At 38.0% G+C, this 72,089-nt stretch overlaps 3 protein-coding genes and 1 long non-coding RNA gene across 4 annotated transcripts in view; 2 read left to right on the top strand and 2 right to left on the bottom strand.

The window, feature by feature from the left end:
- Positions 1–10,486, top strand: part of LOC133785626 (uncharacterized) — an 11,834-nt gene extending 1,348 nt beyond the window's left edge. The window contains exons 2-6 of the mRNA XM_062224846.1: positions 8,874–9,081; positions 9,143–9,213; positions 9,292–9,573; positions 9,793–10,037; positions 10,219–10,486. Of these exons, the coding sequence (XP_062080830.1) occupies positions 8,874–9,081; positions 9,143–9,213; positions 9,292–9,573; positions 9,793–10,037; positions 10,219–10,486 (1,074 nt within the window). The remainder of the gene's footprint in view (positions 1–8,873; positions 9,082–9,142; positions 9,214–9,291; positions 9,574–9,792; positions 10,038–10,218) is intronic.
- A 14,074-nt stretch (positions 10,487–24,560) lies between these two features.
- LOC133782667 (zinc finger CCCH domain-containing protein 34-like) lies at positions 24,561–27,851 on the top strand. The gene is made up of 3 exons (XM_062222010.1): positions 24,561–24,842; positions 25,420–25,530; positions 26,101–27,851. Exons 1-3 carry the CDS (start codon positions 24,771–24,773, stop codon positions 27,538–27,540), a joined length of 1,623 nt encoding a protein of 540 aa, XP_062077994.1. The 5' UTR covers positions 24,561–24,770; the 3' UTR covers positions 27,541–27,851.
- Positions 27,852–28,842: 991 nt separating this feature from the next.
- Positions 28,843–33,375, bottom strand: LOC133782668 (uncharacterized). The gene is made up of 3 exons (XR_009870648.1): positions 33,143–33,375; positions 32,607–32,763; positions 28,843–30,331 (listed from the first exon to the last, which is right to left on the bottom strand). It is a non-coding gene; the product is annotated as an uncharacterized LOC133782668 (long non-coding RNA).
- Positions 33,376–33,904: 529 nt separating this feature from the next.
- On the bottom strand, positions 33,905–37,921 carry LOC133782666 (NADH-cytochrome b5 reductase-like protein). Its single transcript, XM_062222009.1, has 13 exons — positions 37,710–37,921; positions 37,209–37,251; positions 36,957–37,032; positions 36,696–36,755; positions 36,518–36,568; positions 36,256–36,310; positions 36,061–36,131; positions 35,925–35,976; positions 35,587–35,664; positions 35,065–35,154; positions 34,840–34,953; positions 34,395–34,463; positions 33,905–34,271 (listed from the first exon to the last, which is right to left on the bottom strand). Exons 1-13 carry the CDS (start codon positions 37,857–37,859, stop codon positions 34,215–34,217), a joined length of 966 nt encoding a protein of 321 aa, XP_062077993.1. The 5' UTR covers positions 37,860–37,921; the 3' UTR covers positions 33,905–34,214.
- Between the last annotated feature and the right edge of the window lie 34,168 nt (positions 37,922–72,089).

Raw genomic sequence — 72,089 nt, 5'->3', positions numbered from 1 at the left:
GATGGTTTCATACTCAGTAGTAATGATACCTATAAACATATGCATATTGTGTAGCAAGTTTTGATCGCGGTCTACGTAATCTCTCGTGTACTCGTTATAATGGTTGTTAACATAAGTGTCTAAGTTGGACCAACGAGGTATAGATGGGCTAATCGAGCCTATAACGAGTCTTAGATCAAATTATCGATCAGTCCCTCAAGGACCAGATTTGATTATGATCTGATGATTGAAATTGGTCTTCAGACCAGTCTCTTTTTTTATCGTATAGGTCGATAGGTTCCTCAAGAACCAGGATTGAATGTGATCAAATAATGGCCACTGGTCCTCGGACTAGTCTCTTTTGTTGATCGTATAGGTCGAGAGGTTCCTCAAGAACCAGGATCAAACATGATCAATAAATTTAGTGACAAGGTCCTAGGGCTTGTCTCTTGTTTGGATCGTATGGGTCGATAGGCTCCTCAAGAACCAAGATCAAACATGATCCATAATTTGGCGACAAGGTCCTAGGACCTGTCTCTCATTTAGATCGTATGGGTTGATAGGCTCCTCAAGAACCAAGATCGAACACGATCCATAATTTGGTGACAAGGTCCTAGGACCTATATCTCATTTGGATCGTATGGATCAATAGGCACCTCAAGAACCAAGATTGAACATGATCCATATTTTGGCGACAAGGTCCTAGGACCTGTCTTTCATTTGGATCGTATGGGTCGATAGGCTCCTTAAGAACCAAGATCGAACAAGATCCATATTTTGGCGACAAGGTCCTCGGACCAGTCTCTTGTTTGGATCTTATGGGTCGAATGGCTCCTTAAGAACCAAGATCAAACATGATCAAATAGTTTGGCGACAAGGTCCTCAGACCAGTCTCTTGTTTGGATCTTATGGGTCGATAGGCTCCTCAAGAACCAAGATTGAACATGATCCATAATTTGGCGATAAGGTCCTAGGACTTGTCTCTCTTGTTGATTGTGTGGGTCGATAGGTTCCTCAAGAACCATGATCGAACATGATAAAATAGTTTGGCGACAAGGTCCTCGGACTAGTATCTTGTTTGGATCTTATGGCTCGATAGGTCCCTCAAGGACCAAACTCGAACACGATCTGATAACTTGATGACAAGGTCCTAAGACCTGTCTCTCTTTTGGATTGTATGGGTTGATAGGTCCCTCAAGGACCAGAATCGAACATGATCTGATGGAGTTGATAGGTCTAAAGGACAAGTCCCTCGTTGAAAGAAATTGAAAGAATTAAGTGAAACTTAAGAAATTAAACTCATTCATTCATTGAAGCACAATGGCTTCTACACAGATAATTCGAAAATAATACATTTTCCTCCTGCTCGGCTATGCTTCTTTCTGCCAAGGATTCGATGGGAACGACATTTAAGGTGTCGCATCTTTGGCACTGGCAAGCTTGGCTAAGGCATCGGCATTGGCATTTGGCTCTCTTGGGACTTGTGTAATCGAGTATCTCTTGAACTATGTCAACAAGTCCTTCACCTTGTTTAGGTACTACACCATCCTAAGTCCCTTGGCTTGATACTCCCCCAGTACCTGGTACACCACTAACTGGGAATCACTTAATATCTCTAGGGACTGTGCATGTACATCCCGAGACAAGCGTAATCCTGCTAATAATGCCTCGTACTCAACCTCATTGTTTGAAGCGTTGAATCCAAATCTAAGAGCGCAATGGATTCGATGATTCTCCAGAGTGATCAATATGATTCCTAGGCCTGAGTTGTGCTCATCAGATGCTCCATCAACATATAGCTTCCATACAGGAGTATCTCCTTCCTTCTCGGTATCTCCATTTTCCGATTGGTAGGAATGGCCTTCAAGGTTGGTGCCTTCAACTATGAAGTCTACCAATGCTTGTCCTTTTATCCCCGTACTCGAATGATAAGTGATATCAAACTATCCTAGCTCCACTGCCCACTTGAGTAATTGTCTTGAGGCCTCCAGTTTCTAGAGAACCTGTCTCAGCAGTTGATCGGTCAAGACTCGGATCGAGTGAGCTTGGAAATATGGACGCAGCTTTCGATAGGTGATTACTAAACAGTAGGCTAGCTTTTCAAGAGGGGGATACCTAGACTCCACACCTACTAGCCTTTTACTGATATGGTATACAGGGTGTTGTACCATGTTCTCTTCCTTTACCAAAGCAGCACTAATTGAATGCTCGGTGATTGCTAAATAGATGAATAGTACTTCACCATATATTGGCTTCGCTAGGATGGGAGGTTGGGCGAGGTGCTCCTTCAGGGCTTGGAAAGTTTCCTCACATTCCTCGGTCCATTGGATCTTCTTGCTACCCCTCAATAGGTTAAAGAAAGGGACACCCTTGTCTGTAGACTTTGATATGAACCTACTGAGGGCAGCTACTCTCCCGGTTAAGCTTTGCACTTATTTGATTGTGGTAGGTGACTTCATGTTGATCAATGCTTTGATCTTCTTTGGGTTAGCCTCGATTCCACGTGAATTGACTATGTATCCAAGAAACTTACCAGAACCAACTCCAAATGAGCACTTAAGAGGGTTTAACTTCATGTTATACTTTCTAAGTATTGCAAAGCATTCCTCCAAGTCTTGAACATGCCCTCCAGATTCTTTGGACTTGAGCAACATGTCATCGACGTATACCTCCATATTTTTGCCGATCAAGCCTTGGAACATGCCAATCACTAAATCTTGGTAGGTGGCTCCTGCATTCTTCAAGTTGAATGGCATCACCTTATAACAGTACAATCCCTTGTTTGTCCAGAAGCTGGTATGTTACTCGTTGGGAAGGTGCATACTTATTTGATTATACCCAGAATACACATCCATGAATGAGAGTATTTCATGTCCTGCCGTTGCATCGACCAGTTGGTCTATTCTGGGTAGTGGGAAGCAGTCTTTGGGGCTGGCCTTGTTCAGATTTGTGAAGTCCATGCATGCTCTCCACTTTCCATTTGGTTTTGGGACTAGCACGGGGTTTGATACCCAATCAGGGTAGTAGGCCTCCCTTATAAAACCATTTTCCTTGAGCCACTCGACCGCCTCCTTCAGGGCTTGAGATCGGTCTTTGTCAAGCAGTCTCATTTTTTGTTGCACTGGTGGGTAGTTCTCGTCTATATTGAGGACATGACTTATCACAGATGGAGAAATTCCAACCATGTCCTTATGTAACCAGGCAAAGACATCTTGGTTTTTCTTCAAAAATTCCACCACCCGTGCTTTAATTTCCACCGTTATCTCCTTCCCGACTTTGATTACTCTAGTCGGGTCCTCATCTAGTAGGACTTCATCAGGATCTTTGACTGGTCCCACCCCCATGACGTCATCCCCAAAGCGAGGATCGATGTCGTTTCCCTTGCTTTGGGAAACTTGTTATAACAACAAATCTTCGTTAAAATGAGCCTCTGGCTCCAGTAGAGCCTTTTTTTTCCTCCATGATAGCATCATCTAGCTTCATGTATTTGTCGACTCGATCCAGAAAATCTTGCAAGGTGTTGATAGGGTTCATGTGTATACTATTCCACAAGGGACTACGATAAATTATTCTTGCCGGGATGGTAACGAACTTCCATTCATCTCCTACCGTGGCTGCTCAGTTTTCCTCTCTCATGAATCTTTGAATGTAGTCTTTCAGGGATTCATCTTTCCCTTGCTTGATGTCAGCTAACTGATTGGCATAAACTAGTTGAATTCGCCCGGCACTAAAGACCTTGAAGAATTCCTTCCTGAACTGCTCCCATAAAGTGATGGATCCAGGTTTGAATTTCCAATACCATTCTTGAGCCGAGCCAGAGAGAGTGGTAGGGAATACTCTACACCTATAATCATGCTCCACACCAAGTAGCTCTATCTGATCCTCGAACTTCCCAATATGTCATACTGGGTCCTCCTTCCCAGTGTATGTTGGGAGTTTCGAGGTCTTGTATTTCAGTGGTGGTTGACCAGCTTGGATACTAACACTTAAGGGACTCCCACTTCTATGAGCTAGCTCAATCTTGGAAGGTTTCTTTGTTAAACCCTGGATAGCCATAACGAGTGCATCTATTTGAGCCTGCACTATTGGTGGGATCGCTGCTCCAGGTGGGGTAGATGTCCCTGGTACCCCAACCTGAGCACTGGTCCTCCTATTGATGACCTCCCTCAAATCCTAAGGTTGTGCATCTTTCCCCAGCCTATCGAACACAGTACTGGTGTTATTCATCGGTTCATTTCCCTTGCGAGACTGAGGGTGTATGGATGGTAGGTCTGCCTTGCCACTGTTGGTGCGACCCTGCCCCCGAGCCTCTCCTCATGACTTTGAGACTTTGAGCGACCATTTCCATTCATGTCACGCCTCTCAGATGTTTAACCCTCATCTCCTACGTTGTTTCATCGGTCCCCCTGGGAGGGGGCCTTCGGGTTGGTAATACTCCTACTCCGAGATGAAGTGTTACTCTTCTTAGTCATGGAGGAGGCAGTCTTGGACTGTGTCTCTTCATCCTGTCTCTGAGAAAGTGGTTCTGAGAGTGTCCTTAGGGTCCTACTCCTCCCTTGGGACTCTCTATTACTATTGTCTCGCATTCCTGCTGCTTTGGCCTCAGCCTCCCTCATTGCCTGAGCAGCAGCTTCAGTGTTAGCTTAGGCTAACTGAGTAGCTGCCTCTAAGGCCACAGCAGACTCTTGGTGTCTCCAGTCAGCTTCCTACTCCCTCTGGATCATTCTTTGGACCTTTTCATCTATTTCCTGTCGTTGTCGTTCCATAGTCGTCCGCTGAAGGGCAATTTCTGCAGCAAAGGCCTCCTGCCTCGCCAGAAATTGTGCCATCTCCTCCTGGTGGGTGTCTTATGGGTTTTCTGCATCGGTTGATCTCCAACCTCCACCTGAGGTTCATTCACGGGATCGATGGGATCCTAAGTGTCAGAATCCCTGGGAGTCATCTTCTTGGTTTGACTGGATTTTGGAGGCATCGTATAAATGATGAAAGTGTGTTTCTTGATTTCGTACTCTCAATGAAAAGCACCAAAATGTTGACCTGTGAAATTGGTCAATGGTCATATGTATAGTATACGACACCTTTTTAACGAAATAAATAGAATAAACGACAAAGTACGATTATATTAAATAAACACACAGGAATTTTATAGTTGTTTAGCCCTATTCTGATGAATAGTAATGACCTAATCCACTTAGCTTTTAGTATTGAATCACTCGACAATTACACTGTTGAACGAAGGTATTCACTCGTTCTCACTTGCCCATACTTTCTCCCTAAATGCTCTTTAGATCTCCAAAATTCCAGAAAAAGCCATCTGGAAAAAAGAGTCCAAGAGTCCATTTTATGAAGCCCTGGGTCCTTTATTTATAGTACCCAGGGGCTGTTACATGACCAGTAATACTAGGATCGTGGTTTGGTACACGATTATCAGGTAGTGGAGATACGTGTCCACCTCCACATGATCATGAGATCGTGGGTCTTCTTGTTGTTTCTCTAGATCGTGGTGGATAATGCACGATAGAAACCTCTGGGAAGATGTTAAGTCTCTATTGGTATGTGAGACTCCTTACGACCCAAGCTTGGGTGCTAGGCCTGTGACCTTCGGGGTGCTAGACCTGTTGATCCTCTGGGTGCTAGGCCTATGACCTTCTGGGTGCTAAGCCTATTGATCTCAGTTTGAACGAGAGTGAGTATTTCTCAGTGAAGTGTACTTGGGGGTTTGAGCCGACCACCCTATGAAGAATAGGGTGGGTCGACCACCTAGGTGGTTCTTGAGCATGTCAGGCCGACCTCCCTAGGGGTTGGGGTCAGGCCGACCACCCCTAGGGATCCTTGGGCATACTGAGGCCAACCACCCCTGGGGTAGGGTCAGGCTGACCACTTTCTTGGACACACTAGGGCTGACCACCCCTGGGGTAGAGGTCAGGCTGACCACCTCTAGGGCTCTTGGGCCTACTTAAGCCGACCACCCCTAAGGGGTTTCGGCTTGGTCGACTTCCCCATAGGTCCTGGACCTATCTTTTTTGCTCGTCGGTCTTTTCTCAATACTTTGTCGTTTTTTCCCTGATTTGTGATGTCACGTGTCGCATTCTCATTCGCCACATCATCCTCATATATTTTAGGGATAACAGGTCCCATTGTGACTTTCCCGCTAACTTGCTCCCTAGGATCGTCTCATGCCGAGTAACCCAAATAAACTCACATAATAATGTGGTCTCTCACATATATCACATATATGCACACATATATACAATTATGCTTATAACGGGCCAAATTACAAAAATTGCCATTTTAATAAGAAACAGGCACACATGCATATTTAATACACCCAAACATGCATATCTAGTCATATTATCATATAGCTCACATAATCACATCATTACACACAAATATATCTCATATAAGCATATAATTCCATAAATTGTCATCTTGACCCCCTAATCATGGCCCTAAGCCTTATTAGGTAATTTTGGGACGTTACACTATTCCTATGGGGAAAATGTGCATCCTTAGTCAAGACGTACACAAGTGTCCATATAAGAAGCATGTTTATGGGTGAAAAAGACTCACTACTACACAATCTTTCAAAGAAATTTAAAAATTTTTTTTTTTTTAATCATTAGAAAAGATTGCATGAATCGTGGTTATGTATTTTAGTTTTACAATAAAATAAAAGTATCATGCAACACTACAACAATTGAGGGATCAAAAATACGCAAACACATCTCAAAGTCAAACTATAATAATCTGACCATTTTTCAATCTTTTTTTTTTTTTTTGCCAGGTAAGGAAATTCCATTAATCGGTAAATCGAACATAGTCATTTACATAAAGATATTGCTCATAGAGCATGATCAACAATAATAGGCTTACCAAGTCGTTTACAATAAAAAGGAATAGCTATCACAACTGAAGGTCCAATAAGCCATCAATTATCAAGGATCAAAAGAGTGTGGGGTAAACCAAGTTTCCAAACCAAATGAGCATATGACAAATTTATCCCACTAATGGCAATCTGCCAAAAGTCTTCCAATAAAAATTGGGAAAAAACAGGGTCAATAAAGATAGAGATCAATGAATCCCCTGAATTTGAAGGCAAATCCTTGCAAACATTACAAACACAATCTGAGTAACTTAATGGAACACCAACCACCCAATAGGACTCAAAGTTATCCTCCGTCACCATACAAACTAAACCTCTCACTAAACTAGTAGGGCAGTATAAAAACTCCACATTTATTCTGGAAATGAAACAAAAGATAATAAAACAAAAGAAAACTGAAATATTATAACTGTTAATTCCGTTTTTGGCATATTTAATTTGACAAAAATATTTTGTATTTTCTTATTATATTCGGCTGTATAAAAATATATATTGTTGATACATGTTTTATTTGTTTTAAATAATAAAGGTAAAGTTGATGACAAACTTTTCTATATTAGGAAAGTTTGCCAAAAATAGTATCTCCTTATTATTATAAAATCAAATATTGTTGAGCTGTCTTTTCTAGCTGATTACCTCATTATATCTGACCATATAATTGAATTTTATTGCATGATCAGACTATAAAGGGAAGCCTTGATTCCTACATCAAAGGATGGATTGTTACCATATATAGCTCATGATTCTGTAGCTACTGAATCAGGAAATCTTGTCAAATTGAAGAATTATGTTAGGAAAGTTTCCTTGTGGGCTTAGGTCAGTTTAGATCGTGTATTAGTTTCCCAATATGAGTATAATGACCATAAATACTCATATTGGCTGCTAGGTTTTAGTTGCCTCTTGTTGTATTTCATTCTTATTTGTTAAAGAGATTCTTTGTTTTGTAGAGGTGAGTGAGTTCGACTCTACCTCTGTTTTTCAGTGTCCTTGTAATTGTTTTGAGTCTTCAAATAGTTCTATAAAGGAGGAGAACAAAGTGCAAACCTTCGGGAGAAGGTGGTTCAAGTCTTGCTTCGGGAGGAAGCAAGCACACTTCAAGCAGATCGAAGGGCGTTTGTATTCTTGAAGGGTCAGCAAGGTTCATTTGTCAAGGTGGAATACATCAAGCTTGCGGCATATAATAAGAGGGAGTCTATTTATGCATAAGTCAAAAAATTTGTATTTTTGAGATCTTACTAATGAATCTTATATCTGGGCGTGGCCCCATGGACTAGTAGCAATCTGCAAGGATTGCTGATACCATGTATAAAAACCTTGTGTGTTTTTATTTTCTGCACTTTAGTTCTTTTCTGGTTTTCTGATATGTAGTTACAAAACCCTGGTTTGTAGCTACAATATATCTATTTCAGTACCAACTTAATTATTCCGCATTTAATTAATTGATTAATTAAATAATAATTTGGTAATTATAAAATACAGAATTTCAATTGGTATCAGAGAAAGTCACTAAACTCTTAGTGAGATCTTGAGGTTATATTATTTCGTTTAATTTGTTTTGTGTGAGATGTCGTTCTTTGCAGAAGGAAACTCCATCACTCGGCCACCTCTATTAAAGGATACTAATTATCCATACTGGAAGGTCAGGATGAGGGCATTCATCAAGTCACAAGATGAGAGGGCTTGGAGATCTATACTCTCAGGTTAGACTCCACCAATTGAAAAAGATGATAAAGGTAATTCAAAGGTAAAATCTGAACTTGAGTGGTCCATTGAAGATGAAAAATTATCTGGTTATAATAATAAAGCTTTGCATGCAATTTTTAATGGTGTTGGTGAAGGCTTTATAAAATTGATATCATCTTGTGAATCTGCAAAGGAGGTGTGGAAAATCCTTCAAACTCAGTTTGAAGGTACCGCTGATGTAAAGAGATCACATTTTACCATGTTGCAAACTAGATTTGATTAATTAAGAATTTTGGAAACTGAAAATTTATCTGAGTTTTATGAAAAGTTGTCTGATATTGCTAATGAGTTTTTTGCCTTGGGAGAAAAACTAGTTGAATCTGTGTTGGTTCGAAAAATAGTTCGTGTGCTTCCAGACAGGTTTGACACAAAACTGCTAGCAATGGAGGAGGCTAAGGATTTTGGCAAAATGAAGGTTGAGGAGCATATGGGTTTGTTAAGAACATTGGAGCTAAATCAACAAATAAAGCAAAAGGGTAAGTCGAATCCTTCAAGTGAAAAAAGCAAAGGTATTGCATTTAAAGTTTCTGAAAAAAGATGTTTCTGATGATGAGAAAGATGATGAAATGGCCTTGTTAACAATAAATTTTCAAAAGCTCATGAAAAAGGTTAGAAATAAAAAGAATTTTTTAAAAACTCCAAAAGGTAACACCTCTTCTAAACCTTTTGTTTCTAACAATAAAAAGGGTATTCAATGTCGGGAATGTGAAGGTTATGTTCAATCTGAATGTGCCAACACATTGAAAAAGAATAAAAAAGGTTTTAAGGTTACTTGGAGTGATGATGATTCTGAAAGTAGTGAAGCGGATAATGAGAAAGTTGCTTTAACCAATGTTTTGTCAAGTGCTTTTCAGGAAAGAGGAAAAATTTTGTGTTTAAACAATACATTGACTGATGTCGATAAAAAGGAAATTGACTCGGATTCAGACGAGTCAAAACTCATGGAATCATTGGCTGAATCTTATAAGGTAATGTATGGTAAGTGGTTACAAGTTTATACTGAAAATCGTTCCTTGGTTAAAATGAATAAAGAATTGTCTCACAACATCAAAGATCTTGAAGAAAAGAATAAATGTTGTGAATTTGAGTTGTGTTCAAAAAATTCTGAAATTGTATTTTTGACAAAAGAACTTGAAAAATTGAAAAGAAATGTTAAAATGCTAAATCCAGGTTCTAACATTTTTTAGGAGGTTCAAAATTCAAGTCAACTGAGTCATGCTGGATTGGGTTTTGTTGAAACTCAATCGAAAATGAATACTAAATTTGTCAAATCTGAAAATATGTCTTCTGGATATTCTGATTCAACTTTGCAGGGTTTTGTTTTTACAGCTGAACGTTTTGTTTCTACAGAAATGAAGCAGTCAGGTAAACCTGAAAATTCTCATTGGAAAAAGAAACGTTATTCCCTCTTGTCATTTTTGTGGGGTAAAAGGTCACATTCGACCTAGATGTCTTACTTTGCAGAACATGTTTAGTTATAAACTTTTTGGAAATTTTAAAGTGTTTCAAAATAAACATGTTTTTCAAAAACAAAAATGGGTTGCCAAAAATAAATGTCTTGCCAGTATCTCTTGTTTTAAAACTGTTGCTTCTCAAATGTGGTATTTTGACAGTGGTTGTTCCAAGCACATGACAGGTGATAAAGACTTTCTTGTCAATATTAGACTAATGCAATGTGGAGAAGTTACTTTTGGTAATGGTCTAGCTGGAAATGTCATAGGGATGGGAACTCTTAATTTTGAAGGTCTACCCAGGCTTAAGAATGTAATGTTGGTTGAAGGACTAAGAGCTAATCTTCTTAGCGTTAGTCAAATTTGTGATCAAGGTTACACTGTTAATTTTGATAGTAATCGTTGCTATGTTGTTAATGACCAAGATTAAATTATTTTGCAAGGGTTTAGATCTAATGATAATTGTTACACTCTCACTACCTATGCTACTTGTCACTCTATCATAGATAACTCTACTGATTTATGGCATGAAAAGCTTAGACACATTCATTTCAAAAATTTGAAAAAACTGTCAAATGCAGGAATTGTTTGAGGATTACCCAAACTAGGTAAAGAATCTGTGGGAAAATGCGAACCTTGTCAACTTGGTAAGCAACTAAAAATTTCTCACAAAAGTATTCCTGATGTGAATATTGTTGGTTTTTATAGATCAAATCAGAGATTATACACAACGGAACAATAATCAAAATTGTTAATTTAACCCCACAAGATTTCTAGATCTACTTCTTCACATACATATATATATATATATTGAATCAAAGATATGAATAGAAAATTACCTCAAGTCCTTCCTTGGTGCTATCTTTTTGTACGTCAAAAATCCTTGAGATTCCACACCAGGATCTTCCAAAATGTTCTCAACACTCAAAGAACGAATGTGGGATCGCTATACAAAATAATAGGCAAAATCTATTTATCAGATGTTCTCAATACACGAGATCTGATAAAGTTTGGACCTAAGTTTTGAATAACAGTGACCTATGCTTGTATCAATGTTCTATTTCTCTCAGGGAGATTTCATGATATATTTTCTATCATTGAAAAAGTATCGTTCTGAAAAATTGATCTCTTATATTTAATATATCCAATATATTAAAAATAAAATATTAGTTATTTTAAACAATTTGAAAATAACTAATCAGTTATCAGATTTTGTTTAAATAATAATATTTTAATCATATTACAATATCTCATTATTTCTTTAATATTTAAATAACTAAAATTGTGGAACAAAGAAACTTCTAGAAGCTTCTTGTGTGCGTAGCACAATGACTGTGCGCTGTGCTACACGTGTACCACATGCTAAGGAAGGCATGTGATTTTTCCAAATTTTTCTTATTATTTAAATACCAAAAATCCCAAAAATAAATTAATTCAAAATTAATTATATTTTTGTTAAATCAAATAATTAATTAATTACACATAATTATAGAATAATTATGTTTAGTGCATAGAAAAATATTTTACTTATCAAATAAGTCATTTTGCCTATTTTTGTATTTATCTTTGTCAGTGTTTGTTTGAGTCATTTCGGGGACCATGGACCTATAACATTAAGCTCCAATAAATTGAAACTAAATAATTAAACTCTTTAATTATAATAGTTAATTTATTAATTATGATATTTCTTCACTATAAATTCATAATTGCACTCTTTATGTTATAGATATACTTTTACAGAAATCTTATTCTAAGTTGTCCATTGACATAACCATCTTACTATAGTTCAACCCTCTAATTAATTAGTTCATAAATTAGAATAAAATAATTACCATTTTACCTTTCTAATTTACTTCTTATTCCTTAAGTACCATTAATTCACTAGTGAATAATTAATCTATAATCTAATTATAGATTTGAGCTCAAAATCATTCAGTTCCAGAATTAATCCTTAAGGGAACTAATATACGATCCGTTAGGAAAGATTAGATTTCGTATTATTGATACATGTTCCCAGCCATCCATGATATTAAATCTCCAAAATAAAAGTCATTAGCCTCATTTTATGAAGAGACCTTAACGAATGAATCAAAAGATTTAATAAACATGAACAGGAGTTCATGAACACTCAGGATTTAGGTTGATCTATAAATGATCATCAGTTATGATATGAATTACAAGTCTTTATTATTAAATGGTTTTTGGATAGAGACTTTTATCGGTCCATGTCATATATAATCATATTATATAAAGCACATTTACCGAGATGTCTTACCATATCAATAATCTGAATGTAGATTATTTGTATCAACATGATACTCAGCAAACCGTACTTACAACCCCAATTAAAGAATTCCATAACTTCAATTTGTTGTTGTTGACTATTTTTATTCATTCATGTGATCTTAATTCTCTCGTACTAATATAAGATCACATGCTCAATAATGAATATGGAATTTTTTAGATATTTACAAAATTATTCAAACAATAATTTAATAATCTAAATATAACAATAATAAACAATTGTATTTATTTATTCATCGAAATAATAAATGTCTTTTACATGCTTTTAGGACATATTCCTAACAAATACTTTCAAAGTTCTTGTAACGTCCTGGATAGCCAAGACCGCTACACTGTGTACTTATAAAGGTGCAAACTTGCTAATCAAGTCATTAATTTAAAAACGTGTCACTAAACATGTATGAACTAGGGTTAAAAAGGTTTTGGTCTCAAAAGTTTCACTTTATATAATTAAGCAGTAATATACATGGGATCCCAAAAGAAACAGAGTTTAAAAGTTGGATTACAGACTCCCCAAAATACAGACAACTGTCAGCCATACTAAGGCAAAATGAACAATTTCTGGGTCTCGCGTCCCTGCCTAAACCTCAACCGTGGCGGCTGAGCAGCTGGCCATGTACATTCTGCTCGCAGAGCCCTCCAAATCATGGCTGATCAAGTTTGCCCTTGCCTTTACCTGGACCACGTAGCACTCGTGAGCCAAGGCCCAGCAAGAAAACATGATGTGCAACACAAACAATAATAACATATAATAAATTCACTAAGCATGAACTCTCATCAAATAATCCACATTAACCACTCAGCATATATTCAGAATCAAGGATGTAATCAATCACTTATAACATTCATATCACATAATAATCAGGGCTGACAACTTAGGCCGCACCCTCTGTTTATCCCACTGACTCCGGCCCGCTTAAACCGAGCTCAGTGCATATTAAGCTGTCCTCGGCTACCAGTGGCCAAGCCGCGCCCTATGCGCTAGTGTAACCCTTGGCACTCTTAGGCCGTTGGTTCAGTGATTAGTTTGCATGGCATAATACCATCCTTTCAAGCATACACAATAGGGAACCCTTAGTCCCATTACAGATACACAACCAAGTTGCAGTTTTCTTACCTTTGATCTTTGTGGTTACTGATTACGAGCAACGCTTCTCAAGCATGATCCGTTCCCGAGCCCTAGCCTTAACACCTAGTCACAACCAAAATATAGGGTTCCATTAATATTCAGATAAGGATTTCTGGATACAAAACTAACTTCCGGGAAACCAAACTCCACCAAGCACAGTGGTGAAATCAATCCCGAGCACTCTAGACCACATTCCCGTGCCTAAAATCCCCAAATGTTCAAGTGTGCACCTAAGGGTTGCGGCCCTTGAAGCTTAGCCGCGGCCCTGCCCTAAAATAGAACCAAAGCCACCCCTAAAAGAAGACACGCGCCACGGCCCTTGCTTTGGGTGCCGTGGCGCTCACCCCTGGTCGAGCCCTCCTGGCTCATCTTCATCCTAGGGCCGCAGTGCTCTAGAACAGAGTCGCGGCCCTTCCCTTCGTGCCAAGAAATTCCACCATTTTCAACACCTAAACCTTTCCCAAAATCATCCCAAAGTTCCCTAATTCAAAACCAATTAATCCCAACACCTTTAGAATGACTTAAATAACATAATTCAACAGAAAAACCCAGCCTAACACACATTAAAATCTCTTTTCAATTCCTGAAACTCAAGAACTTCAAAACACCCAACCAGCCATGCAAAACTCGAATTTAAGCTTCTAAATCATGAATTATTGCTTACCTCTTCAGCTGAACTCCTTCTCTAAGCAGAATCCAAGTAGGTTCCCAGCTAATTCCCAAGCTTCCAGCTTAAATTCAACCTTAAACATCAAAATTGCAACTATCTCAACACCCAGCTAGAACTTAGAATTTCTAACCACAAAGAAGGGAATTCAATGCTTACCTTAGTACTGATTAAGTTTCCTGGTTGATTCTTGAGCTAAGCCTCTAAATCACTCCTTCAATCCACTGAATTCCAGCTGAATTCCCCTAAGATTTTCAGTGGTTTCTTATGTTTTCCTTGAGAGAGAAGAGAGAGAAAAGGCTGAGAATAAGAGTCGGTCTTATTTTGTGTTCTACAGTTTTCCCTTAATTCAGTTTACCCTTATCCCGTTAAATCAATCCTGAGGCTCGGGGTGCCGGAACCGTCCCCGAGGGCAAAACGGTAAAATTCCCCAATATTCCCGCATAGACTTCCTAACCTCAAATATATCTCCATATATTTATTTTCATAACCCGATAGTCTAAATAACTACCCGATACCTAAAATACCCCTGACTTATCCAAAGTCAACTGCTAAGCCCCGTTGTGACTTTTCCCGCTATCTAGCCCTAGGATCGCCTCGAGTCGTGCTCTGCAAACCTACCCACATAATAATGTGGTACTCAAAAATACCATATATATAGCACATTAACATCAATATAGTCATACAAGCATTATTAATCATATAATTGTGCACTTAAATCAATAAAATCATTCAAATCACATTTAACCCAATTATGCCCTCCCAGCACACTAATCAAGGCCCTTAAGCCTCATTAGCGAATTTGGGGTTGTTACAGTTCTTGAACTTCTTCGTATGGATCTAATGGGTCCAATTCAGGTTGAAAGTTTGAATGGTAAGAGATACATTTTTGTGTGTTGATGATTTCTCTTGGTTTTCATGGGTAGATTTTTTGAGAGAAAATTCTGATACATTTGATGCTTTTAAATCTCTTTGTTTGAAATTGTGTGTGGAAAAAGATTGTAATATTGGAAAGATTGTTCGGATTAGGAGTGATCATGGAAAAGAATTTGAAAATATTATTTATGATTAGTTTTGTAAATCTAAAGGTATTACTCCTGAATTTTCTGCTCCTAATACTCCTCAACAAAATGGAGTCGTTGAAAGAAAGAACCGAACTCTGACAGAGATGGCAAGGGTAATGTTAAACAGCAAGAAACTTACCAAGCGTCTATGGGCTGAAGCAATTAACACTGCTTGCTACACCATCAACAGGGTGTTTTTGCGACCAGGTACTCATAAGACTCCTTATGAGATCTGGAAAGGTAAGAAACCAAATGTGAGTCATTTTCATGTTTTTGGCAGTGCTTGTTATATTTTGAGGGATCATGATCATACTGGTAAATTTGATGCAAAAAGTGATGTTGGTGTGTTTATAGGATATTCTATTAATAGTAGGGCTTATCGTGTTTATAATATGAGAACCCAAATTGTGATGGAATCTGCTAATGTTGTTGTGGATGATCTAAAATATTTCTCTGAGTTTTCCACAGAAGAACAGATTAAAGGTTTGCTGGAAAAGTCTCCTAAACTGGCAGACGATTTGGCTGCAATCACAGAATCTTCGTCTGAGGCTACACTTCAAGATTTTGTAGCTACAACCGATGATTTTCCAGAATCTTCAACGGAGAAAGAAACTGAGCAACCACCAAACATAACCACTGATCCAATTCAAAGAGAACCATCCTCCAGAATCAAGAAGAATCATCCTGTCGATCTCATACTTGGGAACATGGATGAGAGCATGGTTACTAGAAGAAGGTATGCTAATTTGATTCAATTTATGTGTTTTGTCTCTTCTTTAGAGCCTAAAAATGTGAAGGAAGCCTTGATGGATGAAGCATGGATTCGGGCAATGCAAGAAGAGCTGGATCAATTCATTCGCAATAAAGTATGGACACTTGTTCCTAGACCGACTTGTCCTAATGTCATAGGAACAAAGTGGATTTTCAAAAACAAAAGTGATGAGTTTGGTACCATCATTCGAAACAAGGCAAGATTGGTTACCCAAGGTTATACTCAAGTTGAGGGTATTGATTTTGATGAAACTTTGGCTCCGGTAGCAAGACTTGAGTCCATCAGGTTACTTCTTTCCATTGCGTGTATTATTGGTTTTAAATTGTACCAAATGGATGTTAAATCTGCTTTTTTAAATGGTTTTTTGAAAGAATAAGCTTTTGTTGAGCAACCCAAAGGATTTGAGGATCCTCATTTTCCTGGTCATGTATATAGGTTAGACAAGGCGTTATATGGTTTGAAACAAGCCCCTCGTGCTTGGTATGAATGTCTAACTGAGTTTTTAATCTCTCATGGTTATAGAAGAGGAAATGTAGATAAAACACGGTTTATCAAAAACATTAAATCTGATGTTATTGTTGCTCAAATATATGTTGATGATATTGTGTTTGGATCTACTTCTAACTCTGAAGTGCAGGTATTTGTCCAACAAATGCAATAAGAATTTGAAATGAGCATGGTAGGTGAACTCACCTATTTTTTGGGTCTTCGGGTGAAACAATATGATGATGGCACATTTATTTCACAAAGCAAGTATGCAAAAAACTTGGTGAAGAAGTTTGGGCTTGAAAACGCCAAACATACTAATACTCTTATGAGCACAACTTTGAAATTATCCAAAGATGAACAAGGAGTGAAGGTAGATCCTACTTTGTACCGAAGCATGATTGGTAGTTTACTTTATCTTACTGCTAGTCATCCTGATATCAGTTATAGTGTTGGTGTTTGTGCTCGTTATCAGGGAAATCCCATGGAATCTCATATTTCTGCTGTGAAAAGAATCATTCGCTATGTCAATAGCACTGTTGATTTTGGGATTTGGTTTTCAAAAGACATTAACTCTAATTTGGTGTGCTTTAGTGATGCTAATTGGGCAGGAAATGCAGATGATAGAAAAAGTACTAGCAGTGGATGTTTCTATCTTGGAAACAATCTTGTTTCATGGCACAGTAAGAAGTAAAACTGTGTCTCTCTGTCAATTGCAAAGGTTGAATACATTGCTGCGAGTAGCTGTTGTACCCAATTGTTATGGATGAAACAAATGATGGAAGAATATGGGTTTGATTTGAAAACTTTAACCATTTTATGTGATAACACTAGTGCTATAAATATTTCAAAAAATACTGTTCAACACTCTCTCACTAAGCACATAGACATTCGTCATCACTTTATTAGAGAGCTTGTAGAAAATAAAACTCTTGTATTAGAATATGTTGAAACAAGCAAACAAATAGCTAATATTTTTACTAAAGCTCATCGATCTACTTTATTTCTCTAAGGAAATCCTTAGGGGTTTGTACCATTTAATTTTGTGTTCTTTATGTGTAACGCCCTGGTTACCCCAGAACACTTACGGTGAACGGTGAACCGGAAATTTGACTCGCTACCCGAGTCCTTTGGTTAAAAACGTGCATCTAAGTGTTATCAACAGGCTAATGTGGAAAACTAATAAAAAGGAAAGGATGTATTCTATTTAATAAATAAAACTATTCATGGGCCCATAAAATCTTTTACAAGCTATTTACAACTCAAAATGGTCCTTACTATTTCAAATTTACAAACTCGCCAACCTAAGCGGCAAAAATAGGGTAAACCCCCTAGTTCCTCTGAGAACTCCTTGGTCGTGGTAGTCAAGCGGTCGCATATGTACACATCACCACCTAAGCTCTCCACTCAAGGCTGGGTGAGCTTTTCTTTCCCTTTACCTGCACCACATAGAACCCATGAGCCAAGGCCCAACAAGAAAACACAGTAATGCATATAGATATTAACAACTGATTATTATTATAATCACACAGAGCTTATAGCTCTTAAACAGATGAGTGATTCAACACTTGAGGTTCTGGTAAACCATACTGAGTGACCGACAAGTGAGTCACTAATTTAAGCAGATGAGTGACTATTGGGTAAGTCACTAGCCTTAACAGATGAGTGACTGCTGGGTAAGTCACTAGCCTAAACAGATGAGAGACTGATGGATAAGTCTCTAACTTAACAGATGAGTGACTAATGGGTAAGTCACACAAGCGCTTTTGGTTTTCATCGAACTTGAGGTCGGTCCGACATTAACGCTCTTCTAAGTCATTTAATGAAGATGTCTATTAGATCTAATCTTTATTGGCTTGCGTTAAACACGCTAAGTCCGTCCTGACTTATAAGTCAGCACTGTGTGACCAGTGCCCAGTACCACTGCCGAACTTGACTAATAAGTCCCAGCTTCATAGTTGATACTGACACCTTTGCCAAATCTAACTAATTAGTCAGTACCATGTACAAGTGAGAAAGATTTGCTAAGCATTCAATAATCAATCTATGTCCACATTTAAACACTCAACATGCCTCATGAATAACCATGCATGTCACATATGGGGTGCAGATTTCTTATCTCTGGTTCGAGGGAGAAATAATATAAGAACGACCCTTGAGAACAATCAACCTTTAGATTCCTTAGAGGTTACCTAATCATAACCAATTATAATCCATTAATAAAGTAAACTAATAAAAGGTTCACAATCTAAAACCACACTCCCGAGCTCAATCCCTCCCGGGACTCTCAAACTACTCAAAAGGGGTAAAGGAACCAACCCTCGAGCCTTAAAAACCATCCTGAGCCCTAAAAATAACATAGCACCTAGGCCCTGAAACTGACCTAGCGCCTAGGCGCTGCCTCAGAAAAAGAGAGGGCCATTCTCTGCCCTGCATAGCGCTGGGGCGCCAGCTTTAGACCAGCAACTCCTCTGATTTTCCCTCCTTGCGATTCCCCTTGAAACCAACCTTCCAAACCAATCCCAAACCTTAACAAAACATCCAATTCAACCCCTAAACCTCATCTACATCATACCCTCATCAAAACCCAATCAATCTTACACAAAAACTCCCATTGATTCCAACTATCCACATCAAAATCTATAGGCTGAAAACTAAAAGAAAAACAGAGTAATACTTGGAATTCATGGACAATTTCTTACCTCAAGCTAGTTTTGAATCCTCCTTAATAGATGAACTAAGTCTATAACCTCCAAGCTTTTATTTCCTAGCTTGATACTTCAATTTGGGACCAAAAACTTCAAAGGAAGATAGAGGGAAGGGTGATGTACGTGAAGAGGAAACCTTGCTCTGTTTTTGTTCTGTATGTTTCTACAGCCAACCAAAATCATATATATCTCAAGTCAAATGACCCTAGGTCATTTAAAGCTTCTAAAGTCTCCCTAAGGGTAAAATCGTCATCTTTCACCTATTTCGTTAATCATAATTAACGCTCTCCAATTCCTGCTATTCTTGATATTCTCAAATACCAATAATTCATATCTCGTTACCATTTTATTCCCGGCAACGCTCTAATCATTAAAACATCCCTAGTCTCACCCCGAGCCTCGAACTTACTCCCGTTATGACTAAACCGCTACTTAATATTTAAAGATCGTCTCATGCCGAATAGCTCGAGCAAATCCACATTATAATGTGGCCTCAACAATATATCACCGACATGCATACAAATATACAATTATGCCCTCAACGGGCCAAATTACCAAAATACCCCTGTCATGAAATGTGGACCCACATGCATGCATTTAACATCATATTATAATATAATTCACATAAACATGCATATTATCATTTAATGGCATAATTAAACAATTATGGCCCTCCCGGCCTACTAATCCAGCCATTAAACCGCATTAGGGATTTCAGGGCATTACATTATGGTTCTTGATATTTTGCTTTGACTTGATGTACATAATGTTGTTGTTTTTGTTTTTGTTTTTGTTTTTGTTCTAGAAGAAAGTTTCAAACTCAAGAGAATTATTGATTGCTATTTTTATTACTAAGTTTTTGGTGCAATGTTTTTATACACGTTTAGTTCAGGAAAAGATTTTCACTCCTCCTAGAAATATTTTGGTCATTCAATCAGAGTTATGTGTGTGCTACGATTTTCAAAAAATAAAAAATGTGTGTTCAAGCTCCATTGGAAGAATAGAGCTACATATCTCAATGTGTGAAAGTCGTCACTAAGTAAGTTGATACTATGTAATTAGGAGTTATGTAGAGGATACACTACCATTGAAAAGGGCTACCATTGAGGTAGTGTGACAGCGTCTCCTTTGGTTACAAATACTCAAAAAAAGTCTATTTAACAAATTGGGCAATGTTCTCTGCTTACACTTTCACACATAAATGCTTGACACTTTTTTTTTTTTTGAGAAAAAAAAACAATTGCATTAAAATAATAAAAATGGTTTTAAAAAGTTGTTACATACTAATTGAATTTCATAAAATATTTTGGTGACTGAGTAAATTCCTTCCTGCGTAACTTGTTTGGTCTTATTGCAATAAAAAATTAGCTTGATAAAATAATATATGTGCATTCTTTCAAGTTTGATTTTTTCATCAGGAACAAAGGCAAAGCAGACATGGTGTTTCATATTGTTGGCAAAAATATCAAGGTTTGATTTCTTTTTAAAAAAAAAACAAAATAATAATAATAAATAATTTGTGACCGATTTTCATGTTGAGCTTAACTAAAAATATTTGTTTCTTTGTCTTGTTTTAATTATATTATTAGACAAAAATTTTGCTCTAAAAGTGTTGATTGTTTGTCTTGTGTTTCTTAGTGTTTTGTCTTTATTTTTTTATGTTTCGTTTTTTCTTAATTAAAAAAAATGTATAAATTGAAAAAATCATTACAAATTGGGGGGGGGGGGGGCATTATTTTTCAACTGGTCATTTATTTTTAATTATTTTTTCATTTTATTTGACTTGGGGTGTCCTATTTTCATGGGATTTGTCTCTTTTTGGAAACTATTGATTTAATTGCAAAATTATAATGTTTGTTTCCCTTTTATTCTTTTTTGGGTAAGTCATAGGTAAGGAAAGGTTATTTTTTATTTTCTGATATTTTGGGAGTTATTGCATTAATTGAAAATCTGGTTTAGGTAACTTCCCACTTTCCCTTTCTATTCATTCTCTTTATATTTACCCTAACCCACGATCTAACCTCTCGCTCACACTCTCTTCAGTTTTTTTTCTCTTAATTCTCTCTACGTGTGTGAGTTTCCCTCTAGGGTTTTCAAAGTTTCAAGCTTTTCAATGGAAAAAACCAAGAATGCCTGAGGTGGTTCGAAGAGGCATGTTCTTGGTTCCCCGTTTGTCCCAGCTTCTCCTCCTCTTGCTCCAGCAACCGATGCTCCAGTGCAGGCATCTGCTCCTGCAAAAAATTCTGGGAAATCAAAAACCCAGGCGAGAAAGAAGACATTCACTCCGAATTCCCCATCTGTGATAGCTTCTCTAATCACCTCGACCACCCCTGGTCTCAGTGGTCGTGATGAAATCCTTTCATCTGAAAAACCTTTGTCCAAGTCTTCTTCTTCTCAAAAGGGTGGTTCCTCAAGAACAATCTCTGAAAGGGCCATTGTTCCTGTGCCAATGGTGAGTTCTCGAACACGTTCTCGGACCTCCACTCAGAATCAAACTGAGGTGCTTCGTCCCCATGGTGTTCCCAAAGTCAAGGAAGTTGGTTCTTCTTCTCGGGTGAAAATTTTCAAAAATCACCCCCCTTTCTGCATCTTCTTCAGAAGAAGAAACTGAGAATTTGGAACAAGAATCAGAGGGCAGAATTTCAAGAAAAAGAACAATCTTTGGGAGATTCTGATTCTGAAAGTGCTGCATCAGAAGAGGAACATGCTGTTACAGAACCTGTTGCTGTTGTTTCGAAACCTGCTGCTCAAGACAAAAGCAAAGGAAAACGTCCCTTGGCTCCTCCAAAGTCTGCTCCTCCTCTGAAAAGGAAAAGACCATTTGGTATCTCTCTTGAAAACTTCAAACCTCATTCACATTATTATTGCTATAATGATCATGAGAGAGATATGAAATTTTATGAGGCAAGAAACTTTATTATTGAAAAGAACTATAATGTGATTGCTCATAAGCCGTTTGGAGTTGTTAGTTTGTTAAAGAAAGACAATGGATGGACACTTTGATTGGTTTTACTGGCTATGTAGATCGAGTTGTGAAGGAATTTTATGCCAACATCATCGATGAGTGCCTAGATGAAAACTCCTTCATGTTTGGCAAAGTGTATGTGCGTGGTTACTGGTATTCCTTTACAGTGAATGATGTGGCTAAAGCTCTTCAATTACCAATCAGGGTGAAGCCTTCTGATGTCATGTTTGATCGTCATGAAGTATTTTCTGAACTCACTGGAGACAAGGATGTCGAGCTCACCGATGCTATGCACATCTCTCAACTCACTTATCAACATGCAGTGCTTATGAGGTTTGCCTTGTCGAATTGGTTTCCTTGCTCCAATTTGGTAAATGTTTCTAATGACCTTGCCTTTCTATTATACAAAATCACTAATTGTGCTCAAGTTGATTTGGCTGATCTTATATGGGAACAAATTATGTCTTTTAGAGTGGGCAAAAAGTCCAAACTTAACCTTGTGTTTTCCAATTTGATTTATAAGATCTTATCTTCTCAAAGGGAATTGATTCTTGACAATGAATCAATTGAGCCTCCCACTGTTGGTCAGACATTCAAAATCTCAGAAAAACCCTCTCAAGGAAAGTCTTCCAAGAAATCGGGTCGTTCTGCTTCTCCTGGAGTACCAGATGCTTCACCTGCTGCCACAACTTCAACTTATGCACCTGCACAACTGGCAGAAGTCAAGGACAGCTTCTAAGGAAGATGGACAACATCATGCATACTTTCAAAGTGGCTAGGATGGCTGGTTCAATGAATGTTTATGTTGAACTTTAATGTCATTTTTTATTGTCTTTTGTGGTTTTTGGCTCTTTTGATAGACAAAAAGGGGGAGTAGTATTTATTTTTATTTTTTTGTTACAACTCTGGACCCTATTTTCAGGAGGAGTTGTTTGTTTGTGGTTTCGTTGAATTTTTTCCGTTTAAAAAGTTAGCATGTTTTTTTTTATATGTGTTAGTAAGCTTTCATGCAGGGGGAGTATTTTAATACTCTCATTTTTTGTTCTAACACTTTGTTTTGCAGATTCATCCTTGTTTGTTTTCTTCAAAATATTTTGTCAATCAAAGTGCTAAAGGTGGGATTGTTAATTCCATTTTTGGCATATTTAATTTGACAAAAATATTTTGTATTTTCTTATTATATTCGGCTATATATAAATATATGTTTTATTTGTGTTTAAATAATAAAGGTAGAATTGATGATAAACTTTTCTATATTAGAAAAGTTTGCCGAAAATAGTGTGTCTTTATTATTATAAAATCAAACCTTGATAAGCTGTCTTTTTCCAGCCGATTACCTTATTATATCTGACCATATAATTGAGTTTTATTGCATGATCATGTTATAAAAGGGAAGCATTGATTCCTACATCAAATGATGGATTGTTACCATATATAGTTCACGATTCTGTAGCTACAGAATCAGAAAATCTTGTCAAATTGAAGAATTCTTTTAGGAAAGTTTCCTTGTGGGCTTAGGTTGGTTTAGACCATGTATTAGTTGCCCAATATGAGTATAATGACTATAAATACTCATATTGGCTGCTAGGTTTTAGTTAACTCTTTTTGTATTTCATTCTTATTTGTAAAAGAGAGTCTTTGTTTTGTAGAAGTGAGTGAGTTCAACTCTACTTCTGTTTTTCAGTGTCCTTGTAATTGTTTTGAGTCTTCAAATAGTTCTACAAAAGAGGAGAACAAGGTGCAAACTTTCGGGGAAGGTGGCTCAAGTCTTGCTTCGGGAGGAAGCAACCACACTTCAAGCAGATTGAAGGGAGTTCAAATTCTTGAAGGGTCAGCAAGGTTCATTTGTCAAGGTGGAATACATCAAACTTGCGGCATATAATAAGAGGGAGTCTATTTATGCATAAGTCAAAAACTTTGTATTTTTTAAATCTTACTAATGAATCTTATCTCTGGGCGTAGCCCCGTAGACTAGTAACAATTTGTAAGGATTGTTGATACCACGCATAAAAACCTTGTGTGTTTTTATTTTCCGCACTTTAGTTCTTTTCTGGTTTTCTGATATGTAGTTACAGAACTTTGGTCTGTAGCTACAGAATATCTGTTTCAGTACTAACTTAATTATTTCATATTTGATTAATTGATTAATTAAAAAATAAGTTGGTAATTATAAACTACGGAATTTGAATAACACAATTTGAGAGATCCCCCAACAAAAATTTAAATTTTCTTTCTATTGAATTTTAAATTTTTGTATGAATACTAGTTTTGATTTAATTAAAATTTATAAAGACGATTAAATATTTGCCCGTTAAATATGCATTGGTTTTATGACACGTGTCATTAGGACAAACATACCCCTCTATATAACAATTCCAAACCCCAAAAACAGAAAGCAAAATCAAGAAAAGAACCATCACAAAACCCAAACCCTTTTATGAGTTTTCTCTCACCTCACAACACTTTTTCTTCTTCTTCTTCTTCTAAATCCAGGCTTCGATACTCTCATTATCATGTTCATCACTATCACCCCTTCTTCTTCTTCTTCTTTTTAATTATCCCCTTCTCTCTTTTATTGTTACTATTATTAGTTTTCTTTCTTGGTTCTTGGTTCCAGCAATGGACGAAGAATTGTTAAAGCGCTTCACCGATTGCGTCTATTTCTTGGCTTCGCCTCTTACCTGCAAGAAGGTTTGTTCAAATCTCGACTTGACCCTTGTTTCGTTATCTTACGAATTTCTTTTTTTGTGTGTGTGTGTGTATTTGATTACTCCATTTGTGTTCACTTCGTTGAATCGTGGATTATTTAGGCTTTCGTCTCCCGCATTTGGGTTCTTGTGTTTGTAAATTAAAATTTGATTTGGGTTTTTGGTTTTTGTTAAGTTATGATTGAGTTTTAGGGTTCTCTTTTATTGGCATTGTAAATTCAATATCGGGGGTCTTCTTGTTTCTTTCTTTCTTCTTTAACATTTGTTCCTATTGTTTTTCACTTTTGAAAAGATTGTATCTTTTGTTTATTGTCCTCTATATCGGTGATCAAAAGTGGAGTTTCATTGTTAGTTTATATATATATATATATAATTTATATCATTTGGTGTCTTCTTGATTCTTTGAGAGGAATAATGTTTCGATATTGTTACAATTATTGTCTTTTGGTTCTGAAAAGATTGAATGTTTTGTGTAACATGTCCAGTTTACAGTCTTGTTGGTGTGTGTGTGTATATATATATATTTGAAAACAATGTTGATATTGTTTGTATTTTCTCAGGGCATAGATTGTGAGTACAGGCACAGTGAGATTGCAAGACTCAACCCAAGGGATTGCTGGTACTGGTTGGCTGGAAGCTGTCTCAATCCAATCTGTGCTTTTAGGCATCCTGTAAGCTTTCCATTTCTTTTATTTGTATCTGCAATTTTTTTTTTTTTTTGTTACTCCAAGATTCTATAATTCAATTGTAGAACTTTTTTTTTTCTGATTTTTTATGAGTTATCTAACTGTATTTTCATTTTTATTTTTGATGGGATTTGACATTTTTGTGGGACTAATTATAATGTTAGTAAGTGCATTAAACAAAAGTGAAAAGTTTGTTGACAAAAAATAGCAGTTTCTGCTCTGACTACTAAAATTAAGTTTTCTTAATTTCAATCGCTATGATGATAATTAAATAGCCTTAGTAAACGTACTTAAATTTTTTTCCCGTTCTTGGTCATAGTCACATGCTTTATGTCAAGGGCAGGAATTACAGGCTGGGGAGTTTGGGTAGTGTACTCCAGGATTTTTGTTCACATCCATTATCCGTGCCACGGTCAAATGGTCTTTTATCGATTTAGTTAGACACAAGGAATTAGAAACCCTCATACTGGATTGTATATTATATTGGGGTACTGTAACTTTACTTTCTTGGTCATTTGATTATTTCACTTATATTGATTTTTGTTGCTTTCACAGCCATTAGATGGACTCACTGCAGCAACATCAGAATCTGCCCCTTGCATTGAACCTGTGAGCAAGACTAATGTTCCTTGTTATTTTTATTTCAATGGGTACTGCAATAAAGTTGACAAATGTCCATTTCTGCATAGCCTTGAGGCTGATGTTCCACCTGTTGAGAATTCAGTAAAACTAACAATAGTGAATTCTGAGGTGCTTCCATTGGAAAAGAACACATTTGCTGGAAGTGATTCAGGGTTGGCACCTACTAATGCTCATTTAAATATACATGCTGCTGTAAAGGCAACAATGAATACTAAAGTCCAGCCATATGAAGATTTTCAACCATCTGCATTAAAAGATGTCGAAAACGAAAGGGATTCCACACAGATATCTGTTTCTGATTGTGAAGAGACAGCCACAATCGGGTCAAACTTCTTGTTTCCAGCAAGTCACTCTGTACAAAGTGAATCTTATGAAACTGAAGAGCACAGTTCAGGAGATCGTGTGGAAGGCCAGCTTGACTCAGAGGATAGGTGGGAATCATCTCCAGGCTTTGATGTTCTTGTAGATGGAGAATCAGAGAATTTGGATTGTGAGGATGATCAAGAGTTCATAGTGGAACTTGATAGGGAAAGAAAGGAGTTGAACAGCCATTTCTTAGGGTATGAATTTGAAAGCCCAGTGGACTATAATTCCAAATACCATGACACAGAAGCTCGCTATGAAGGTGAGATGTACTATCCTTATAATGATCAAGTCATTGAGCACATTTTTGATGATGCGACTCATATGAGGAATGCTCCTGTGTATGGAAAAGCCGAAATGTTCGATTCCATTTTAGGCCGGAAGAGGAAACTAGTGCATGTGGAACTAGGCTATGATAGCTGCAAAGATGAAGACCTCCGGGAGAAACTTAGTAGGCGTAGGTTTGTTGGCAGCCATTCGGTGACTGGCTTATCAAGAATGAGGGAATCAAGTCGGCTGATTAGTAGACGCCATGATGGGTCTTGGTGGAAAGGTATGGAACATAGGCAACCACATGGAAGATTGGCATCAGATGTGCATAGGAGAAGTATTGAATCAGTTGGTAATGATAGAAATTACTTGAATGGTGGAAGGCCTCGTGGTTTGCGTAGATACTCACAGCAGTATCACCCCAGGAAGCATTTCAAGGAGAAAAGGCCTACTCAGGGGAGATCTGAAGTCTCAAGGAAATTGGCACCGAGGGAGAGGAGATCTTCTCAGAGGGCTTCTACATTTACTGGTCCTAAATCTCTTGCGCAGATCAAGGAAGAGAAGAAAAGAGTAGAAGGAAAGTGTGATTTCAATGGAAAAATGGGTCATTCAAGAAAGATGGTATTAACAGACTTCCAAGGTCCCCAACCCCTGAGTGAAATCCTGAAGAAGAAAAAGAAGCTGACTGGTGAAAGTGAAGTCCATTCCAGTAGCCTCTGAAGGAGATAGTCATAGGAATTTGCAGCTCTTGTTGAATCTTTGGGCAAAATTTTCATGCTCATTAAAAAAATTGAAGAGAGAGAAAGGCTTCTTACCATTACTACAAAATTTTACCTTTTCTTTCTCGATGAAAAAATTGAGAAACTTGTTATAAGCTTTTCTAGAACAATTCTTTGTAGGCGCTTAATGATTTCCTTTAGAAAATACTTGGATAGTGTCACTGATGAGGATCTTGCTCAGTTTTTTTGTACAGAACCAATTATTAATACTGACAATGAATGTATTTCTATTGGAGAAAATTTTCTGGTCTAGTTATTATGGCTCTATTGCTTATTATTCTGTGTTGTATTTTATTATTAGCATTTAAAAGTTCTTAATCAACTCAGAAGTGGAACCCTCGTTTTTCCTTTTGAGTTTCCATGGTTTCTTCTTATTAGCATTCAAAAGTTTAGTCCACTCAGAGGTGGATCTCTGGCTTTGCCCTTTGAGTTTCATCAAGATTTTAATTTCATTTCATACAGATTCGCATATGTTTGACACGGCATGAGTCAACTCAGAGGTTCTTATTCTTGGTTCCTTGAATTTCGTTGGCTTTTCATTTTGAGTTCCATCAAGGTTCTAAATTCTTCTTCTTCGTGGATCCTTGGCTTTTCCTTTTGAGTTTTCTTGGTTTATTATTTTATTACAAGGTAAGTGTGGGAATTTCACGCTGATAGAACCATAGATTAACTTCTAACTTCTAACTTCTAAGATTTGTTTTGCTCCAGAACTTTAATAAATATATGTATTTATATTTATAGCAATCTTACCTTTGTGTTTGTTTTGTCGTTGTTTATGTTGTTTTATTCTCTCTTTTTTGGGTTAAAATTGCACAAGTTGAGATGATTACTTTATGATGGTGAGGATCGAATCTAATTAGTTGATTTTTTTTTAATTTTTTAAAGAGATCTAATTAGTTGATCTTGATAGATGAATTAGTATCTTATGGATTTGATTGCTTAGAACAAAAAGAATTGACCCTTTTTAAAAGCAAATTGGATAATACATGCCCTCGGGATAACCTTTGGCAAAATTGGTTTGCTTTTCGACAAAAAAAAAACATGAAAGTTGAAATATTACATGGCTTGTCCTGCTTCCTATAATTAATATATACAAGTATTCGATAAGGTTGATTATTTTTGTCATGTTTTGGAGAAAATTTTCAAAATGAATTCAAATTTTACTTTTTAACTTTAATATAGTTATTTTGGAAAGAAAAATCATATTTTAAATGATATCAATAAAACTTTAAAAAATTCTACGTGAAAAACTTAATATATTGAGAATAGTTTGATTTATTTTGAAACTATTTAGAGTCATAGTAGAGGGGCTACTGGCATTAGCTTCACTTTCACCAGTCAGCTTCTTTTTCTTCTTCAGGATTTCACTAAGGGGTTGGGGACCTTGGAAGTCTGTTGATACCATTTTTCTTGAGTGACCCATTTTTCATTGAAATCACACTTTCCTTCTACTTTTTTCTTCTCTTCCTTGATCTGGGCAAGAGTTTTAGGACCAGTAAATGTATAAGATCTCCGCTCCCTTGGTGCCAATTTCCTTGAGACTTCAGATCTCCTCTGAGTACGCCTTTTCTCCTTGAAATGCTTCCTGGGGTGATACTGCTGTGAGTATCTAAGCAAACCACAAGGCCTTCCACCATTCATGTAATTTCTATCATTACCAACTGATTCACTACTTCTCCTATGTACATCTGATGCCAATCTTCCATGTGGTTGCCTATGTTCCATACCTTTCCACCATGACCAATCATGGCGTCTACTAATCAGCCGGCTTGATTCCCTCATTCTTGATAAGCCAGTCACCGAATGGCTGCCAACAAACTTACGCCTACTTAGTTTCTCCCGGAGGTCTACACCTTTGCAGCTATCATAGCCTCCTAGTTCCACATGCATTAGTTTCCTCTTCCGCCTTAAAATGAAATCCAACATTTTGGCTTTTCCATACACAGGAGCATTTCCTCATTAGTCGCATCATCAAAAATGTGCTCAATGACTTGATCATTATAAGGATAGTACATCTCACCTTCATAGTGAACTTCTGTGTGGTGGTATTTTGAATTATAGTCCACTGGGTTTTCAAATTCACCCTAAGAAGTGGCTGTTCAACTCCTTTCGTTCCCTATCAAGTTCCACTAAGAACTCTTGATCATCCTCACAATCCAAATACTCTGATTCTCCATCCACAAGGACAGCAAGGCCTGGAGATGATCCCCACCTATCCTCTGAGCCAAGCTGGCCTTCCACACGATCTCCTGAACTGTGCTCTTCAGTTTCATACATAAGATTCACTTTGAACAGAATGACTTGCTGGAAACAAGGAGTTTGACCTGATTGTGGCTCTCTTCACAATCAGAAATAGATATCTGTGTGGAATCTCTTTTGTTTTCGACATCTTTTAATGCAGATGGTTGAAAATCTTCATATGGCTGGACTTTAGTATTCATTGTTGCCTTTACAGCAGCAGGTATATTTAAATGTGCATTAGTAGGTGCCAACCCTGAATCACTTCCTGCAAATGTGTTCTTTTCCAATGGAAGCACCTCAGAATTCACTATTGTTAGTTTTACTGAATTCTCAATTGGTGGAACATCAGCCTCGAGGCTATGCAGAAATGGACATTTGTCAACTTTATTGCAGTACCCATTGAAATAAAAATAACTAATAAATGATAGTCTTGATCACAGGTTCAGTACATGGGGCAGATTCTGATGTTGCTGCTGGAAGCCCATCCAATGCTATGAAAGTAGAAAAAAATATCAACGTGAGTGAAAAAAATCAAATGACCATGAAAGTTAAAAGTCTAACATTGATAATAGATGGGAACAAAAATCCATGGAGTAGATGACCAGAACTCCCACCCTTGACACAAAGCACAGACTACAGAAAAGATAAGTTGATTTAGTCTACTGTAATTATCATCATTGTGACTAAAATTAATGAAAGTGATTGTGCACCAGCCAGAAACTGCCAATTTTGCTAACAAGCTTCTCTTTTTTTTTTCAAATAGTAGAGTTTAATTTACTGGACATGTCATGAGTAGTCCGGTAATTATTTTTAAAATTAATTTTGAGAAAACATATGATTGTGTGGACTAAAATATTATAGATCTGGTTTTACGTCAGAAGGGGTTTGTACAAAACTAAAGAGGTTGGATTAAAGGATGTTTGAGCTCTCCTCGTTCAAGAATTATAAATGGCAGACCTAGAGGAAGATTTGGGACTATGTAGGGTTTATGACAGGGGCCCATTGACACCATTTGTATCAACTTTAATGGCAGATATCTTAGGGACAATGGTACACCAAGCAAAGGTAGATAGTTTCGAGGGTATTCAGATAGGCTGAGATAAGTGAAAATAAATGTGGATTTTTTTATATAACAAAAAAAGAAAAAGAAAAAGAATTAGACAGTCAAGCTGGTTGTGATTTGGGAGAATGGCTTTTAACATAATTGAGTTTACCTTTGGGGGAAAATACCTTGTGCATTTTGGTCACCAGTGATAGAAAAAGTTACAAAAAGATTGGACGGTTGCTTAGTCTAGCATGCCTATTTATTACATGACCCCTTTAAGTTGCCAATAAAGTCATTGTGTTGTTAGAAAGAGTTGGAAGGAATTTTGTGGGATGGTTTTAATGACGGAAGGAAACCCATTCAGTTGCTTGTGGGATGCAGTCACAAAAAGCAAAAGAAAAAGTGTTTTAGGAGTGGGTAACTTGAAATTCAAGAATAAAGCTTTGTTGTTGGGTGAATAGCTTTGAAGATTTCCCTTTGAACAAGAAAAATTAATTAAATTTGAAAGGGATTCAATCGTGGTTTCTAGAGGTTATTTTAGAAGACGATGGAAATGGGATATTGGGATAGGCCCATAGGAAATTCAATTCATTCCTAGCAAGATAATTGGAGTGGTCCAATGTTCTATGCATCTTTCTAAGAATATACGTACTGTATATGGACGGAATCTAAATGCTAGAGAAACTAGGGATTTAGTTTCTTTGCTGACTATTCTGGAAAAAAAATTCTCTTGTTGCCTCTTTTTCTGATAACTAGAGACTTAGTTTCTTTGTTGAGTCTGTTGACCAATCTGGAAAAAAATTATATTGCTTCTATTTCTGATAAAAGGTTTTGGAGTTATGAAACTTTTGGTGCCTTTCCTTTCTTTTCTTTTTTTTTTTTTTTGGACAGACTTAGGTAATCTCCTTGGGCCTTTTAACTTCACTTGAAATCACATGTTACTGTCAGAAATAAGGTGTTAATTGGCTGATTTAAGGTGTCAGAAAGATTTATACATGTAAATTGATTCAAAGGAAAAAGCATCAGGCTATCACTTTATCCCTCATGGTGTGTGATATGCAAGGAAAACAGAAAACAATGGATCATTTATCTCTACATTGCAAAGTGGCCAGAAAGCAGAAACTTCTGGTGAAATGTAATGGGCTCCATGAAGTTGACTGGTACTTCTGAAAAGATGTAAGACTCTAATGATTAAGAAGACTATTGGTTCTGGCAAGTCTTAGAGACTAAGATGGCTGCTTTTTTGTTAAATTGGTCATCAAAGAGATTTGTCAAATTTTTTTAAGGAAAAGAGTTGGGTGTTTTCTTTGTAATGGTTAAATTTGTAATTTCTCTTTCAGAATTAGTGGCAAAGGAATTTAAAGATTTCTCACTTTCCTTAATTACTCATGATGGCTGAACAAATAATTTATTCTATCTAGTGTTTAGTTTCTTCTATTTCTTTTTTGTTTATAGTTTATGTTTGTTGTTTATAAATGGATACATTATCCTCTTATTTCTGTAATTTCTTTTCAATCATCTATAATGGTTTTGTTTATTATACGTATAAAAATGACAATAAAAACCCAGAAAACTATCAAACCGCATTAGAAGCAAATATGAAAATAAAAATATGGTTAGATATGTCATAAACAAACTGTTCTACTATTTGAGTATGCATACTTGACTAAACAACCAACATTTATGTAGATGCAAATGAAAGGAATGCAATATATGCTTACAGCCACAGTATGCCTGAAAGAACAGTTGGATTGAAACAGCTTCTAGCCAACCGGTACAGCAACAATCCACTGTATTGAGTAACTCGTTTAAAAAGGCGTGCCTTGAGTTGAGGTTCAGCCTAGCAATCTCACAGCGCCCATACTTGCAATCCATGCCCTGGAAATGAAAAAATCAATATCAACTTTCTTTAAAACAAAGTTCCACTTTCGATCATCAAGACGATAAACTCGACATGTTACACAAAAAAAATTCAATATTTTTCCAAAGTAAAACACAATGACTGCAACAGTAACAATTTTTCCAAAAAAAAGACCCTAAATGCCAGTAAAAAGAAACTCGAGCATATTTTATCGAAAAAAACATAAAAACCCACATCATTATCCACTTTACCAAACCTTAGAGCCCAAATGAGGGAGACGAACCCAAAAACATTGATGATTCGACGAAGCAGACATAATTGGTGTAATCAAAAACCAAAAATATCATAAGATTCGTAAGATAACATCATAAGGGTGAAGTCCGAATTTGAACATACCTTCTCGCAAGTAAGAGGCGAATCCAAAAAAAACACGCAATCGGTGTAAAGTTTCAGAAATTCTTCGTCAATTGCCCATGAATGAAAAGGTGTACGATTTTGGTGATCACGAGTGACCAAACATCAAATTTAGAACAAGGGGAGATCGACACAGTCACTGAACAGTAATCAACTCCAATTTTGAGCGTTTTTGCTTATGAAGGATCATCAATCAATCAATGGCAAACGACATGTCGTTTTAATTATCACCATTTTCTTTTGCCCACAAAAGACAAAACTACATAAATAAACACAAAAACATGCCATATTGGCAATGTATACAAATAGATCTATCTAATTGCCGTTTGTTTTAAAATGGTAAAAAAAAGTGTGAAATTGCTGTAGAAACTTATATCATATACATGTAAATTTAGTATTTATTCATCGTCTAATTTTCTAGAGGGGAAATACAAAGTGAAATCTGAAAGTTTTCATTTCCAAGGGTTATTTAATCATTTATTTGAGTCAAATGCAAATTAAGTATTTTTTATTTAAAAAAAATTACTTAATTGGGTTTCTTACGAATTTCAAATTATTGTTAGAAATAAATTGCTTTATTACAAATTGAACTCCGGAGTTCTATTTTCAAGCATGATTTTTGAGTCAACATTGCAAGAAAGAATAACAATATTATGACAAGGAAAGAAATGACTTTTTTTAGACTTCAGACTTCTAAGATATCTTACTCATGCAATGCAGAACAGAGCTATTACAATTTAGAGCTGCTGTTTCACAAGATTCGAACCTTTGCTTGTGATTTTGTTATTGGAAAACCAATAAATTTCACCATACAATTAAATGTTTATGAAAGCTTGTATTATAATGGTTGATATTCAGGACCCTTGAAATTTCTTCCAAGTGAAAACTCAAACAAGAATGGACACCCATCCAGAAGTGGTTTTCTGTAAGAAAAAAAAAACCATCTCATCTTGATAACTTGATGGACTCGTCTTCCCTGAGAAATACATTTTATTGCACATAATCTAGAAGTAAAACTAGTAACTGCTTTAGATGCCGAATCAACTCTTGTCACTCAAAATTTGTAAACCATTTCTTCTGTATAACCAAGTTCTTTGAGTATGCCAGAGACCTACAAGAAAGGAAAAGGGCAATGAACTCATGAAAGTGTAATAGTAATAACTTTTGTGTGTAAAATAAAAATAAAATAACAACCACCACTCAACCGCAAGAGGCAGAATTATGGTTACTATACCTCTCCTTGTGACCAGTCTTTGGCCTTGCCACCAGAAACATGTTTCATCATCCCAGGAGGGCCACATACCTGTACAAGCGGGAAAGGTGTCACATATATGATATACGTGTGTTTTCAATGTCTTTATCTTCAAATCTGTTCTCATATACAAGACCGCATCAAAAGGAAGGGAAACGAATTTATATATGAACCAGATCTACAGACAATGCTTGCTGGTAAAGGAATTCAAACATGTCTAACTTGTCATGGTGCTTGTAAATTCAATTACCAGTTCAATCGTAAAGTTACTTTACAAAAGTACAAAGTATCTTGCATAATGAATGATTCTAATTTAACAAACATTGAACGAGGAAACAAATTAGAAAACAACAACCTTCTTCTTATGGTGAATAAATGTATGAAGAGGACAGATTTGTATATAAAACCTTTTCAAAGTAACACTTACAAGAATGAGAGAATCTTCACCAGGACCAGGTAAGCCTTTTACAACCATCTCCTTTGAGATAAAACCTTTGCCCGCTTTCCAATTTTCTGTTGGATTATCAACTGTGTAGAATATCTGAAATTTATGCAGGCAGCCCAAATAAAGAAAGCCCAAATTGTATGAGATAAATATCCATTTTGGACGTGTTCAACAACAGTACTATCTATATAATGATAAATAAGGCACCTTTAGGTTTGGGTGGCTAGCTGCAAGTATGTCAAGTTTCTGTTTAAGCAGTATGTCATCTGGGGAGACATTAGCATACAAAAGAGAAACCTGGGAGGATTAAAGGCAATCATTATGTCAAAAGAGCCAGACACTATATGCTTTGGTAAGACCCAAGTAAAAATTGAGTTAGAGAAAGTGAGATAGAGGGAGAGAAAGAGAGCTTGGTCCCTTAGCAAATAATATATTAATAATAAAACAATAAGTGAAACTTCAGCACTCATAGATGTTCAAGTAATAAATTTCCGAAATTCCAATTTATCTTAAGAGAGCTTGGCCCCTTAGCAAATAATATTTTAATAATAAAACAATAAGTGAAACTTCAGCACTCATAGATGTTCAAGTAATAAATTTGCTGAAATTCCAATTTATCTTTGAACCTAGGTCAAACTATAATCAAGTGGTCCTGAAATTTTTTAACATTTACATGGGAAAAGCATGATGATGATTGTGAAATTTCCAATGAGACAGCTCATATCTCACCTGTGTGTTGTCATCCGGATTTTTCAGGATAGCCTCAATAACCTGAAGCATTGGAGTAATTCCTGTGCCACCAGCAATCTGGACAAAAGAGTGAAAATGTCCAATTTCTTTTTAGATAAGGTTACACTAAAATTTATCAAGCATAGATCATGTCATTTTAGGAAGCACTCAAGAATGAACACATCTTTAACAAGAAACAGATTATTACCAGGAGAACAACAGAGAAATTGTGAAATCAATAATAATAAGGAAAAAAAATTCAAAATTCAGCTTTCACAACTAAAATTTTCTGCTTAATTAATGTTATAGCCAGCCATTACTACTAAACCTGCCCTTACCATTCCAATGTGTTTCTTCATATTGGGAGAATATCTGAGCTTTTCAATAGGCCTGTGATAAATACATAATGTTGATTATATACATTATTACAAGTGTGTCCCCTTCTGCTAATAGTTGTAGATAAATATAATGTACCCTTTCACTTCAACCACGTCGCCTGGCTTCAAGCTTGCAAAATGCTGACTCATTCTTCCTTCTGGATACACCTGCAATGAATGGAAGAAATCCATAAGTTAAGTATGACACCACTAAATAACCTCAACAACAAGAAAAGGAGGAGTAAGTAACCCCCACCACATCAGAAATATGCAGAACTTGAGATAGGCATACCTTAATCAATAAATCAAAATACCCCTTTGAATCTGGATCTGATATGGGAGTGTACCTAAACATTCAACAAGATGTACATAAAGGGGGAAAACACTGAACAGAAAATAACATTTTCTAGTAAAGCAAGACCTCATTTATATTTATACAATGTAAGTACTGGTAACTATTACTCTATAATGATCATACTGAGCACAATGACAAAAATTAGGAAAAATAGCTAAACACTTGAAATCAAGCAAGTTATTTAATTGGGAATACTTACGGGCGAACTACATATTTTGGTTTCCCTTCAGCATCTTGTCCCAATGGAGCCCTGCAGTTACAAGAAGAACTGTTCAAAAACAAAGTGGAAGGAAAAAGAGAGGAAAAAAAAATTGTAGCAGATTGCTTGCAGAAAGAAATTTCAGGACAATGTTGATAACTTTTGAAAAGCAATGTACCTCGTAAGGAGACAGGAAGCGACATCCAAACCCAACTTTGCAGTGGGATCAAATGAAAATCTGGTATTTTGTGAAGGGAAAAAGAGAGAGTTAACCTTGTTACCCAATTATAAAAAAAAATCAGAAAACCAGGCAGTGCAACACATGAAGTCACTGCGGCTTGGAATTGGACTACATATCTCACTACCTAGTAACTATAAACACTGAAGTCACACAGATAAATCAGCAGCTTCTATTCCATTCAATTAGGTGAGAACTTACCTGAATAATTTAGTATTGTGGCTAACCCTAGCTGTGTCTTGCAACTTGAATTCAATCCACTTATCCGGATTCAATGCTGAAAATACATGACACACATCCAGTGAGCATACATGCTATGATTGTATTATGGAAATCTTTATGCAAAGTACTTAAGATAGTTCAGCTTTAAGAAACAGTTCATAAAGTCCACAACTCAAACGTGTACACCATAATTTCACTCATGATGATCCGTCATCACAGAAAAGGACTCACCAATTTTTGGGCCTGTTTCTTCCTTGATTGAATCTAGCTGAACCTGTGAAAACACAACATGAAGCACATTAAACATTAAGACTATCAATTAGAAAGATGTTAAATCCATAAGTTTTCAGCACCCTTCAATTCATTTGACGGCCATTTTTTTTTTAATCATCATTTCAGCAAATAATAAAGAAATTCACAACAGTCTGAACTTACTCTATTATCATTTATTAATCAAACAAAAAAGTAACAGACCCTTTATTCCGATTGCCCCCACTTGAATTCACGAAATTCAATCATCAAGAGTACCGATCATCCAAACACAAAAGGCTTAACTAACGTTTATAACACCAAAAGAAGTATCTTCAACAAATCAGAATCCTCTCCTCACAATCAAACACTCGAACATATCAATCCTAATCAAAAACCTTTTCAATTGCGAAACTAACCCGCATTGCAATAAGCAAAGAAAATAATAAAACCCTAAAAGTGAAATCATAAAGAAAGGATTACCAAATCCGAGGAGGAATAGTAGTACAAGTAAGAGACTCCACCAGAAAGTGCGGCGAGAGCTCCAAAGGGGAGTCTACTAGTGGACTTGCGTTGGCCATGAAATGCTGCTAATGGAGTGGCTTTAGCCAGTCTGTGAAAGAAGGAAGCCATTTTTGTTTTGTATTTTTAAGCTCAGAAGAAGAAGTAGAAGCAAAGATGAAGTTGAAACTAGACAGAGAAGCAAAAAACAAAGGACAAAAGGTTTTTGATTCACTGCGTACGATCCCTCATTAAAGTTTGAGATTACCTTACGTGGGTGTTTTCTATTGGTTAAAAGATAAACTGAAGAAAACAAATAGGTTGACTTTGCTCTATAGAATAGTGGAAATTAGATTTTACATGGCTTTCTTAAGAAAGTTTTAAAAAATATGCTTATTCAGTTTTATGGGTTTTTTCCTATATTAAGTAATTATTATGCCATATTTTGATTACTAATGATATTTTATAAAAATAGAAGGGTAATCATGCAATTTTTATGTTATTTTAAGTATTTTAAATTGGCTATTCAGTTTAAAAAAAATTCAGTGTTCAGTATTTTACAATTTTTAAAACTTTTTAATTGATTTTATATTATATTATATATTAAAATATTTACATTTTATTTTTATTTACTTTTTACAAGACCGATTGTTACTTTTGTTGTTTTCATTTACTTTTTATAAAAAGCTTCATACTCATATGTGGCGATTTGGGGTTTTCTGCAACATTGGGGAAAACCGGCCACAACCTTGAAGGCAGGCGACCATCGGAGTTGAGTGCAGGCGAACAGAGGTTAGTGAACGGAGGCGAGTTGTGGTCTTCATAGTCATCGATCGAAGCCGACTTACTTCGGCGTACGGAGTGCTGCAGCTTCAGAGAACGAAGGTTTCGAGGGGCAAACAATGAACTGCGATTAGAGGTTTGGTTCTTTGAAGAGTGGGTTTGAATTTTTACAGTCGAGGGGGAAGAGAAGAATTTTTCATGGTTTTTGACAAATTCTAGTACTATATTGTTATGGTTGAATTCCTGCTTAAGCAACTTGTTGTGGTTGAGGTTTAGCCAACTAGAATTTTTTTTTTTGGTAAATTTCTTTAGTTTGTCAAGCAGAAATAATCTTGACCATACTTTAGTAAATATATATAGTTATGTTTCTTAAACTATCGGCATTATTCGGGTAATGTAGTTACACTGAATTTATACACATATTTTTTATTGAGTTAAGAACTCAGTGCTTCAAAATCTATAAAGCTAGAAGTTATATCGTGTATGTTGTTTCAAAGTTCTATTTTTGTGTTTTGTGTTTTTGTAGAAATTGTTCAAAAGGGAGGGGACGTTGGCCCTTCTAAGTCCACTGGTGAGGGTGGACCATCAGTAAAATTGTGACATTCTCCTCAAAGTCCTGGGGGAGGGTTGAAGCCCTGTGGACCTATGATTATCGATGAGACTAACAATCAGGTATTTTAGTTTCTTATTTTCATGTTTTAATGTTGTTTTTTTTCTTAGTAGGTTGTTTAGTTAACAAATTATTATGTGCTTAGTAACTGGTTTCTATATTTTTTTTATTGTGGTTTATTTATATCTCTTTTGGTTCTAGGTAACTGGTTACTTTGACGTTATTCAGATTTTAAATGTGTTGTTTATTTGTTAAGGTAACCGGTTACTTTGGTAAGTAATTGGTTCCTTTTTTAGAGTGTCTATTTTAATGATGCTAAGTGGTCATTTATTTGTGATTTTTTTCTTTGTATAGGTTGTAATGTAGTTTGTTATGTTTACAAGTAATTGGTTTTCGTAGTTGTGTATGCTTTTTTCATGTGTTGTGTAATTTTATAAGTAACTGGTTACTTTTGGTATGTAATTGGTTTCTTTTGTGAGTTTTTGTTTATAATGATTGTAAGTAATCATTTTTAAGTTTGATTTTTAGGTGTTGTTTTTTTTTCCTTGTATAGGTTGTAATGTAGCTTGATAAGTCTACATGTAACTGGTTACCCTAACAGTGTATGCATTTTCATGTGTTGTTTAATGTTCAAGGTAACTGGTTACTTTTTGTATGTAACTGGTTTTTTTTTGTGATTGTCTGTTTCTAATTCTGCTACGTAATCATTTTTATTTGTGATTTTCAAGTGTTCTTGTTTTAATTTTGATTTGTTTTTGTATTGTATATGTTGTAATGTAGCTGGTTAACTTTTAAAGTAACCGGTTTCCTTGGATGTGTATGGTTTTTTAATGTTATAGTTATTATTTATTTTAGTTTTCATTTTTGTGGTAATTGTGTTCTATTTTATTCAGGTTGGGCATTATATGATCAAACCAATTTGGAAGTAAGGTTAAGCAATGGAATAAACAAGAGGTTATAGCTGATTTGAAAAAAGTATTCACCAAGAAACATAAGGCTATGTTTAGAAGAACTCCTTTTGGTCATTTTTTTTTATTTGCCAAGTACGGCATGGCAAGCATAGCTTGTACATAGTGTTTTAATGAGGGAAGTTCATCAGGAAAAAGAAGAATTTGAGTTTTGGTTTCAGCTTGGTGATAAGGTAGTGAGGTTTTCTATTAGTGAGTTTGGATTAATTACTAAGCTAGATTGTGCTGGTAGTGTTGATTTAAGTATGTTTCATGATGGTAAAATAGGTCTTAGGAAAGAATTTTTCCCTAGTGTTAAAGAGAATAACAAAGTTAGCAAAAATGAAGTTAGTAATCTTTTTAATTCAGAGAAATTTAATGCTATGGAGGATGACCTTGTTGTGAAGTTAGGGATTGTTCACTTTTTGGCTGGTTTTTTGTTTGGGACCCAGAATGAGACAAGGGTAGACAACGAGTTTTTTGGAATGGTTGATTGTGAGCTTTCCACGTTGAAAAAGTTTGCATTTGGCAAACTTTTGTGGCAAAGAACTAGGTGTTATAAGCGCTCAGCTTTAAAAGAGAAGAATGCTCTTTTTATGAAGATTCCTAGAAAAGCAGATGGGTCTCTTGATAATTGGAGTTACAAGTGTTTTGGTTTTCCTCTTGCATTTCTTATATGGATTTATGAGACACTTCAAATTTGGTCATCGTTTTTATGTCGGAGGATTGGTTCTTCATTTCCAAGGATATTGAATTGGCATAGCAAGGATAGTGTGAGTTATCAAGAAGTTCTTGAAAAAGTCTTTATAGATGAGAGGGTAATTTTTTCCTCTTTTGTTTTGTGTTGTATTTTTGTATCTGTTATATTTGTTTTATATTTGTAAGTAACTGGTTACTTGTCCTTTTTATATTTTTTTTAATTTCATATTTAATTATTGAAGCATGTTGTTGTTATTTATGTTCTTTTTATTTGATTCTCTTTGTTTTTTTTTTAATTTAATGCAATTTGATGTCAAGATTGTCATTCCTAATGTGGAGGAAAAAAAATTGGGTATTTTGAAAATTTTATCATTTGAAAATGTATTTTGCCCAACACCACCACCTATAGATGAGGACATCCCACTATCGGAGATGTCTTTGTTGAGGCTTGGACTTTTTCTGCCAAAGAAGCATTTGGAGGTTTGTTTTTGTTTTTTCTTCATTTTTTAATTATTTTGAAGCACTTTGTATATGTGATTCTGTTTTAATGTTTTTGTGTTCTTGTTTAATTGTATGTAGGATCATTATAACAAGGGGTTCCAATATCAAATCAAGGAGTTACATGTAAAGCTGACTGAAGTCCAAGCTTCCCAAAAGTTGATTCTTTGAAGAAAAGTTTTGAAGCTAATTTTGCTACATCGATCGGTTTTCTTGTAGACATTAAGTCTGTTGTGTCTGTCAAAACTGATGGTGGAGATTTATATTCTCAAAATCAAATGGACTTTGACCATGTTTCTCAGGTAACCAGTTTCTTGTGTAATTATCTTTTCGTATAATATATTTTGTCTATCTTGTTTAAATATTTTATTCCTTTCTTTAGGATTATTTTGATGATGTTTGTGTGAGAGGGTACCAAGATGTTGAAGTTGGAGAAAAGTTGGGGGCTGATTTGGAGCATTCTGTGAAGATTGCTTCAGATTTTGTTACTCCTGTTAAGGTATATTGTTTTAATCATATATTGTATAAGGAAGTAATTTGTTTTTTTATATTTTTTATAAATTATATGTTTTTTCTCTTTTGTTTTTGCAGATTCAATCTAAAGAAGCCTCATTTTTATGCTCGACTCCTTCAACTCCTACATTTCATGTGCCAAATGAAATGTAGAAGGTTATAAATGAGTCTGCTAAGAGACCACTAAAAGAGAGCAGTATGTGGAGGATAAAAGTAATTGGTCGATTGTTGTTTATGATTTTTTAAGGGTGGCTAATCATGTGGCTATTTTGCCTAAGAAAAGAGAGGTGAAGCCGAGTGCTGTGGTCAAGTCTCATTTCATGACAAAGTTTGGGTCTTCTGAAGATGAAGGTAAACAAAAAAGAAAGAAGACTGTATTGGATAATATATGTCCTTTTTCTAATGATCTTGGTCATAATCACACTGAAGAACAAGCTTCTGAGTTTCATAGTTGGATTGAAACTAAAGTCAAGCACAATAACAAGTATGTACAATTTTTTTTTTAATTTTTGCTTTTTTGAAATTGTTTGTTTGATTTTCTAAAAAATATTTTGTTTATTTGTTTTGTAGGTTTAAGAAATATGATGATAACAAGGTTGAGCCATCAATCGATTTCACTTTCATTTTTATTGATGAGAAGACTTGGTTTTACCATTTGTATTATCCTGGGCAGTTTGTTGATTCATAAGTGAGTTTCTTTCTTTTTATGTTGTGTTTATCATTTTTCAATTTTTTTAAAAATTACATTGATGTAGTTCAATTCTATATTATGTTGTGATGGGGTAACTAGTTCCCAAGTCATTTTTTGTGTTGCAATGATATGTGTAACTGGTTACCCAAATGTATACTGTAGTAGTTTAGCTGGGGTACTAGTTACCACAATCATTTTTTGTGTTGCAATGCTCTGTGTAACTGGTTACCCAAATGTATAATTTTGATGTTTAGCTGATGGTAACTTGTTACCCAAACTTTATAATTTGTTGTGTAGCTAAAGGTAACTAGTTACCCTTTGTTTTTCAAATATGTTATTTTGTAAGTGGTAACAGGTTTTTTCATAGTTTGTCTTATAAGCATTTACTTTTTAAAATGCAGCATATTGATGTCATGATGTATTATTTGAGGAGAAAGGTAAAGTTATGCAAATGTTTGAAGAGGAGAGTCTCTACTACTAATAGTTGTTTTAGCCAAAATATTGTATTCATATTTGAGAAGTTTATGAAATCAGGTAGTGGTACATTTTACATTGATGACAGTTGTGTTCCTTTGAAGATTATGAGGGGCGAGTCATTTTTTTGCAGCACTCGCTGGAATCTACTTGATCATGTTATTATTCCTGTTAATGTGAAGGATCTTGCTCACTAGCTTTTGCTGCATTTTGACATAAAGATGAGGTTGCTCATTGTTTATGATTCTATATCAGGGGCGAGGCATGAAATTTTGAGTTTACATGTAATTGAAGCATTTGCTATAATGATTCCTCTTTTGTTAGAAAAGATTGGTTTTTATGATCGTCCTGATATAAATATTGATTTTAGTCCTTATGATGTCGTTGAGAATGATGCTTTGCAATTGACTATTGCTAGAGGCATTCCTCAAAAAGTTGAGTGCTGAGTTTTTTTTTAAGTTTGTTTATCTTGTTTGTTTCTGGTTTTGTTTTTATGTTCTTAGTTTTTGTTTGTGTTTGCAATATTGCAGCGCCTGTGGGGTTTTTACAACTTATTTTGCTGAGCAATATTCTTGGAAAGGAAAACAAGATGCCAAAAGAACTTGATGCTCAGTTGCTTCGCCAAGACATTACTGTTAGCTTGTATTTTCATGGGAAGAAGAAACAAGAAGATGGATATTTGACTAACGATGAGTTTAGTCAAAAACTTTTGGATAAGAGGAGGAAGATTGCTGCATAGGTATACTTAAGACTGCTGCATAGGTTATTTAGGAAGCTTTAGGAAAAAATATTTTACTTTTTTTATTTTGTCTATACTCCAGACTAGATCATCTTTTGGAAAGGTTATTTGACTTTTGGAAATGGTGACCAATAGTTAGTTGGATACTTGTATATGTTAAATTGGTACTATTGTAAGACCTTGGTTACTTAAGACTATTTTATATATCTTTTGATATTTTTTGTGTTCTTTATCTTTATATATTTACTTAGTTTTCAGGGATATTTTAATGGTAACCAGGTACTTTATTTGGTATTCATCTTATATACAAAAGGGTAGCTGGTTACTTTTGGTGCTTGATGCTTTTACTATTTTTTTGTTTGTGGCAATTGTTAGAGCAAAGTACCCATTTTCTTGTTTTTTTTTGTATTTCATGTTTAATAATTATATATTATATATATTCCACTTTTTAAAGCGACTGAGATATTTTAATGGTAACTAGGTACTTCATTTGGTCTTCATCTTATATATAAGGGATAATTGGTTATCTTTGGTGCTTGATGTTTTTGCTATTGTTTTTTTTTTTTTTTGGCAATTGTTAGAGCAAAGTTCCTAGTTTCTTGTTTATTTTTTATGTGTTTCACGTTTAATAATTATATATAATATGTTGACGCAGTTTTTTGCCAACAGTGAATTAAGAAAATAACAAGGTTGAATTAGTGCTTGATAGTAAACCGAAGTTAGAAAATAACTCTCAAGAACACTGGTCTTTTTACGTGGTTCAGTGGTTAAAATCCACCTAGTCCACGAGTCTATATTATTACTGCTTTTGTCTCTCTATTTTGACAGAGTTTCGGTATTACAGAATAATCGTTCCATTTTCTGTCCAATATTCTCAATATTTATAGAGAAATTCCTTGGATAGGTTTGGGTAACTCCGTGAGTCAATCACAGATTTGCGTATTTATTACATTTATTATGGAGTATTCCCATTTATACTAGGATATGATATGATCATGAAATAAATAGACTCCTAAAATATGGGGCATTAATTATCATAAGTTGGCCATAAACGATCGTATAAAGTATCCAGGTCTTCGGGAATCTGCGGACATGCCATATCTTCAATTTATCACGAGCTGAATACATCTTTGAGCTCGTATCATGGAGGCCATGCATTATAAATACTATAAGCCGCGCTTATCAATTTATGCATCCCTAGCTCGTACAACCATCATGAAAATCGTGCTGTCTATATGGAACGTACATGGACTCCTTGGCTATTTCTTCCATGCATTTATTTTCCAGCTGCATGCGACCTGAGGGAAAGACCCGTGCTAAAATTAGGATACACATTTGCCCCCCAAGTCCCTGCTCGTGGTTTATGATGTCATCTTTTGACCTATACAGTAGGGACTTTTAGACTTCTATAGCAATAAACTATGCCTGCCCACTACTTGAGTACCGGACACGTGAAACACTACAATTGGCGTCTGTTCAGGTTTCGAGGACTGCAATAATTGTCTTGTCAACTTTTTGCCGCCGTTTTGTCCTTTGAAACACAGCCCTTGGATCTTGTATTGACCTAATCGGATGACTCAAATTGATTTATGTCGTTTACAACAATTTCCACAGTTCATCACCTTTTATTCAAAAACTTCCTCTATCTTCTCTCTTCTGTGCTTTTCAAACCTTCTTCCTTCTCAGAGAAAAGAAAAACCCAAAAAATCTTTATTGCAAGATCTCTCTGACATCTGGTTGTTCAATTACTCAGGAGCGAGTCTCCCAGGCTTTGCGAAACATACTTCTTCAACCGACGAACACACTGTAAGTATTGTCGCTTCAAATAAACTCCTTCTTTACTGATTTCTACCTTTTATTTACCATGTTCATCCATGCTTTGCCGTAGTAGATATTAGGGTGTTTTCTCGATGTTTTTGGCACATAGGTTTCAACTTTAGGTTTACTGAGAAGGTTTAGAGTATCTTTTAAAACTATGACATTCATGAAACTGGGTATTTTCTGGGTAGATTTGGGTAATTTATGGAAAATTTTAGGAAATACCTATTCGGGTTATAGAAGATGAAAGGTAAGGGTTCAAAAATCAGGTTGCTTAGGGATCATGTTTCTCGGGTGGTTTTTTTTTTAAACCGCCCCCCAAGGACAGTAGTGGTCGGATTTTCTGACACATGGATCCCTAAACGTCAAGGATCTGTTGGGAAACTGAGGTGCGTAGCGCAGGGTAGCGCGTGGGATCACGCAATGGGCTGAGACTAACTCAGCTCGTATATCATATATATCATTCTCCCCCGTACATCCATGTCATAACCTTTACAAAATCTTAGGTCGCCTACTAAGTGACTCGTCATTCTTATTCGTTAGGCGATCTAATGGCACACAAGAAGAGCGCACCCTAGAAGAACATACCCAAGAAAAATGTACCTGGCTCGTCGTCTCAACAAACCAACAAGGGAAAAGAGATCGCCTCTTCCTCATTTCGGCCTTGTGGTGGAGAAGGAGATTGTGATTGACCCTAATGCGTTCTTCAAGGCAGAGACAATCGTCTCCAAAATCACGACCCAAGGAAGAATCAATAAAATAATGCAGAGCCACAATATAGGGGTCGAGTCCAGCGTCCTCATTGCCTGCCTCCGTTTGAAGGGGAACGGAGCTGCGCGCCCCTCCAGGACGACTTGGCGGCTTGGATGACGAGCACTTAAAGGCGGGGGCCTTCCTTCCCCTTGACCAATATTTTGCTGACTTCCTCAACTACATGAAGTTGGCACCGTGTCAGCTCCCCCCAAACTCATACCGACTTCTGGCGGGGCTGAAATACCTCTTTTTAAAAACACCAGTGGGAGGTCCTCACCCCAGCGGATATCCTCTACTTCTTCTACCTTAAGGCCAACCTGGAGCAAAGAGGGTGAGATGACGGGTTCTACTACCTCACCAGATTCCCGAACTCAGCCTCGGTTATTGAGCTCCCCAACGACTACAAGGATCAATTTTTTATGTCGAATGGGTTCCACAACTATGAGCATCGATACTTCAATCGTCCTCGTAAGCCTTCTTCCTTTTCTCAACTCGCGAAATCATTCTCTCTTTTTTAATAGACATACTCTTTGTATTTATGCTAATTGAGTTTACCATTTTTTGTGTAGTCATATTCGCGAGGACGAAGAAGTCTGCGACCCTCGGGGGTCAGTATGACACATTATTTGGGCTTCCAACCCGCGAGAAGGATTATCGCCAGATCGTGACTGACGTCACGATGCTGGCGTGCCAATTGATCGGTGAAGGCCAGACTTTGGCCTTAAGAAGGACATGGGCTACCCTTCTGGTAGTCCACGAACTCCCGCCTCCCCAAGATGGAAACCCTGAGGCCACTGAAGGGGAGGAACAAGAAGAAGACGAGGTCCCTCTTGTGCAGAAGAGGCAGGTCCCCAAGGCTGCTCGGGATCCTGACCTAGAACGAGTTGCATCGGGGGCAGCAGCCGACCCTTCCGGCCAAGGTAACCCATACCCTTATAGGGAATTAGATAGGGCTGTTGCCGATTTTAGGCTAGTTAGATTTAACCCAAACCAGCTCGTCCACCGCCACCCTAGCAATCCAGATCGTAACATAACCTTGCTCCAGTGCGTGGACCATCTAGTGTTGCACCATGATATGGGTTATCCTAGGGGTACTGTTGTTGTAGACAACACCTCAACTTTTAGGTCAGCCATTTTTTAGGAATATGGAACCAATCTTAGGTCGTAGTCTTCTTTGCTCCATGGCACCTTTGCCCCTGGATTTAGGCAATATGTAGACGAGTCTAGCCCTGAGGTAGAACTTGAGCCTGAACCTCCTATAATCCAAGAAATTGTAGACTTAGACTCCCCATCTCATCCAGTAGTCCCAAGGGCGGAGGTCGTGATAATAGACTCCTCCCCCAGCCCGGAGGGTAGGACTTTCATTTATTTCTTTTATGTAAATTTATGACTTTACTTGTGTATTAACTCCCTTCTTATTCTTTTTAGGCGAAGAGATGGAACGACCAAGAGCTCCCGACCTCCGCACAACTTTCCAAAAGGGAAAAACCAGCTTGGGTCCCGTCATAAAGAATCCCCGGTACACAAAGAAAACGCTTCCTGCGGCAAGAAATACCTCCAAATCTCCTGCTAAGGAGAAAGGTACAAGCTCAGTAGCTCCAACTTCCATCGTGACGGAGAAAAGGGTTCCTCCTCTGCCTCCTCCTCGATTTCCACCCGCTCCTACTCGGGATCAAGTTATACAAGTTGATCCCCCAGCTCCAATTGTCCCCACCACTACTGTGCACATCCCAGTCAATCCTCAGGATCTGGAGAAGATCCCCGATACTTTTCAGGGGACCCTCTACGAGACGGTGAACCATGTGGTGGAGCACATATATAAAGCCAACCCGAGGGATCTGAGGATGATAGAAGAGAGGAGCCCATAGAACTTCTTGGAGTCCGCCTTGGGGATGACCCTCACAGTAAGATATTGTTCCTTAGTGAATTTCTTATTTTCATTTTTCCCCAGTATGCGTCTAACTTGTCTCTTTATTTTTGAAATCGGTCCTGGCTCAGCACCGCAGTATAGCCCGGGCTAGGGCTAGGAATGATGAGCTCCAGGCTGCCAAGACCACCATGGCCGCTGCTAAAGAAGGTGAGCGAACTGCCAAAGCTACCCTTGCAAGTGCTCAAAAAGGTGAGCACGATGCCAAGGCTGCCCTTGCATCATCTCAAGAAGCGAGCAGGCCTCAAAGTCTGCCTTGGCTGCTCTTCAGACCGAGGTTGCTGAGGCCAAAGCCAAGCAGCTAGAGGCCGAGGTCGCCATTAAGGAGGAGAGAGCGGCCTCACTGTCCTCCATGGAAGGCATGATGTACCATTGCTGGGCATTTAACCAGGACAGTAATTTCTCTTTCATGGCTCCCGAACTGTGGGATCTATACCTCGAGAAATTCAAAGCCCAGATCCTGCAAGTGCAGTCAGAGATAGGGGATGCTTCCACTGCGGGCGAGCAGGAGACTGAGGAGGTCACGTCCTCAGAACGCCCTGGAGGGGCTTAATGAAGCCTTCTTTACTTTTTTTTTTGTATGTGTTTATAAAAAATTTGCCCTTGGGCTTAGTTTGAAGTTTTTCTCCTCGAGACAACTTGAATTTTAATTCATATATCTAACTTTTAATCTATTTGTCTTTTCCTTGATTATCCCTTATGTTTATGCTTTCTTATACTTGCACATTCAGGATTTTAGGAATCGATCATTACATCGGGATAGATATTTCGAGTTTGGTTATTTCCAAATTTAATGTGTTGATTTATATCATACCTGTTATGTGTCAGGCCCTGGACCCGGTTATATCCGGGCTTTTAAATATTTCAAACTTAGTTCGCGTTAGGTTTATTGACATCTCGAGCTTTTAGGAAAGTCATCGAATATTCAATTTTGCTAACTTCTAAATTTTAGGCCTAGTTGTACCCAGGGTTTTAAATAATTTGAACTTAGTTCGCGCTAGGTTTCTTGACACCTTGTGCTCTTAAAGAGCCGTCGGATAATCAATTTTCCAAGCTTCTAAGTTTCCAACCTGGTTATATCCAGGATATTTTTGTACCTGGTTGTATCCAGAATTTTAAGTAATTTACAACCTTGTTCTGATTCACCTCGAGTTATATGCCCCCAAGTAACCAGAATGTGAAAACTTTCTTGGTTGCTTTTACAAATATTAATACATGAACTAATTTATAAATAACCTTATAAAGGAAAAACATTTAAAACCATACAAACAGGAAGAGCTATATAATAATTCCCATTATTTAACTAAATGGCTTTTATAACTAAGCCTTACATAGATAGTCAATAATACTATTGATAATATTTCTTTAAGTGCATCGCGTTTTGGGTCCATGGGACTGCTTCTCCACTAAGCCGAGCTAACTTGAAAGTTCCTTCACGCAAAATTTTCACAATCTGATAGGGACCTTCCCAGTTCGGACCTAAAGCGCTGTCTTTTGGATCCTTGTTTGCCAAAAAGACCCTTCGGAGAACTAGATCACCCAAACTGAAACTACGTCTTTTGACCTTGGAATTAAAATAATGAGTGATTTTCTGTTGGTACTGTGCAAGCCGTAGTTGTGAATCCTATCATTTTTCATCAACCAGGTCAAGAGACGCGTTAAGCAACTCATCATTCCGCTCATGGCTGAATGTCCTTAACTTGTGCGTGGCTACCTTTGCTTCAATGGGAAGGACAACCTCACTTCCGAAAGTAAGGGAGAAAGGAGTGTGCCCTGTGGAGGTCCTGTGGGAAGTTCAGTATGCCTAGAGTACCTGCGGGAGCTGCTCGGGCCAGACTCCTTTGGCCTCATCTAACCTTTTCTTGAGGCTCGCCTTTAGGGTCTTATTCAGAGCTTCGACCTGTCCATTGGCCTGTGGATACGCAATCGAAGAAAAACTTTTAATCACGCTGTGCCTTTCACAGAAATCAGTAAAGAGATCACTGTCAAATTGGGTTCCATTATCTGACACGATCTTTTTAGGAAGCCCAAACCGACACACAATGATTTTAACCACGAAGTTGAGGACTCTCTTTGAAGTGATGGTTGCTAAAGGCTCGACCTCTACCCACTTCGTAAAATAATCAATTGCTACCACCGCATAGCAAACTCCTCCCTTTCCCATAGGCAAGGATCCTATTAAGTTAATGCCCCATACTGCCAATGGCCATGGGGATGAGATCATCGTCAGCTCGACTGGAACAGCTAGTACGACTGTGGCGAAACGCTGGCATTTGTCGCATTTCCGAACATGGGAGATGAAATATTTTGTTAAAGTGGGCCAAAAATAACCCTGCCTTAATATTTTCAAGGCTAGGTTTTGCCCCCCAGCATGATCTCCACAAAAGCCTTCATGCACCTCTTGCAGAATGGTTTTAGCCTCTTCAGGCAGAACACATCATCGAAGCGGCAGTGAATGAACACGTCGATATAACGTTCCATCTACTATCACATATCTCGGAGCTTGATAGAGTATCTTTCTCGCGTCCTTTATTTCCTCAGGTAGCCTTACTTTTGTAAGATATTCCACTATAGGGGTCATCCAGGTCGCCCTTGTGTCAATCACCTCGATCTCTTTCACTTTTTCCACCACGCTTGGACTTTCCAAGAATTCCACTGGTACTACGTTCAAAGTCTTAGCTTCCTTGGTGATGGCAAGCCTTGCCAAAGCGTCAACATTAGTGTTCTACTCGTGAGAGATCTGTTCGACAGTACCATATTCAAATTTTGACAGCTCTTTTTCACCTTAGCTAGGTAAGCTGCCATCTTGGTACCACGCGCTTGGTATTCCCCCAACACCTGATTAACCACGATCTAGGAATCACTATAACACTGGACATCCCTTGCTTTCAATTCTCTTGCCACTCTGAGCCCGGCTAACAAAGCCTCGTATTCAACTTCATTGCTTGATGCTTCGAATCTGAATCTCAGCGCTGTATGGAACCGGTGCCCCTCTGGAGAAATCAATATGATCCCAGCTCCGGATCCATTCTCGTTAGATGAGCCATCCACGAATATTTTCCACAACTCCTGTACCGGCTCCTTCAAAAACTTCTCCTGAAATCCGGTGCATTCAGCCACAAAGTCAGCAAGGGCCTGGCTTTTGATCGAGGTCCGAGGTGTGTACCGTATCTCGAACTGGATGAGTTCTACTGCCCATTTTAAAAGATGTCCTGACGCTTCAGGTTTTTGCAAAACCTGCCTTAGAGGTTGTTCGGTCATGACGTGGATTGAATGGAACTGGAAGTATGGTCTAAGCTTCCTGGAAGCTAATATCAAGCAGAATGCTATCTTTTCTATCAGTGGATATCGTGATTCAGCCCCAAGAAGTCTTTTGCTTATATAGTACACCAAATTTTGAGCACGGTCTTCTTCCCGAACTAACACGGCGCTGGCTGCATTTTCTGTTACGACCAAATATAGGAACATGGGCTCTCCAGATATAGGCTTAGACAATACTGGGGGTTCGACCAAATGCATTTTTAGGGCGAGGAATGCCAACTCACACTCTTCAGTCCATTCAAATTTCTTATTTCCTCTGAGCAAGTTGTAAAAGGGCAAACACTTGTCAGTGGACTTTGAAATAAATCGGTTTAACGCCGCCACTTTTCCAGTCAAGCTCTGAACTTCTTTACACGAGCTGGGCGAAGGCATCTCCAATAATGACCTGATTTTTTCTGGGTTCGCCTCTATCCCCCTTTTATTGACTATGAATCTCGGAAACTTTCTCGACGCTACTCCAAAAGTACATTTCTGGGGATTTAGCCTCATATTGTATTTCCTCAAGATTTCAAAACATTCTTTTAGATCGGAAACATGGTTATCAGCAGTCTTGGATTTGACTAGCATATCATCAACATACACTTCCATATTTTTCCTGATCTGATCAACGGACATTATGTTAACTAACCGTTGGTAGGTAGCCCCGGCATTCTTCAGCCCGAAGGGCATAACTTTATAACAGTATACATTCGTTGGAGTCATAAAGCTAGTATGCTCCTAGTCCGTAGGATTCATCGCGATCTGGTTATATCCAGAGTACGCATCCATAAAAGACATGGGTTCGTGTCTCGCGGTGGCATCTACCAACTGATCAATTCTCGACAATGGGAAGCAATCCTTAGGACACACTTTTTTCAAGTCGGAGAAATCAATGCAAGTCCGCCATTTTCCATTCGGCTTTGATACCAGGACAGGATTTGCGACCTAGATCAGGTATTTTGCTTCACGAATGAACCCGCACTTTAATAACTGAGCTACTTCTTCTTCCAATGCCTCAGCTCAAACTGTTCCCAAACGTCTCTGTTTTTGGGATTTTGCAGGCACGCTTTTATCCAAGTTTAGGGTGTGCATGATCACACTCGGGCTTATTCCCACCATGTCTTCATGAAACCAGTCGAAAACATCTAGATTCCCTTGCAGAAATTTAACCAGCTCCTTTTTCCTATCATCGCCAGGATTTTTTCCAATCTTAACGACTCTTGAAGCATCCGTGGGATCTATCTTTACCTCCTCGAGCTCCTCAATAGCTTGGAATTTTGACCTGTCCTCGTCTATTCGTGGATCGATGTCATCATTTGGGGCGACGTCTCTATCCTTTATTCCTTGACGTTCTTCTGTCTCGGAGGCAACTTCCACTTCCGGGGACTCCTCAACTCCGTCACTTATGGCCATTGCTTGCTGCCCGGGTTGTGATTTTCCCTTCATGGAAATGCTATAGCTTTCCCTGGCAGCGAGCTGATCACCTCTGACAATGCATATTCCTGCGGATGAGGGGAATTTGATTGCCAGGTGGCAGATAGAGGTTATGTCTTCGAATGCCATCAACGTAGGTCGGCCCAGAATTGCATTGAATGCGGCTTGAAAATCGATGACCACAAACTCGAGAAGCTTGGAGACAGTTCGTGGACCTTCACCCAATGTTACCACTAACTCAATTATTCCTATAGCTACTGACCCTTCACTAGAAAACCCATATAGAATCACAGAGGTAGCCAATCCCATTTTTTCTAAAGTGGACCTAAATAGTAGATTCACGAAACTTCCATTATCTACTAGCGTCCTCCTAACTCTCTGGTTGGTGAGCTGAGCGGATATCACCAGAGGATCGTTATGTGGGAACTGGACATGGCTGTTATTTTCCTCTGTAAAACGAATTGGTTGTTTTTCCAATTGCTGCTGCTTTGACAACCGTTGCTCCGAGACAAACTCGAATTCGTTATGGGATTTCAGCTCGCTGATATACCTCTTTTGGGCACCACTACTCGTGCCTGCCAAATGAGGTCCTCCCGAAATGGTGGCTATATCTCCTCCTGTTATCGGAGGAGGATTGTCCTGATTCACCTGAGCTCCAGTTTGATTCATTGGAGATTCCGGAGCTGACGAAGTGTTTTGTCCAACGGGCTGACTGGGAGTTGTTCGATTTTGGGCGTACTGAGCCAAAGTTCCTGCCCTGATGAGAGTCTCGATTTCATCCTTCAGGTGTCTGTAGTCATCCATATTATGACCGATATCATTGTGGAATCGACAGAATTTGAAGGGTCTCTCTTCACCCTTTGATTCTTTAATGGTTCTGGTTTCTTCCATGGAAGGCGAGCAGAATTTGCCAAGAAGATGTGTTCTCTAGTATCCATGAGATCGGTATATGTTGTGTAGACCGGTTTAAATTTCTCCACAGACTTGTTTTTCTTTGTTTCGTTTTGGTCGCCCTCACCATTTCCCTTTCTTTTCTTATTCCCCCTTGGTTATTCTGAGCAACGGTTTGAGCTGTAACTGCTACATCCGTTGTTGCTCCAACGGGCTGGACAGGGACTTGGCTGGTTCCTGCGATGGAAGCTCGCGCCTCTTCTAGGTTAACCCACCTTTGAGCTCGGTTTAAGAACTCATCAACAGTACTAACTCCTTTCCTATGTAGCTCTTGCCATAGGTCGCCCTGGCGTCTCTAGCTCATGCAACAACATTGGAAAACCTACTTAGGTATGCTTTCAATGGTTCACCGAGATGTTGCTTTACGTTTGCCAGAGAGTAAGATTTAATCCTAGTTGCTTGAGAAGTCTTGAATGCTCTCTTGAAATCAGCAGAAAAGGTCTTCCGCGGGCTGATTGTGCCTCTTGTACTGTTTGAACCATTGCCTAGTTGGCCCAATCAGAGTCGAGGGGAATATTAAGCATCTTAGCTCAGGCCCGATGTTGTGGGACATCATCATGGTGTTGAACATCCCCAAGTGGTCAGACGGATCTCCATCTCCATCAAACTTTGACAAATGTGGCATCCTGAAACCCTGTGGATATGCAGTCGCCGCAATATTCGGGGCGAAAAGCTCGAGCTCATCCTCTGAATCACACTCATCTTTCTCTTTTTTCGATAGGAGCCTTTTCATCAGCTCCTCCATCCGGGCTAACCTTTTGAGAGTTTGGTCCATTGTTCCTTGGTTATTCTGGGGCTGTTCAACAACTCCTGTCCTATTGTACACGTTCTGTGGGTTGTTGTCCCTCCAAGTTTGGGCTTGGTTTTGTGGGACATTCCCATTATCACGTACCTCGGAAGGACCTCCCTCGTGACAAGTGTAACTAACTCCTTCATTTTGAGCTGAATTTCTTCTCTGCGAGTTTAAACGATCTCACAGATCAGGCTGTGGATCAAATCGGGGACTCTGAGCTGAACTCAGGTGATTTCTCAGATCGCCTTCGAACTTGCCGCTTCGATGGCTCTCAGTCCAATAACTTCCATTAGCGAAGCTCACTTCTTGTGGTTGAGGCTGAGGATCTGGACTATTGACTCGGGTCTGCAGGACATAAGTAGGGGCAGAAGGAGGAGGATTTCTTCTGCTTTCCCCATAAGCCGGAATGTCTCGAGCAGACGGAGGAGGATTTCTCCTGCTGTTACCATGAACAAGAATATCTCGTGCATAATGAGGCAGTGTTGGATGTCTTATGGGTGATGGGGGATGCCTGACTGGTGAGGCAATTCTTGTCCCATCAGGGCGAACTAAATTAGCCCGCAGTCGCTTTGCCCCACCATTTCTAGCTCTTTGTGCCTGGCGATCCGATCGTGGCATGGGAGGATTGGTCTGAACATTTTGTCTCTGTGAGCTTGCTCCGGCTCCTCCTCGTGGGTTGCCATAGGTATTAACATGAGCATGCGACGGTGGTACCGAACTTGGGGTCGGGGTTTTGACCGATCGACTAATTTGTCGCTGACCCCTAGGAGGGCCACTAAGTTGAGCAGTTTGGCGATCTTGCGTTGCGGGCACAGAACTTGGGGTGGTAGTTCTGATTGGCCGACTTGGCTTGGATCAGTTATTCCTGTAGGACTTATGAGACCCACTTTGCCTCTTTCTAACATTAACGTCGGTTGCAAGAGGGGGTAACCGAGCCAAAACCTCCTCAATCTGCCTGTTTTCCTTAGCAAGATGGCTCATTAACTACATGTTTTTCAGTTCTACTGTAGTTAAGTAGTCTGGGTTTGGATTCGGCGGCAATGATGCCGAACTCCCAGTATCGTCGTGGCCCATCGGTTGCTTTCCCGCTCATTGCTGAACTTCAGGGCCATGCTCATTTGAAATAGCAGTATGGTGGTGTAACGCCCAGGTTACCCCAGAACAGTTACGGTGAACCAGAAATTTGACCCGCTACCCGAGTCCTTTGGTTAAAAACGTGCTTCTAAGAGTTATTAGCTGGCTATGGTGAAAAACCAATAAAAAGGAAATGATATATTTTATTAAATACATAAAACTGATCATGGGCCCATAAAATCTTTTACAAGTTATTTACAACACAAAATGGTCATTACTGTTTCAAATTTACAAACCCGCTGACCTAAGCGACAAAAATAGGGAAAACCCCTAGTTCCTCTGAGAACTCCTTGGCCGTGGTGGTCAAGCAGCCGCATATGTACACATCACCACCTAAGCTCTCCACTCAAGGCTGGGTGAGCTTTTCTTTCCCTTTACCTGCACCACATAGCACCCATGAGCCAAGGCCCAGCAAGAAAACACAATATAGCATGATATAATATCAACAATGATCATAATAATCATTCAGGACTTTCAGTCCAAGACAGGTAAGTGACAGAGGAAAAGTCACTAAAGTGGGTACAACTCCCTTTAACCATGTGACGATAGGGTCACCGGGGCTTAACAGATAAGTGAACCTTTCACTAGCTTAAACAGGATAGGTGCATGGTGGCTAGTCACCAACATAACCTTCCTCATGACCATAGGGTCATAACCCTGGAACATCGTTCCCTAGCCATGTGACAAACAGTCACCTAGGCCTTAGACCTTGGCTCTGAGTAACTAGCTTAGGCTAGTCAAGTGCTTATAAGTTCCATCGACCTTAGGGTCGGTCCAGCATTAATGCCTTAGAGTCATTCAACGCTGATATCGATTAGATCTAATCTTCATTCAGCCCTGCGTTCAGGACGCTTATACTGTTTCTGACTCTTAGGTCAGTAATACGCGACCGGTACCATCCTTGACTAATCAGTGCCATACACAAGTAAACAACAACCACTAGCAATTAATATGCAATCCATGTCCACATTTATCAACCAACATTCCTCAACAACACTCATCCATGTCATATACACACGGTGTAGTTTTCTTACCTCAGGTTCGAGCGAGAAATATAATAAGAACGACTCCTGAGAACGGTCAACCTTTTGGTTCCTTAGCAGTTACCTAATCACAACCAATTATAACCTCCATTAATGAAACTCAATATTAAAAGGGTCTTAACCTAAACACCACTCTCGGGACCTCGAAACATGCCCACACGGTGAGTAGATTCGATCCCGGGCCTTAAGGATTGAAAGCTCGAGCCAAAAACACTTAAAAACACTAAAAACGGGATTCTGAAGGAACATAGTAGCGCTACAATGTTGATCCCTAGTGCCCCATCGCTATTCTCATAACCCCCAAAATGCCCAAAAGAATCCTGTGTAGCACTATAGCGCCCTAGGGTGGGCGCTGTAGCGCTACCCCCAGACCATCACTCCCCTGAAACCTCCTTCTTCGACTCCTTCGATTCCAACCTATTTCCAAATCCCATTTTTGGTGCCAAATGAACCCAAAAACCATCCTAACATACCCCAAACATCACAACCATAAGAACCAAAGCCAAATCTCCCAACAAAACCAAGTATTCAACCTAGAAATCACAACAAAAAACTGGAACCAAAACAGGGCAAACCAGAGAATTCAATGGCTAGAAACTTACCCCAAGCTCAGCTTATGATGCTCTTCAAGGGTGGAACACACTCCCAAACTCCCAAGGCTTACTTCCCAAGCTTGAATCCTCAAAAATGGTTAAGAAAATCACAAAGAACACTGAAGGAAAGAAGGTACGGGAGAAGCTTCAAGTATACTCTATTTTTCTCTTCTTTCACAGCCTAAAATGGCTTATATCTATCCTAGGGGTGAAAAGACCAAAATACCCCTAGGCCAATTAAAGGTTTCTAAAGGCTCCCAAGGGCAAAATTGTTATTTCTCACCTATCTCGTTAATCATAATTAACGCTCTCCAATTCCCACTATTCTCAATAATCTCAAACACCAATAATCCATATCTTGTTACCCTTTAATTCCAGGCAACGCTCTAATCATTAAAATCACCCCGAGACTCATCCCGAGCCCCGAACTTAAACCTGTTATGACTAGATCGCTAATTAATATTCCATGATCGTCTCATGCCGAATAGCTCGAACGGACCCACATTATAATGTGGTCTCAACAATATATCACTGACATGCATACAAATATACAATTATGCCCTCAACGGGCCAAATTACCAAAATATCATAATAATCAAATGTGGACCCACATGCATGCATATAACATCATATTATAATATAATTCTCATAAACATGCATATTATCATTTGATGGCATAATTAAGTAGTTATGGCCCTCTCGGCCTACTAATCCAACCATTAAACCGCGTTAGGGATTCCGGGGCATTATAGGTGGGCCCCCTGCCCACCAGGCTGTTCCATCTCATTGCCGTGCATCGAGCTAGTGACCACCATGATGAGATTTGATTGGGATTTTGATGAAAGCATTAATTTTCCTCTCAATGAAAGCACCAAACTGTTGACGCGGTTTTTCGCCAACAGTGAATTAAGAAAATAACAAGGTTGAATTAGTACTTGATGGTAAACCGAAGTAAGAAAATAACTCTCAAGAACACTGGTCTTTCTTCGTGGTTCAGCGGTTAAAATCCACCTAGTCCACGAGTCTATATTATTACTACTTTTCTCTCTCTATTTCGACAGAGTTTCGGTATTACAAAATAATCGTCCCATTTCCTATCCAATATTCTCAGTATTTATAGAGAAATTCCTTGGACAAGTTTGGGTAATCCCGTGAGTCAATCACGGATTTGCGTATTTATTACATTTACTATGGAATATTCCCATTTATACTAGGATATGATCTGATCAAGAAATAAATAGACTCCTAATATCTAGGGCATTAACTATCATAGGCTGGCCATAAACGATCGTATAAAGTATCCGGGTTTTCAGGGATCCGCGGACATGCCATATCTGCAATTTATCACGAGCTGAATACATCATCGAGCTTGTATCATGGAGGCCCTACCTTATAAATACTATAAGCTCGCGCTTATCAATTTATGCATCCCTAGTTCGTACAACCATCATGAAAATCGTGCTATCTATATGGAACATATATGGACTTCTTGGCTATTTCTTCCATGCATTTATTTTCCAGCTGCATGCGACCTGAGGGAAAGACTCGTGCTAAAATTAGGATACACATAATATATATTCCACTTTTTAAAGCAATTGGGATATATTAAATGTAACTAAGTGCCTAGCTGGGTCCTAATGTTATAGAAAAAGTGGTAATTGGTTACCTTGGTTGTGTTTAATTTTTAAAAAACATGTTTTTCGGGTGTTGGTGGCATAAATATATAACAGGCAACAAAAAAACCAACAATTTATTCTAAAAGGAATTTTATATGTTTGTGTAATCATTCAATGTATTTGAATTTGTAACAGAATTATTATGATACTTAATAACAATTTATGAATATGAAAGTCACTCCTTTAATGAATAAAGCTATGATAGGATTGTTTTGTTGTAAAATATCAAGCTGTGTCTTTTGCTTTTTCTGCTTGTTTGCCTTGTCAATTGAAGGATTCTTGCAAGTCTTCCTATTATGTCCTGGTTGGCCACATTTCCCACAGGTGATTATTACTTTTAGTTCCCCTCTTGATCTTGTTCTTTTCTTTCTTGGTCTTCCTGTAGTGATTGTTGCCTTTGGAAGGACCGCCACTATGTCCAAGTGTTGTGGGAGATTCCATTCATCTTTATGGGGCAAAGGATGAACGTTTTCTTGATACAATGCTTTCAACGTTTCTGTTTTATGAAACTTTGCACAGTAATCATACACTCCCAAGTTCCTCTTTGCAATTACAGCTACTGCATGCCCACAAGACATTTCATCTTCTTGAAACCTATTACAAGTACATGTTCTATTGTGTATATTTACTGTGAAATTGGTCCCCTTTTCATCACGAACTCGATATTCTATTGGGTTGAAAGGCAAGACCTGAAAATATTTTTGTCATGAATTAGAATACAATAATAAACATTTTATGTACAATTAACATTGAAGGTAACCTGTTCCCCCTCTGTGTAGCTTATTGTTTTTTTTGGCTATTACGTAAGATAACTGGTTACCATCCATTGACAAATTAAAGAATAGTTAGAATAAGTTTAGTTGCATACCTCATACTTCATTTTCAAAACAATGTCATGTCTCAACTCATCTTTTGTTGCTGTAGAGACTTTTGTGAATGTTTCGTTTGCATTATTTGAGTTGTTCCAAACCCACTTTTGAACCAAACTTCTAAGGCATTCAACCAAGATATCAATAGGGAGTTTCTTGCAGCTTTTAGTGCAGTGTTGAGCAATTTTGCGATGTTGGATGTCATCATGGTGTATCTTTTTGTTGGTGAGTATGATCTTGCCTAAGTTTCATACTTGACTTTCTCTAAATATGGCCTAATGCGTTTGTCAAGTCTATCAAGGCCTCTCATGTAGTGTTCACATTCTGTTTTTGTGTATTCTTTTGCTGTTGCAATGAAATTCATTTGTAGCTCTTCTCCATGGCTTCCATACTTGTTTTTCAAATTATTGAGCAAGTGAAACATGCAAGCTCCATGGAAAGCATTTGGGTACAGCATATGTACTGCATTGTCTATGCTCTTGTGTCTGTTGGAAACAATTGCCAATCCTGTGAAGGTAACTAGTTACTTTAATAAGATACTAAAAGAAATAGCATGTATGTGTGTATTGGGTTTGGGTAACTAGTTCCTTTTTCTATGTAAACAAGAATATATAATTGAAGTTATCATACCTTCGGGTTCTCCATACGTGTCTGTCAGTTTGGAGAAGAACCAAATCCATGAGTTATCATTTTCAGAGTGTGCTATTCCAAAAGCCAAGACAAAAATGTTGTTGTTTGAATATAACGTTGATGCTAAAAATAGGGTACCACCATGTGCATTTTTCAAGAAAGTTCCATTAACAACAATTATAGGCCTCAAGTATCTCTAGCCCTTGATTGAGTTAGAGAAAGCTATGTATAGGTATTTGAATCTATCTTCCTTGTCTGTGAGTAGGTGTGTTATTGTTCCTGGATTCGCTTGCTTCAACATGTAAAGATACATTGGCAACTTTTGATATGAATCATTGGGGTTCCCTCTTACTAGACGCAAAGCTTTCTCTCTTGATCTCCATGCTTTTGTGTATCCTATGATTACTCCAAAGTCATTATTCATATCATTCATGATGTCATTTGGAGTATAATTTCTTTTGATTGACTTATACTTATTCTTTATTAATTCACCAATTACGATGCTTTTTGCTTGCCTATAGTCCTCCATAAAAATTTCAACAGAGCAAGCGTGATTTGGAATGCATTTTTGTACCTTTATTAAATCTTGATTTCTGTACTTAGATGTTCTCACAAACCAGCTGCATGTGTCATCTGCGTAGGTAACCAGGTACTCTCCCAGTTCTGATCTTTTTGTTTTGAACTGGAAGTTATGTAGCATATTAGCATGCCATATTAGCTAAGAGCTAATTTGATTGTGTTCTTGTCCTTATAAATTTGTCTTTGCTCTATTGTGTTGACTCTGTAATAAGATATTACTATTTGGATTTCCTCCAACTTCTTTTTTCTTTTTGTATTGTCTTCAATTATGAAATCAGCTACTTCTTCAACAAGGTGAGGTATGTATGCCACATTGATGCCCTCATTTGTTGTGTTTGATATTCCTTCTTCAAGTAACATTTGTTCATTGATGGAAGCTTTGTCTGCTTGCATTAATAATGTCCCCACCTCCATTTCTTCTGTTGTAGCTTTCTGATTTGCTAGTAGAAGAAGATTATTTTCATTGCTTGATTCTTTAACTATAGTGACACACAATGGTAAGTCTGTTATTTTTGCAGCAACTTTTTTCTTTATTTCCATGTAGAACAACGCTGATTTGTCTGTTTCAATCTTCATTGGTGGTGTTCCTTTGGCTACTTGATGATAAGCTTTTGCTCTTGTTTCCTTTATCTCCTCTTTTATTAAATTCACCAAGTTTTCAAGAGAACAATTTGGTGGGATCAATATCCTAGTCATTGTGTACCCTTCGTACTCGTTTTTTTCATTCCACTTGCCTCAAATTGAACCAAAGAAGTAGTATTGTCCATACCTGCAAAATTTGGCAAATTTTTAAGGAGTTAGTTGGTTGTAACTGGGGAAGGTAACTAGTTACCTTAGTGTGTAATCACATACCCTACTGAAACACTTAATTGAAAATATTCACTATTTTTTAAGGTAACTGGTTACCTTATTGTTACTAAATGTTTTGGTAGTTAAAATTCACACCAATATCAAATGATTTATTAAAAAGACAAATTAGAATCTAAAATTTTCATAGTTTTTGTTTTTTGTCTATTTTTGGTCAACCAATATACATATATCAATAGGTTTAAATAATTTTTTTAAAAATTTTTTTAGTTTATAAATTGTTTGTGTTTTTAGAAAGCACATCATGATCATCACTATTATCATTATGTTCAAGATAATAATTAAAAAATAATTTCAAATTTTTATGCAAACAAAATAGATTTATGTAGAACATTTAGGAAATTAATAGTTTTGAAATAGAAGAAGATGACAATAGAATAGAATTGAATATATTAAGGTAGCTGGTTACTTTAATCTATAATCATGTACCCTACTGAAACACTTAATTGAACATATTGACTGATTTTCAAGGTAACTGGTTACCTTATTGTTACTGAGTGTTTTGGCAGTTAAAATTCACACAAATATCAAAAAAAAAAAAATTATTGAAAAGACAAATTAGAATATAAAATTTTCAGAGTTTTTGTTTTTTTGTGTATTTTTGGTCAATCAATGTACATTTATCATTAGGTTTAGGAAATTAATATTTTGAAATAGAAGAAAATGACAATAGAATAGAATTGAGAGAGGAGATGATTTTTGCATACCTTGTTTCTTGATTGTATACCAGAGATGCAGGTCACCGGAAATGCCAAAGATTGCAGCAAAACTGATTGGAGGATTGCTTGAATTTGAGTTGATTTCTAGAGAAGAAGATCACTAATTTTCTTGCAAAAGTGACCAGATTTTCTTGAAGTGTTTTTGCTTCAGATGAGTTCGAAAATAACTATTGTTGATCAAATGCTGAGGTGATCATCGGAGATAGAAGCTTTAGCCGGAGAAGGAAGGTATCGCTAAAGAAGGAAGCCGGAGTTGGAAGAAGAAATTGGAGAGAGTCACAACAGAGCAAAGGCAGTGTCATGGTAATGGGTTTTATTGATTTTGAGAAGTGTTGTGTTGTTTATTACGATTCTACCCCTACTTGGGCTGATCTGTCTTTATTTAAATTTTAATGACCCTATGTAGTTAATTTTCCCATAAATTAAGTTTTTGTTGCCTAAATTTTTCCATACAGATTAGGAAAAGTTTAATTCCCATATTTTTGCACAATAATAGCTAAAAAGCCATATTTATGAAAAAATCCCTATAGAATATCTACATTGGCCCAATTATTGTTAGCCTTCACTATAGCCTTTCTACTTTGGATTTGGAGTTGAGTCCAACAAGCTTTTGTCTCCTTCAACATCCCTTATGTCACAATTTTTTTTTGAAAGGGTCATAAATTAATTATATGACTTCATTATTGAGAAATTTTATGTTATATGCATGATAACTTAGTGAAATATTTGAATATGCAAACATAAGTTATTATCCTAAATATATGACAATTTCTATTTTTGGGACAAAAATACTCATAACATTCAAACACTCATTTTCTCTCTCAGTCCGAACTCTCTCTCTCTAACGTCTCTCATTCTCTCACTCTCTCATTCTAATCTTATAGATCTCGAAAAAATACCAAAATTTAAAAAAATCATCTAAACGGACATTTGAGTGAAAAAATATGAACCTTCAAAGTTTTTGTCAAATTTCAGTGCAGAGTATCAAAATTGCATCGAAAAAGCATCGTTTTGCCCAAAAATCAAGTTTTCAGGATTGCATCGCAAAAGCATCGAAACACCATCAATTTTGCATCAAAAAAGCATCGTTTTGGCCAAAAAAACAAGTTTCATGATTGCATCGCAAGAGCATCGAAACACCATCAATGCATAATCGATGGTGTTTCATTGCTCTTGCGATGCAATCATGAAACTTGATTTTTAGTCAAAACGATGCAATTTCGATGCTCTTGCGATGCAATCATGAAACTTGATTTTTGGCCAAAACAATATAATTTTTTTATGCAAAATCGATGCCAAATCGATGGTGATTCGATGATTTTGCGATGAAATCATGAAAACTTATTTTTTCGCCAAAACGATACTTTTTCGATGTAAAATCGATGATGTTTCGATGCTTTTGCGATGCAATCATGAAAACTTGATTTTCGGCCAAAACGATACTTTTTCGATGCAATTTCAATGCTCTGCACTGAAATTTAACAAAAACTTTGGAGGTTCATATTTTTTCACTTAAATGTTTGTTTCAGATTTAGAGAGAGAGAGAGAGTGAATGAGAGACATTAGCGAGAGAGAGAGAGAGAGAGAGAGAGTTCAGAATGAGAGATAAAATGAGTGTTTGAATATTAAGGGTATTTTTATCCAAAAAATTCAAATCATATTTTTTTTTAGAGATCTACAAAATTAGAATGAGAGAGAGAATGAGAGACATTAGAGAGAGAGAGAGTTAAGACTAAGAGATAAAATGAATGTTGGAATGTTAGGGGTATTTTTGTTCATAAAAATTGAAATTGTCATATATTTAAGATCATAACTTATGTTGGTATATTAAAAAATTTCACTAAGTTATCTTGCATAGAATATGAAATTTTCCTAATCATTTGTGTGGAAATTATTTTTAAAAATCCATATTCACAATTAAGTTTTAAAACAAATCTCATATTTTTGTATTACTAACTTCTTAAAAAATTACAACTCTATATATAATTTTTTTACGCATACAAAAATATACTTATTTACCGTACATATAACTATATTATTTACGTGTATATATAAATAATTTTCTCTGCGTAGTCTTTTTTATACATTTATATACATAGGTATATATATTATGTGTGCTATTTTATTTTTATATTGATTATTATGTGTCGTGCCTTTTTGTGCTGCTTTATATTTTTATGTTCTAAAAATACTATTTGGGTGTAGGTAAAAGTTAATTTTTTGGTTATTATTGTATCTTCAACTTTCACGGACTCCAATGTTAATCTATTCTCTCTTAAGCCAATAATACTTCTTCAATTTTCTATTTTATTTTCCTTTTGGGGTTGAACAATGCTTCTTGCTTGAATCCATGTGTCTAACATATATTTATAATTATTAGGTGGGTACTGGCATGTCGTTAGATAGAAAGGTATGGGGCAGGTGGCATCTTCCAGTGGTCCAATCGAGGTGGTGGAAGACGTTATGGTCCCTTAAGCCATTTCCAACCCATTACCCTATTGTGGTGTTGCACCAACACCAAAATTAAAGAATCTTAACGTCATATTTTTTTTTTCCATTCCAATCACAACACCAAAAATTACACCAAAAAATATATTATTTATTATTATATTATTTTTTAATAAAAATAGAATATTCTTTTTATTATTTTATTATTTTATCATTTATTTATTTAATTAATCAATTAAGTAAAAATGTCATTATTAATTACATGAAACTTATTTCATAAATATTAAAACTTGAAAATTATAATAACACATTACATTTTCCTATTTAAATATTACACTACTAAAATAAAATATTTTCAATTAACCCTAAAACATAACACACTCTTGAAATATTAATTAAATTAAACTAATTTTCCGATACTATATTCGTCCCACAAGTGTTCAATTAATACATTTCGAAGTGCAATGTGAGCATCCTTATCTTTGAAGTGAAATGAACTTCTGAGACAAAAGGTTGATGTGGCTAGAATGAGAGAAGAGAATAAAATTTTATTTATGGATATGAATTCTATATCCGATCCAGAGTTTCGCCAATTTATTCAAAGCGAAAGGAGAAAAATTTATAGATCAAGAGCACAAACATCCGAACATGGAGAACAAGGAGAATGATCTCAATATCAGGGATCTCAATATCGAGCATCTCAGTTCCAAAGATCTCAATATGAAGAAGAACACAGAGAAGGAGCTGAAGATGAACATCAACGATCTCAAAATCCTTCACAAGATTATAGTCAATATTATGACTATCTTGGCGGAACTGGAAATAATTTTTAAAATTATTAGAAGTATGTCTTAGTTTGTCTTGTGTTCTATATATATATATTTATATTGTTTTCCATTTTATGTTTGGTGTATTTGATTTTAATATTAGAATGTAAGTTTGAAATATTTTAATTATCTTTTGTATATTTAATCAATTTCAATGTTAATTTTATTTTCTTATAGTGTAGATTAAGAATTTTCACACAAATTAAAATAAATTAATTATGAAATATTTGAAATTTTATTTAAAAAATTAAATTATATGTGTATTTATAATTTAAAAAACCCAACATAAAATATAAACCCAAATAATACTCACATGTTTATATATATAAATATATATATGATATAAATATATTTATTTTAATAAAAATATATATATATATACCGTGTGAACAGTGCACGGCATATATGCCGTGTCACTGTTCATCAACTGGTAAATGCATACATTTTTGGAGTTGAGTTGGAGAGAGATTTGTACTCTCCACGGCATATATTGCCGTAATGGAGTGGGATTGGAGATGGCCTTATGCTACCCCAAAAAATTAAAATGTTTTCCTGGAATGTTTGTCAAAATTGGCTTCCGTGTATACAAATGCTTCATCGACGTGGTGTTTCATCATCTCTTTTATGCCCCTGTTGTTCAAAAGGCCCCGAGTCAGTAATTCATGTCTTATGGGGATGTGAGTACCTCGATTCTATTAGGAATTGTTTCAATAACGTGGTCAATATTAATTTTTGTATTCATGTTTCTATGTATGAACTCTTCCTTGATTTGTCCACATTAAGGATGTGCAAAATTTTTTGTAAACTACCTACTCAAATAAATTACCTAAACTAAATCGAAAAAATCGACAAAAAAACAACCTAAATAACTTGAAAAAAATTCAAATTTGCTAATTATTATATTAGATGGTTTATGAATTATCCAACCTCCTAATATAACTTGAATAACCTGAAGAAATCGATTATGAGTTTTTTTTTTTCATTTATACATATATATATATTACGTATATTATTACATATATTATATATTATATGTAATATTAAATATTATTTTTAAATGTTTAACAATGAATTTAGAATAATATTTTAAATTTTAAATTTAGAATTGTACGCCCTAAATATCCACGGGCTATTAGCGAGCTGAGAAATGACATAATTATATCAGCTACGTAGATGACTTGTACTCGGAGCTGCTGTCACCAGGTCTTACCTCTTTAGCTCGAGGTAACCAAAGGCTTAATGAGATAACTAAGGAGTCGGGTCAGAAGTATGGACACCACGGGCTAAGAATACAACAAGCTCGAGGCACGAGTTTGAGTTGGCACCTCTGACCCCTTATAAAGTCAACCACGCAATGTAAACGTGCATATATCAGACATCACGTGTCTGATATATCCCTAAATTCTCGGACACGCAGCATAAACGTGCGTGTTCAAGCACCCACGACTGGGTTGGGCCGTGCGGCCCATTACCCCCCTTTACCTATTGATTAGACCACACTTCATTGTCAGGTTTTAGGAATTAATCATGAATGTCACAGAAGTGACATGATGGGTAAGAAGGTCACAGGATGACCTCCCTTGCCAACCCCCAGGTGCCCTCTCCCTATAAATATGGAGACCCTGGGAGTTGCAAAGGGTTGGATTCTATTTTGTAAAGAAATACCCTGTAAAGAACGTCAGAAAGAGAGCAATCATATAGGCTGGTGGACTAGAATGATTTTAACCTTTGAACCACCTAAAAAAGTATTCGTGTTACCATTTTACTTTAAGATCATTCATCTATTACGGTTCATTATTTAGCACTAATCCCTCTCTTATTCTATTAATTATCTGTTGCCGAAGAACCGCGTCAACAATTTGGTGCTTTCATTGAGAGCTTTTAGATTGGTGCTATCGCAAATACCCAACCATGGTAATCACTCGCTCAAGACACGTTAACGAGGCGGACCCACGTGATGGGCAGGAGGCCCATCATGCCGCCATTTCCGATGGTCAGAACCCTGAGGTTCAGCAGCGGCCGGGCAAGCAGCCAATAGGCCAAGATGACATTGGAAGTTCGGCTCCCCGACCACCCAATTCTAACCCAGATTTCTACACGGCAGTGGAAATGGAGAATGAACAGCTGAGGAGTCAGCTGGCAAAAGCTAACCAGCAGATTCAAGAGGTGTTGGCCTGACTACCCCCTCTTACAACCGACGCTAACGTCGGAAAGAGGCAAGGCGAGACTCATAAGTCCCGCCGGGGTAATATGTCCAGGCCTAGCCGGTCGGTCAGACCCCCGACATCAAACTCTACTCCCACATCGCACCACCAGGAGACCACTTTTGAGGAGCCACCTAGGGTCGAGCAACAGTACAGTCGATTGGTCCAAACCTCAACTCCCACTTCACTTCCGCCCTCGAGCGCGCCCAGGAGGGCTCGAGGGAGCTCGCGAAGGAGATCCGGGGAGGGCTCACAATGACAGCCCGCCCCGGCCAGCCATCCTGCGCCTCGCTAAGACCGCCGAGCATAGGACCCGGAGGTTGGTAGAGCCGAGCAGCCCTGACCTAATCTGATCCGCCCTGACGGGACCAGAATTGCATCCCCGGTCAGGCATCCTCCTTCACCGATAAGATACCCATCTCCTCCTCGGCCAGTCCGAGATATTCCAGCTCATGGGAGCAGTAGGAGAAATCCACCTTCCGCAGGACCTTCCCATTGTAGCAGGGCGCCCAGAGAAGTCCCGGATCCTCATCCCCAGAGGCGGGCTCCAAGCTTCTCAAATGGGAGCTATTGGACCGGAAGCCATCGAAGTGACCTTTCTAGCGGAGACCTACGCCAACGCTGGAGCTCGGCGCAAAGTCCTTAAGCCACCCCGAGGGACGACCTCCGAGATCGTCTAAACTCTCAAAGGGGAAACCCGGTGGGAAACGGCAGCCGTGCTCGCCAAAGGGAAGATCTGTCCGAGGTACACGACAGCGGGAACGTCCCATATAACCTATCTCAAGATAGGAGGGACAATAACCCGCCAAACGCGTACAATGGATCCGGAGCTGTTGAACAGCCCTAGAATAACCAAGGAAATCAGGACAAAACCCTTGAGCGTCTGGCTCAAATGGAGGAGCTGATGAGGAAGCTCCTATCGGAAAAAGAAAAAGATGAATATGATTCAGGGGACGAACTCGAGCTCTTCGCCCCCAGCATAGCAGCAACGACATATCCGCCTGGTTTCCGTATGCCGCACTTGTTCAAATTCAATGGAGACGGGGATCCGTCAGATCATCTGGGTATGTTCAATACCTTGATGATGGCCCACAACATTGGTCCCGAGCTGAGGTGTCTAATATTTCTATCCACCTTGACTGGGCCGGCCAGACAATGGTTCAAACAGAGTAAGAAATAGTCAATCAGCTCGTGGAAAACCTTCTCTACTGACTTCAAGAGAGCATTCCGAGCTTCCCAGGCTGCCCGCGTCAAGGTCGACACCCTGGCAAACGTAAGGCAGCAACCCGACGAGCCTCTGAAGGCTTACCTGAGCAGATTCGCGAACGTCGCTGCTCGGGCCAGAGACGCAGATGACAGCTCCAAGCTCATGGTTTTGAGAACGGGAATCCTCGTCGAGGGGGGGGGGGGACTCTGGAATGAGATACAAAGGAAGGGAGTCAGCACCGTAAATGAATTCCTAAATAGGGCCCAGGGATGGATTAACCTGGAGGAGGCGCAAGCCTCAGCCGCAGGAACCTGCCAAGTCCCTGAACAGCCCGCTGGAGTGGGAACGGAGGTCGCGACAGCGACCTAAACCGTTACATAGAATAACTAGTTTGGTGGAGACAAGAGAAAGGGGAACGGCGAGGGCAACCAGCACGACCCAAAGAAGAACAAGTCCGCAGAAAAATTTAAGTTGGTATACACGACTTATACCGAGCTCACCCACTCTAGGGAGAACATCTTCCTAGAAAATTCTGCTCGCCTCCCCTGGAAGAAGCCGGAGCCATTAAAGCGCCAGAAGGGAAAGCGAGACCCTTCCAAGTTTTTTCGGTTCCAAAACGACATTGGCCACAATACCGATGATTGTAGACACCTGAAGGATGAGATCGAAACTCTCATCAGAGCTGGACCCTTGGCTCAGTATGCGCGGAATAGAGTTCCCGCAGGACATCCAGCTCCGGAAGTCCCGATCAGTCAGCCCAGTTCTCGGGTAGATCAGGACATCCCTCCTCCGGTGATAGGAGGAGAGATCTTCACGATCTTTGGAGGTCCCCATGTGGCTGGCACGAGCAGAGGTGCCCAAAAGAGGTACGTCAACGAACTTAAGGCTCATAGCGGAGTGAAGTTCGTACCTGAGCAGCATCTCCCAAAGCAGCAACAATTGGAGAGGCAACCAATCATATTTACTGAAGGAGATGCCAGCCATGTCCAGTTCCCTCATAACGACCCTCTGGTCGTAGCAGTGCAGCTCGCTAATCAGAGGGTTAGGAGAGTGCTGGTCGATAATGGGAGCTCGGTAAACCTACTGTTCCGGTTTACGCTGGAGAAGATGGGTTTGTCTGTCACCGAGCTGAAAGCAACCTCCATGATGCTTTACGGATTCTCTGGAGAAGGATCGGCGGTAATAGGAACGATCGAGCTAGTGATCACCTTGGGAGAGGGACCTCGGACAGTCTCAAAACTCCTCGAGTTTGTGGTCATCGATTGTCCCGCCACGTACAATGCCATTTTGGGTCGACCTACACTTATAGCATTTGAAGCCGTTACCTCCATCCGCCACCTCGCGCTAAAATTCCCCTCCTCCACGGGGATATGCACGGTTCGTGGCAATCAACTTGCTGCCAGGGAATGCTACAGCATTTCCATGAAGGGAAAGTTAAAACCCGGGCAGTTAACGATGACCGTCCAAGATGGAAATGAGGAATCTCAGGAACCTTTGCCTAATCCTGAGATTGAAAAACCTCAAAGTGCCGAAGGGGAAAATTGTGTCTTAAGGGATGATATTGGCCCAAGAATAAGCGAGGTTAAATCCGAACTCCAAGCTATCGAAGAGCTCAAGGAGGTAAATATCGATCCACATAATCCGTCACGGATGGTAAAGCTCGGGAAAAATCTATGTGGCGAGAGGAAGGCGGAGCTGATTAAGTTCCTGCAGGAGAGCCTGGACGTGTTCGCATGGTCTCATGAGGACATGGTGGGAATCAGTCCGAGCATCATCATGCACACCCTCCATTTGGATAAGAGCGTGCCTGCGAAGTCCCAGAAACAAAGGCGCCTAGGAACAACCCGAGCTGAAGCCCTAGAAGAGGAAGTAGCCCGACTCAAAAAGTGTGGCTTTATCCGCAAAGCTAAGTTCCCGGTCTGGGTCGCCAATCCTGTGTTGGTCCCGAAGCCCAACGGGAAATGGCGGACCTGCATCGACTTCTTCGATCTGAACAAAGCTTGCCCTAAAGACTGTTTCCCCTTGCCGAGGATCGACCAATTTGTAGACGCCACGGCGGGGCACGAGCTCATGTCCTTTATGGATGCGTACTCGGGCTATAATCAGATCGCCATGAATCCAGCGGACCAGGAGCACACTAGCTTCATGACCCCAACTAACGTTTATTGTTACAAGGTCATGCCGTTCGGGCTGAAGAACGCCGGAGCTACATACCAGAGATTGGTGAACAGGATGTTTGCCAACCAGATAGGGAAGAACATGGAAGTGTACGTTGTCGGCATGCTAGTCAAGTCAAAAACTGCCGATAACCATGTTTCCGACCTGGGAGAATGCTTTAAGATACTGAGAGAGTACAGCATGAGGCTTAACCCGCAGAAGTGCACTTTCGGGGTCGCATCTGGAAAATTCCTGGGTTTCATTGTCAATACTAGAGGAATCGAGGCAAACCCCGATAAGATCAGGTCGTTGCTCGAGCTGCCCTCACCTCGGTCGCGAAAAGACGTTCAAGGCCTGACAGGAAGGGTGGTGGCCCTTAATCGGTTTATCTCTAAATCTACCGACAAGTGCCTGCCATTCTACAACCTGCTCCAGGGGAATAAGAAGTTCGAATGGACCGAGGAGTGCGAACGTGCCTT

Source organism: Humulus lupulus, chromosome 6 (assembly GCF_963169125.1).
Source record: "Humulus lupulus chromosome 6, drHumLupu1.1, whole genome shotgun sequence".
Lineage (NCBI taxonomy): Eukaryota > Viridiplantae > Streptophyta > Magnoliopsida > Rosales > Cannabaceae > Humulus > Humulus lupulus.
The sequence above is the reverse complement of the archived record's forward strand: the minus strand, read 5'-3'. Positions and strand labels throughout refer to the sequence as shown.

Bases quoted from the DNA above. Each gene is read 5' to 3' on its own strand.
- LOC133782667 (XM_062222010.1), top strand. From the start codon at position 24,771: ATGGACGAAGAATTGTTAAAGCGCTTCACCGATTGCGTCTATTTCTTG. The intron at 24,843-25,419 runs GTTTGTTCAAAT...GTATTTTCTCAG, and splicing joins CGCCTCTTACCTGCAAGAAG to GGCATAGATTGTGAGTACAG. The intron at 25,531-26,100 runs GTAAGCTTTCCA...TTGCTTTCACAG, and splicing joins TCTGTGCTTTTAGGCATCCT to CCATTAGATGGACTCACTGC.
- LOC133782666 (XM_062222009.1), bottom strand. From the start codon at position 37,859: ATGGCTTCCTTCTTTCACAGACTGGCTAAAGCCACTCCATTAGCAGCA. The intron at 37,252-37,709 runs GTAATCCTTTCT...GTGTTTTCACAG, and splicing joins ACTATTCCTCCTCGGATTTG to GTTCAGCTAGATTCAATCAA. The intron at 36,311-36,517 runs GTAAGTATTCCC...TTGAATGTTTAG, and splicing joins CCAAAATATGTAGTTCGCCC to GTACACTCCCATATCAGATC.